General features: G+C 35.6%; 2 protein-coding genes across 2 annotated transcripts; both read right to left on the bottom strand.

Annotated features, from left to right (window-relative positions):
- Positions 1-5,508: 5,508 nt before the first annotated feature.
- Positions 5,509-9,138, bottom strand: LOC133784647 (uncharacterized). Its single transcript, XM_062223939.1, has one exon. The coding sequence runs from the start codon at positions 9,136-9,138 to the stop codon at positions 5,509-5,511; it is 3,630 nt and encodes a 1,209-aa protein (XP_062079923.1).
- Positions 9,139-9,632: 494 nt separating this feature from the next.
- LOC133784646 (glucan endo-1,3-beta-glucosidase 4-like) lies at positions 9,633-30,822 on the bottom strand. Its single transcript, XM_062223938.1, has 5 exons — positions 30,793-30,822; positions 30,458-30,584; positions 10,657-11,904; positions 10,219-10,246; positions 9,633-10,101 (listed from the first exon to the last, which is right to left on the bottom strand). Exons 1-5 carry the CDS (start codon positions 30,820-30,822, stop codon positions 9,957-9,959), a joined length of 1,578 nt encoding a protein of 525 aa, XP_062079922.1. The 3' UTR covers positions 9,633-9,956.
- Between the last annotated feature and the right edge of the window lie 30,126 nt (positions 30,823-60,948).

Raw genomic sequence — 60,948 nt, 5'->3', positions numbered from 1 at the left:
GATTTTATTTATTAAATTTAAAAAGAAAATATTATAAAAAAAATAATATGATATTTTGAAAAATATTTAATATGATATTAAATAATTAACTAATATATATCATATTATAATATTAATATTTATTTAAATAATGACAAGATAACACATTTTAATTACTTAATTTGATCTAAAAAATACTATTAAAAAATAAACCTCAATATCAAATAAGAGAAGAAAGGGAATAAAAATAATAATGAAAAAATAGAAATATTCGAGTAAATTTTACTGAGTAATTAATTTAAGAAAAAACAAAAGTATACAGTGATAGTATAAAAAAAGTACATGGTGGATGATGGTTCTCCAGAAGGAAAAAAAAAAGTTGACAAAACAAAAATAAGGTAACAAAAAATATAATAAGTAAATAACATTAATAATAAAAGATAAGTGTCAAATTTTTATTTATTAGTAAAAAGACAAAATAATATAACACATAGTGTGTAGACGTGTGATGATTTTTAGGATTAAAGAAATATAAAAAAAAATTGAAAAAAAAACAAAATAAAAATAAAACAAAAAAAAGATGACCATTTGTCATCCGTGCATATATATATACTAGGTATAAAATACGTGCAATGCACGTTATATTTCGGTGAAGCGAAATATAGAACATGATGCCTCCATTTGGTGCCTTGTTATGTGCACGTACAAGGCACGTGCTATAGCATTATAAAATCTTCATCATTATAAAATTATCATAATCAAATAAAAAATACTTAAATTATTAAAATATTATTCTAATTTAAATAATAATTTTTACACAAAAATATGGAGAACTAAATTCATAAAATTAAAAATTAAAAAAAAGTCATAAAATAAGTTATTTTGAAAAAAGCCATAATTTTGTAAACTTGTTAAAAAAACCCATAAAAGATGTAATTTGTCAAACAAAAATTACAAGCCCAAGCCCACATTCTATCTAAATCATATTTCAGATCCTAATAAAATAAAATTTCAGATCTCAATCGTCATCCCCAATTCTGAAGGATTAATGATGACTTATAATTTGAGGCATTTTTTGTGTGTTTGAATACGTTTGGGTCTTTTTTTTTTTTTATCTTTTGGTTATATTCTTCTCTGTATCAGTATTTCTCTGCAAACCAAATTGAGATATAAAAAATGGAATCTTTTGGATTGAAAATGGTGAAAAGTACTTTAGAATGAGTGACACAGGCTCTGGATGCTCCTTCTGCTGGAGCTGTTGTTTTTGGAGTTCATATTGACGGTACTCCACCTTCTCAAATTTAGATTCTGTAAAATTTTTCCTATGTTTTTTCTTCCCGGTATTTGATCTTATTATATTTATTGTTTGTTTGTTTTTAGGTCATTATTTTTTGGAAGGTCTTCTGTTCGTGGTGATCCTTTTCTTGTTATCCCAGAAAAGTTATAAACTTCCTAAACAACATTTGACAGATAAGGTACTTGTTCTAAAAGTCAGATTCCTATTATATGCATCTATGTGTACAGATACATACATATATATATATATATAATATTTATATAAGATAATATTTATGGATTTGTAATGTGTTACTCAAAAGGTTGTGTACTCTTGAAAGGATGTGTACTTCTGAAGTGTTGTATTGTTTAATTTTTTTAACATTAATTATTTGATTGTGTAAAGAACCAATTATTGTATTTTTTGGGAATAGAAGCAATTGTTTAGTTTGGATGACTTATCTAAATTTAACTTTTTTTTTTAGCATATTCTGTTAAATTCGTACCAAATTCTGTTAAACCATACCAAAATTCGTTAAATACCAAACACCGTTAGATAGCCTTTTATATAATAAGTAAGATATAGTAGAGATATGGGATGTATTAGCTAGACAGAAAGGCAACTCTTAATTATCAATATGATCAAAGTTGTAGTGCTTCTCACGACAACAATTTTCCTATTTAATTACATAAAATAATAACCGTAACTGACTTATATTAAATAAAGTAATTTTGTAATAACATTTATAAAAACAATTTCTAATTTCATTTCCCGATTTCTGTTTCTCTCTCCCATTTCTCGTCTCTGCTCTCTCTCCCATTTCTCCTCATCGCTCTACACCACTTCGCCATCACTCTCACAATCTGATGCTCTCCTTGGCACAAATTTGTTCTCAGAAGATCGACGAGGCTTCTCGACGAATTTGGTATATATTATGTTCTTTGACTTTAAAGTTTAAATTAATCACTATTCTCTGTTTATGTCATTTTACGTTTTGGATTTAGCGCATCAGAGTTTTGTTAATATAATATGGAAAGTAGCTAAATGCCTAACTATCTATAGTTCAATTTCACCATAGAGATTGAATTTTTAGTCATTGATATATTGCTCACAAGAGGCCTAGTTGCTCTGCTCTGCATTTCATTGTTTCATATGTGTTAGATTGATTATTAATGATGTTTGGATTCATTTGGCATGAGTTCTTATCATCCGAGATAATTCGAGAAGATTTGAGGTGAAGAAAAGGGCTAGAAAGTGAAAATTTGGGATAAGAGGAATTAGGGTCGCGACTTGGTCGAATAAGTCGCGGCTCAACAAAGTTAGAGGCTGCCTAATCTGCTGAGAGTTTAAGGGTAGCGACTTGGTCAAGAGGGTCGTGGTGCTAGAGGAAGCCGAGGCTATTCCAAGAGGTCGTAGAAGACACGGGTCGCAACCTGGGTGAAGAGGGTCGTGGCGCCTAAAGGCCCAAACGAAAGTTTAATGCCTTAGAACAGACACGGGTCGCAACTTAAGAAAGGCCAAGTCACGGCCTGCCTTGCCAACGAAGAGGAGTTAGTGTTTTTATAAGTTCAGACTTTAGGTTTTAAAAAAAAATATGTTAGATTTTTAATTACGAATTTGAGAGCAATTTTGACTCTTAAACATTGTTATTCTGCAGTTTCATATTTGATTTTCTTCAAGCTTTTAAATTTTATGAGTACGAACAATTATTCTTTTGTGTTGGTCATGTTTGATATGAACTAAACACTTAGTTCCAGGGTTTAATGTAATCACTTGGATGCTTGTTAATTTTCTATGAAAGTCAATTAATTTCTTCTTCTTTTATCCTATATTTGTATGGTTTCTTAATGCTTGTGAATAACTGATCAATATTTATATGTCTAATGATTTTGATTCGAGATCCAAAATGGGAGAATTGAATATTCCATAGCTATATAGACATAGATTGCATATAGGACGATAATTTCTATATGATTTGTGTAGCATTTAGGGTTCTTACATTTATTGTCTGCTGTATATTAAAACTTATCACAAATATGTAGAAAGTTTGCATATAGGTTAAGATCTTCTTACCTTGAAAAATAATTAAGATTGCTTTTGTTAACTTGCTATTATGATAGAAATTGAAAATTTGATTGTTCTGAATAGTAAAATTGACAAGTGGAAAAGTTGATGAAATTAATACCCTAGGTTTTTAATTATTGAATTACTCTTTATTATTGTTTATGTTTAATCTGAATTCTAAAATTTAGTTTAATAATCACTCTAGCTTCAACAGTCAAATAGAAATTAAGAATTAATTATTGGTAATTGATTACAGTCTCTATGGGAAGGATTTGAATTTCCAATCTATATTATTTGAGACAACTGCGTATACTTGCGCTTAGAAAATCGCTATCATATGTGTAGTTGATGTTTAGTAAATATTGGGTATATATGAGATATATTTTTGAGATACTGTATTTTTGTAGATAAAAATCATAATTTTGTAATAAAAAATGTAAAAAAAATAGCATTCAAGAACCATAACAAATTATAAAAACATAAATATACAAAATAGGCATTTTTGTAAAAATCTCTATAAACTTTCATATAGGGGGGTTCATGGTGTCTGGTGTGGGTTTAGCCGTTTGTGGTGTTGGTAATTTAAAAAAAAAAAAATAGATTACAAACCCAATAAAATTATAAAGTGTAGACTGGTTTAGGATAATATTAAAATGTAAAAAATTAAAACACAACAAGCTTAACTGCTTAAATAAGTTACACCATAAAAAATATCTTAAATAAGTCAAGACTTAAAAAGTTGTTAGATTTTAGACCTGTGACAAAATTAAAAACATAATAAGCTCTAGATGTTGATACTAAAATCAGTAAGAATTTATATTTCTTCTCTTTTTTTTCCCCTCTTCTTTTAAATTTTATGATTTTCTCTTACTTGTTCAATAGGCCTTCATTTTATTAGTAAAAATAATAAATATGATAGCAATACGCCTTCTTCGAGACAAGGCCAATCTCCCAGCAGTTTCTAGCAATTACATTCAACAACCAAAACAGATTGTTCTACGGGTCCTTATATACCCTCAGTCCATAAATTACAATTGAAATAAAACAATAACAAACTGGATACTCCCAGCCGCTCCTCTCATCTTTGCTCCAGCCTAACAAACTCTTTGAGCCATCGGGGTCGCACACGCACTCGTGCTTCACGCGCTCGGACTCTCTCTCCATCACTAGCTGGTTGCTTTTCTTCCTTCCCCACGCAGCTCTCTTCTTCTGGAACATGAGTCAATTCTCCTTCACTGCTAGCTTTCTCAATCCAGCTTCTCACCTTCTCTTGCATCTCCTTTGGGTCCAATGCTAATGGGCTTTCCATTTGGGATGGGCTAACACTACTCCCCTGCTCAAAAACAACCTTGTCCGCAAGGTTGGTGAGATCGTAAAGCTGACAGAATTGTGGAAAATCTTCCCACGTTGCATCCTCCGGAGTGGTCAGGGACCATTGAACTAATACTCGTGGCTTGCCTTGACTGTATCGCGTAGCTAATATGGCTTGGGGAATCATGACTGGTTTGTTATTAACGGAGTGCCCGGGCAGTGGAAAACAAGGTAAAGGGGAGCTGCCATAGAACGGTTTGAGTAAAGACACATGAAAGGTCGGGTGAATGCGACTTCCAGCTGGTAATTCCAAGGTGTATGCCACGGCCCTCACTCGAGCTATGACTGGAAAAGGGCCAAAATACCTTCTGCACAGCTTATAATTGAGTCGTTTAGCCACAGTCGCTTGTCTATAGGGCTGTAACTTAACTAATACCAACTCGCCAACTTTGAATTCGATGTCTCTGTGTTTTTTATTTGCTTGTTGTCTCATACGGTGTTGAGCTTGGAGCAGATTTTCCTTCAATTGCTGCAAAATGGTGTCCCGAGTGAGCAAATCGTTTTCAACAGCCTGAATGGTGGTGGTACCTCGCATGTATGCCGGAATAGTTGGAGGAGCTCTGCCATAAACTGCCTGAAAAGGAGTCATACCAATAGCGGAGTGCTGGCTGGTATTATAGTGATATTCTGCCCACGAGAGAAACTTACTCCATTGTTTGGGATTGTCCGCTGTAAAGGCCCTGAGATATTGTTCCAAATAACGGTTAGTAACTTCCGTTTGACCATCTGTTTGTGGGTGGTACGAGGAACTCATCTTCAGCTTAGTACCCATTAGTTCGAATAATTTTTTCCAAAAATCACTAGTAAAAACTGGGTCTCTATCCGAAACAATAGACCTTGGCATACCATGCAAACGGATCACCATATGAGAGAAAAGATCGGCGACCTTGGTGGCTGAATAATGATTCGGTAATGCCCCAAAATGAGCATATTTGGTGAAGCGATCTACTACTACCAAGATGTTTGTGACCCCAAACGAATTCGGTAATCCCACGATGAAATCCATGGCTAGATCCTCCCCACACGCGTTCCGGAAGCTCCAATGGTTGTAGCAAACCGTAAGGGGCAGCGGGTGAGTACTTGACTGTTTGACAAATGACACAGGATTGCACAAAATTTCGAACTTCGGATTTCATACCTGGCCAAAAGAAATTGGCGCTCAACCGTAGGAACGTGCGTTCCATCCCCGCATGTCCACCCTTAGGGGTCTCGTGGAACTCTTTAATAAGTTGCTGCTTAAAATGTGAATTGGTGCTCACTCTAATACGCTGCCTGTAATAAAGTAACCCATCCTTCACCGAATAGTCTGATTCTTTCAATGTTCCTTCGGCTAACTGGGTGTGGAGGTGCCTAAGTTCTGGGCAGGTTGTATTTTCACGTCGCAATTCGTCCAGAAAATCAAAACATGCAGAAGAAATAGCAGCGGTAAAGAAGGAGAACACTCCCTCATGTCGCCGAGATAGTGCATCTGTCGCTGAATTAGTTTTTCCCGCCTTATAATCTATTGAAAAACTGAACCCAATAAGCTTTCTTAGAAAATGCTGCTGTTTCGGTGTTTGTATTACTTGGGTGAGTAATTCTTTTAAGCTCCTATGGTCCGTGTGAATAACAAAGTGACGTCCCAACAAATACTGTCGCCATTTGGTTACGGCCTCCACAATAGCCCTTAACTCTCTTAAATATGCCGACGTACCAACAAATTTGGGTCCGAGTTTTTTGCTGAAAAAAGCAATAGGATGGCCTTCCTGCATGAGGATTGCCCCAATACCCACATTAGATGCATCATACTCAATTACAAAAAGCTTAGAAAAATCTGGTAGAATAAGAACTGGGATCGTTGTCATGGCTGTTTTGAGCTGATGGAAGGCTACGTTGGCTTGTTCTGTCCACACAAAGTTGTCTTTCTTCAATAGTTCTGTAAGAGGAGCTGCTATGGTAGCGTAGTGGGCCACGAATCGCCGATAGTATCCCGTCAATCCCAGAAATCCCCGTAACTGTTTAATAGTACGAGGCTGAGGCCATTCGACCATTGCGGCGATCTTGGAAGGGTCGGCCTGCACCCCTTGTGCCGAGACTAAATGCCCCAAATAATCAATTGCTGGCTGAAAAAATTTGCACTTGCTGCCTTTAGCATAAAATTGGTGATCCCGCAGCCTTTGTAACACAAGACACAAATGGCAGCGATGGTCCTCTCCGGTCTTGCTGTAAACTAAAATATCGTCAAAGAAAACAATAACACAGTTGAGGAGTAATGGCTTGAATACCTGGTTCATAGTGGCCTGAAATGTCGAAGGGGCATTAGTGAGACCAAATGGCATTACTCGAAATTTGTAGTGGCCTTCGTGAGTGCGAAATGCTGTCTTGTGAATGTCGTGCGAATCCATTCGAATTTGGTGATACCCGGCCCAAAGATCCAGCTTAGAAAATACTGTCGCCCCTCCCAACTCATCCAATAACTCATCTATGGTCGGTATCGAAAATCGGTCTTTAATGGTAATGTCGTTCAATGCTCGATAATCAATACAAAAACGCCACGACCCATCCTTTTTCTTCACTAATAAGACCGGTGATGAATAGGGATTATTACTTGGTTGAACGAACCCATAATGCTCCATCTCCCGCACCAATTGCTCAATAATATCCTTTTGAAAGTAAGGATAACGATATGGTCTTACGTTGACTGGTTTCGACCCCGGTTGTAGGAAAATGCGGTGATCGGTCAGCCGGTGTGGTGGTAATTGTGTAGGCTCGGCGAAGACATCTTGAAACTCAAAAAGAACGCCTTGTCCTTCCAATGGTAACTGTTTTTCTAAGTCCGCAACCTCTGCATAAGCTGCTGCCTCTGTCTGTGAAACTGTGGCCAACATAAAAACATCCTTTATGTCCCCCTCTCTACACATAGTTCGTAATTGTGCCGAAGATAATTGATGATTCTCTGTAGTTGACGAGCCCGCTAGTTTGACCACATTACCCTGCCATTTAAATTCCATTGTTAATGCTCGATGATCATGTATGCAAGGTCCCAAAGTTTGAAGCCATTGCATCCCCAAAACTACATCCAGACCCCATATCGGCAAGACATATAAGTCGACTGAAAACTTATGCCCTTGTAAGATTAACTCCACTTCTTTACACAGTTGGGAACACCAAAGAGAGTTGCCATTTCCCATATACACTTTGAACCTTTTGGTATCCTCACAAGCCAATCCCAAACGAGCTGCTAATGCCTCTTGAATAAAATTATTGTTGCTGCCCATGTCGATCAAAACCTCCAGAGGCTCGGTTCCATGTTGGGCAATAATGCGGAATATCCTCGGATTGGTGGAATTCGATAATGAATTCAAACTCACTTCCTCAGTCAGCCCCTCCTCTACATCATAAGTGTCTCCTTGTTCAGTTTGTGCCGTCGCTTCTTCTTCTTCCTCATCTCCCTGGGTACAAAGGATTAGAACACGATTTTTACATTTATGTCCAAAACTGTATTTCTCATCACAGGTGAAACACAGTCCCTTATCTCTTTTTTCCTTGATCTCAGTGGGAGACAAACGTTTCACTGGCAAAGCCAAGGGGCTGGGTTTGTGAAATTTGGCAGCTACTGTTACATTGGTGTTGGGTGCACTAACAATCGATCCAACCGTGCCATGGACGGGGCTTGACGAATTTGTGAACTGCGGAGACCACCCCGCGCGAGTCCCCTCACTTCTCACCCTCCCCAGTAAATCACCGTGCCTATCCTCGAACAGTTGAGCTTTGGCCATAGCATCGGCTAAGTCTACTGGTTTGGCCAGCAACAGCTCCCTTCTGATCTCATTCTTCAATCCCCATACAAAAAAATTCAAGAAGAATTGCTCCGATACACCTGAAATCCGAGTCATTAAATCTTCAAATTCGGCCCTGAATTCCGAAACACGCCCAGTCTGAGTTAACTTCGCGATCCTCCCCAGCGGATCTTCATAAATGGACACTCCGAAACGTAACCGTAAGGCTCGCAGAAACGAATCCCAGTCCGCAAACCCACCCCCTTTTTCCATCCATTGAAACCAGGTAGAGGGAGGTCCTTCAAGATGAAATGCAATCAACGATAACCGAGTGCCTGGCGGAACCCCGTGTAAGTCAAAAAACTTGTTGATCTTGTACACCCAATCTTCCACATTGTTCCCTTCGAACCGAGGAACTTTCACTCTCATACTCTTCAAGATGTGGTTCATTTCCCTGTTCTCCGAGACTCCTTCAGAATTCTGCCCAGTTGGAGAATGCAGATCATGCACTATACTTGCTTTACCTCCATGCGATGTCCCCAATGGTGTTTGTAGCTGGTTTACTCGGTCATCCAGTCGTGTGACTTGTTCATCCAACTTAGCATTAAATCGGGCAAATTGTTCCTCCGAATGCTTTTGGAAACTGAGCTCCAAAGCGTGAATCATGGCGGCGAGTTCTTCGTTCTTCATTCTGGAGATGAAGACTCAATGGAAAGCACCAGTGATAACAATACGCCTTCTTCGAGACAAGACCAATCTCCCAGCAATTTCTAGCAATTACATTCAACAACCAAAACAGATTGTTCTACAGGTCCTTATATACCCTCAGTCCATAAATTACAATTGAAATAAAACAATAACAAACTGGATACTCCCAGCCGCTCCTCTCATCTTTGCTCCAACCTAACAAACTCTTTGAGCCATCAGGGTCACACGCGCACTCGTGCTTCACGCGCTCCCACTCTCTCTCCATCACTAGCTGGTTGCTTTTCTTCCTTCCCCACGCAGCTCTCTTCTTCTGGAACATGAATCAATTCTCCTTCACTGCTAGCTTTCTCAATCCAGCTTCTCACCTTCTCTTGCATCTCCTTTGGGTCCAATGCTAATGGCTTTCCATTTGGGCTGGGCTAACAAAATACTTGTGTTTATACAGCAATTTTCTCTTGTTTTACATAATAGAGAGCTCAGCCAATATAAACATAAATATGATTTAACGGGAAAAAGAATAGGCGCATATATAATCTCAATTGATGTATATCATTAACAAAGGTACAAAAAAAAACCAAGTTTTTTCAAATCTGTTTACCAAAAGAAAAGAAAAAATGGTCTAACTGCTACTTCAAGAAAATGACTACACTAGAACTAAGAATACAAAACAACATTGACAAAAAAGAATTAAGTCTTGCTAATAATGCATTTCCTATTACTTCCATTGCTTTTACAATCTCAAAATCTGATGATTCAGCTGCACAATAGATAGCATTCGAGTGGCTGTAGCGTCTCTCGAGTCAAAGAAAAACCAAAGCGAGCAATGCTGCCGGCATTAGACTCTGAAAGTTGGATATTTGAAGGTACGAGCTCCACGATCCCGGTGCAACCTCAGGCGAAAAAGCCGAGGGAGTTACGAATCTGCCATGGATACTTGAATTAGAACTGTTCCAAAAAAACATTCATGTTTAGAGACATAGATATTTGGAACAATAAATAAAGGTTTCATACTATTTTTTTAAGGTACAATTATGTGAAGTGGTAAGGTTTTGGGTTTCTCACCTTCCTGAAAATATACAATTTCCATAACCTGCAAGAAGTTTCCCACAAAGTAATAGTTAAGAGATAAAGCTCAATAAAAATGTAAAATTTCTCAATAAGCTGAAAATAGTGTTTCAATGGCATTAGTAGTGACAGTAACAAAGTGAACAAAATACGGTTCTTCTCTTCTTTCTAGGTTAGATTCATCTCTATTTCAATCCATCAAAGTACATATTTAGAATTTTAATTGTTCAACATTCCAATGTTGGAAAAGATTTCTCTCAGACCCTGCAAGTTTATAATTGCTATCAGATTATAAGCCTCTCAACATAAGCTGGCTTCACATATGGAATAGCTAAGTGGGGTATCTCAATTCAAATTGTTCATCTTCCTTTCCTTGCTAACTTGTGCTAACAAAATATTGTGTAGTGAAGGGGAGAAAATTTGTCGAAAACTTACTTGGATCAACGCTAGTTGTTGCAGCTGTGCCATCAAAGTCGCATGTTCCGCCAGCACTCTGCATTCTTTGATAGTAATCGTTATATGCATACGAAGCATGATTTTCAAGAGTATTAGGGAAATAACACGGCCGACCAGATTGTATGGCGCTGCAGTTAGCTCGGCCTTGTCTGCATGCCCAGTTTAAACCGTCTTGCAACTTATCAGAATCTGCATCAGATTTCGCCACACAGAAAACAGCAGAACTGTTTCCAGTAACTTGACCAGAAGCGCCCAAAGTCAAAGGATAAACAGAAGTCCCATTTGTAAAAAGCACACCCCAATTTTTTTCAGAAATAGGTCCAGGTCTCTTGTCTTCATTACACAGTTCATAAATGTATGTATTTATGGGCAACGTTGGGTGGCTCGGAGGACCTGAATTGTTAAGAACACGCCGGATCAAATTGTTATTGAAGGTCTCAGCATTATCTAGATTAGCATCAGGTTCCTTGGCTCCACCGAGCCATGGCCAACCAGCTTCAGTGACAACAACAGGGATCCCAGAAAAATTGGCAGCCTCCATGGCGTAATAGGTAGCATCCACCATCGCATCAAACATGCTATTATAGTGAAAAAGAGTGTTTGGATCAACAATCTGCTTGACCGAGGGAAGTGGCCGAAAAATAGCATAATCAATTGGGAAAATGCCATCCCCTTTCGTGTATCCATAATACGGATACGCGTTTAACATGTAATAGGAATTTGTGTTTTTCAAAAACTGAAGGATTTGGTAAAGAGTAGAGTTCCATGTAGGGTCAAAGGTGGCAGTGGAAGGAGGAAAAGCCTTGGGAATGATGTCCATGGAATGTGGAGTCGAGACTTTGACCTGAAAATTTAGGTTAGAAGCAACTAGAGCTTTGTGAAGGTAATTCATAGCAGAAACCAAAACTGGAGCAACATTAGGAATCACAATAAGAACTTCGCTGCCAACGCCAATGGCAGTTATATTAGTTGAAGGCATGTAAGCTGCAACGTTTTTATTAACCCATGCTGCGGCTGTTGATGCTGATTCTCCAATCCCAAGAACTTCCTCGTTCGTGAAACCTACCATCACTTCTATTCCACTGCCTGCGAGAGCTTTCAGCAGTTGAGCATCGGCATTGTAAAGCCTTACATGTGTAAACTGATGTGCTTTTAGAATTGCAACAATATCTGTATCTGATGGAAGACTAGAAACATCGGTGCCAATGTTTACCCCCACAAATGCACCTACAAAATATATACATAAACAAAGCAATTCATAAATCTTTTCGTTCGCAATAGCCCTTTCGAGCACTAGATGTCAACTGATAATGTTTTGAAGGATTGTGCCAACTCTACTTCAGTACTTAATAAATTGATACTTTGATAATGTGTACACGTCCTGCGATATATTTCATATACTGCAGAAATATTTGTGTGCTATGAAAAGCTATAAAATATAAATAGTACAATATGCTGCCATGAAAATGAAAACATCAATATAAAATAATTAATTTTATAATAACATTTATAAAAACAATTTCTAAAAGAAAAAAAAAGAATTTTTCATTTCCCGATTTCTGTTTCTCTCTCCCATTTCTCGTCTCTGGTCTCTCTCCCATTTCTCCTCATCGCTCTACACCACTTCGCCATCACTCTCACAATCTGATGCTCTCCTTGGCATGGGTAAGTACTTCAACCAACAATTTTGATATTTTGGGAGATTTGATGAACCTTTTCACAACTTTGTTCTCAGAAGATCGACGAGGCTTCTCGACGAATTTGGTATATATTATGTTCTTTGACTTTAAAGTTTAAATTAATCAATATTCTCTGTTTATGTCATTTTACGTTTTGGATTTAGCGCATCAGAGTTTTGTTAATATAATATGGCAAGTAGCTAAATGCCTAACTATCTATAGTTCAATTTCACCATAGAGATTGAATTTTTAGGCATTGGTATATTGCTCACAAGAGGCCTAGTTGCTCTGCTCTGCATTTCATTGTTTCATATGTGTTAGATTGATTATTAATGATCGTCGGATTCTTGTTCGGGAGCACGAGGAAACAATTTCATTTTCCTTATTGGATTTTGATTGATATCCTTAAATGTAATTGAATTTAGTTTCGTTGTTTGAATAGTATAATTTATAAAATGTGAGCATGAGAAAGTTAGATTAAATAATAGGATTGGAAGTATGTGTATTTTTGGGGAGGTCTTTGTTTAAGTTATATTCTGAAAATTGTTGTATTTACAGTGCAAGAAAACTATTTGATAAAATATCTCAAGGACATATTGACTTGGAGATAAAGTAATAGTTGAGGAAGTAACAAGATGAAGCAAATAAATGGTTTTGAGCTTTGAATATGTAATTGGGATATGTTGCTGACACACCTTTGTGAATATATGGAGTAATTTGAATATGTAGTTGAATACAATATAGGATATGTAGCTGACACGACTTTGTTAATATACAGAGTGATTGCTGCTAATTTAAGAAGTAGTTTTCAGCTTTGAGGTAAAGTGTCTTCAGTCTGTATTTTTTGTTTTACTGATATTACTATACCTTTCTAAATCTAATTAATATTACAGAGAGAAGAGAGTTATGTATATAACGTATGCAAATATATATGACAGATTCTTAGTTTAGCTTTAGCATGGATTACAGAATCACCATATTTAATAAATAAATTCTTACTGCTTGTAATGAGTACACGACAATAATATATATTTTGGTGAGTAATTTTTCATCTTCTTTTTATTTATGGTGGAAGAAATGATTTTATTTCTCATGATCACATAATAGAAATTTCATTCTGAAGACTTGCTTTTTATCTGAACATCACTCACAACTTTTCTAAAGATTCCTGGCACAATATTTGCAAGCCGGACTACTTCATTGATAACCTGCCCAATATTATGTATGTATATATACGTGCAGATGAATATAGCCCAAAAATGAAGCTATGGATTACCCAGAATATGCTTTAAATAAAAGTAATAAAGTAATATATAATGTTACTCTATTTGTCTGAGATAATTGTTGGATTCTCTTAAATTTATTACTCTACTTTGTTTTATTTTGTTGAACCTTTGATCTCTTTCATTATCTAAATCAAGTCTCTAGTTATGATTATGTTTGATGGTTTTTATTCTTTGTTTCAATGCTCTATTTGACTAGACGTTTTGGATTCTTAAATGCAAACTGCAATTAAATTATTCTGAAAAGATGTATTTATCCAAATCAAGTCTCTAGTTATGTTACAATTGGTTTCCTCTTTCTAAGTCTCTAGTACCTACCAAGCTATGAATAAAGGCTCAAAATTAATGAGTTCGGACTAGTACTGTCAATCCAATATTTCTATAGAAGATTTTGTTAGTTGACAACTAATAGGGCTAAGATTTTATCAAGCAATTCAGACATATATAGCTAGTTCCAGATATTACATTGGCAGTATGAACACAATAGCTTATGTTTAATTAAGCTATCTATGGCATAGAAACTAGATAACATTATATGTGTCTTTCATGTTTTGATAAATATTAGTAAATCGTTTGTATAGTTTACCTTGTTAGACTTTTGTTATTTAAATTGTATTCCCAGCATTGCATACATTCAATAGAGTTTATTTCCAAACTTTAATGTTAATGCTAACTCTCTTCTTTTATGATGAAATTATGTAAAAGTGCATGTATGCTGAAGTTACATATGGATTCTAAAAAGGAGCCATATAGCTAGCAATATTCTAGTGTTCTGTGTGAGTGTGAATCTTTTTTACATTACTTCTCTTTGATGATAAAAAATCTGTTTGTTTTGGTTGTCTACACCAGAATCTAGCTAGGTGGTCAAAATATGAAATGCCATTATACCAAGAATAAAATAAAAAAGTTAAGTGGAATATTACTTTTCTCATTAAGTAACTTCTGAATTTTGTTTAATTATATATAATAGATAAGGAAGATTTTTGGATAATGCGCCAAACACGGCAGTGGTCATCTTGAATCACCATATATGCGAAAGTCATCTTGAAGGAAAAATAAACTCCTCTTGGATTATTATTCTTTTAAAGAGACGCATTTATGAAATCCATCTTATATTCATTTCCATTATGCTTATTGGTTAAGAAGATAACATGTGAATTTGTTTTCTTATTGTATTTTTTTAGAGATAATTAGTATCAAAGATAGTGTTGGAAGTGTTACTGCTTGGCTCGCCGACAAAGTTATAATGAGGTAAAGATCTTTACCTGTAATAATTATCTCACTTTAAATTCTCAATATGATCAAAGTTGTAGTGCTTCTGCTGGTGCTAGCCACGCGTCGTGTATGGAGTAAGAGCAGTAGTATGGATGGACCAAGCGAAAACTACTCTCAAGTTCATCATTGCATAGAGAAGGAAAAACAAGCTCTTTTCAGCTTGAAGCAAGGCTTTGTTGATCCACACAGCTTTCTATCTTCATGGACAAGCAGCCAAAAAGACTGTTGTACATGGAAAGGAATCAGGTGTGATAACTTAACTCATCATATTATTATGCTTAATCTTCGTCCAAACATACTATACGGAGAAGAGTACAATACTATTGCACCTGGGTTCCATCCAATGGGTGGTGAAATTGGTCCCTCCTTAGTTGATTTGCAACATTTGAGGTACTTGGATCTTAGTTACAATAACTTTAGTAAAATTCCCAAGTTTATTGGTTCTTTAACTAAACTCAAGTATCTCAACTTTGAACAAAATCCTATCGTCGATGCTATTCCTTTCCAGCTTGGGAATCTCACTAGGTTACAAGTTCTCAATCTTGATATTGACAATTATGGTCTCAGGATTGATAATAATCTTGAATGGCTTTCTCATCTCTCTTCCCTAAAAATCTTTAAATTGAGTAACACCAATTTCACCAAAGCCACAAATTGGTTTCAATCCATTAAAACTGCTCCCTCTTTGTCAAGTTTAAGATTATATAATTGTCTTTTTATGACAATAGATGTCATCAACAAAAGCTCTTCAAATTCTCTCACAAAACTTGACATTGTATACAATACCATACATCCTAAGACAATTCCATGGTTGCTCAATATAAGTAGCAATCTCTTTAGTTTGACCTTTTTGGAAAATGAAGTAAGAGGTCCACTTCCAAAAAAATTTCAAAACATAAGAACTCTTGCACACATTGACCTATCATACAATGAATTTTTCGGTGGAATACCAAAATCATTGGGAAGTCTTTGCAATCTTCAAGAGCTCTCTCTGTCAGAGAATAATTTCAATACAACACTTTCGGATGTTTTAGAAAGCCTTAGAGGTTGTGCTAACGATTCTTTAGAAATATTGGATTTAAGATCAAACCAATTAAAAGGATCCTTTCCAATTTCGAAAGCATTTCTGGTCTTTCTAAAAGAATTAAGCCTTTATGATAACCAATTAGAAGGACCATTGCTGCATCTTTCAAAATTTTAATCCCTAAGCTTATTGGATGTCTCTTACAATAAGCTTAATGGTACCTTACCAGAAGATATTGGCGAGCTTCATCATCTTAAGATTTTGCATCTCAAATGGAACTCTTTCACTGGTACTTTAACTGAAGCTATTGGTGAGCTCCAACATCTTGAGAATTTAGATGTCTCTTCAAACGCTTTCACGGGACTTGTCACTCAAGTTCACTTTAAAAGACTTTCCAACTTGAAAAGGCTTTCTTTTTTGGATAACCCCTTAACATTGACCTTCAACTCTACTTGGGTTCCACCATTTCAACTAGAGCTGTAAATACGGGCCGGGCTTTTGAGCACGGCACGAGCACGACACGGCACGAAAAAATATGGGCTTGGGACAGGCACGACACGAAAAAATATGGGCTTGGGCCAGGCATGGCACGACAAGCCCGAAGGCACGACACGAAAACACGAACAAACTAGCCCGAAAGCACGACACGATAAAAACCCCGATATTTTGACATTAATTGTAACGCCCCAAACTCCAGAGACCGTTACGGTGTGCCTTGTAAACAGTGCTAAACTCGCTAACCGAGTCATTTGGCCAAAATCGTGAACTAAGTATGATTAGCGGTTTAGGGATTAAAAACTTTGGTTAAGATGTAACGTTTCACTAGAACGTTTAATATATACATTGGGATCCCAAAAATATAATTTCAGAGTTTATTACATAAAATATTTACAACAGGCCGTTCTAAGCGGCAAAATAGGGTTCAACCCTAGTTCCACTTTAAACCTCGGCCGTGGCGGTCGAGCAGCTGCATATGTACACGTCATCACCTAAGCTCTCCAACTCAAGGATGGTCCAGCTTCCTCTTGCCTTTACCTGCACCACATAGCACCCGTGAGCCGATGCCCAGCAAGAAAACATAATATTTTTCATAAACATTATCAAATGATTATCATTATAATCACACTGAACATAAAGCTTTCAAACCAATGGGTGCACATCACATGATTCTAGCGGGAGAGTAGCTGCTAAGTAAGTCACTAGCCTCCAAGCTCTCTTTTCTAGCAGGAGAGTGGCTGCTAGGTAAGCCACTAGCCTCCAGGCTCTGTTTTGTAGCGGGAGAGTGGCTGCTAGGTAAGCCACTAGCCTCCAGGCTCTATTTGTTCATCGACCCTCAGGGTCGGTCAGGCATTAATGCTCCTTGAGTCATTCAATGCTAGTGGTCGATTAGATCTAATCTTTGTTGGCTTGCGTGATACACGCTAAGGCCGTCCTGACTAATAAGTCAGCTCAATGTGATCAGTGCCCAGTACCACTGCCGAACCTGACTAATAAGCCACAGCTTCACAGTTGATACTAGCACCCTTGCTAAACCTGACTAACAAGTCAGTACCATGCACAGGTAAGCAATGCTATCAATGTGTATCATATGCCAATTAACCAAGAATAGGGCATTCAGCATGCTCACTTAACAATTGCTGGCATAATTATAATCATGCACAAACTCAGAGACTCGAGCTCTGACCAATCTCATATACATCATTCACGGCATGCCCTAATCACATGTTTCTCATGCATCACATGCATCACACTTAACCAACCAGCATGCCTCAATAATATTCATATGCAAAGGGCAAAACTGCCAAGCATTCATTATGCTAACAATGTTCACATTCAACATCCAACATGCATCAATCACAGCCATGCATGTCACATATGGGGTGCAGTTTTCTTACCTTGGGTTCGAGCGAGAATTAATAAAAGAAACGACCTTTGAGAACGATCAACTTCTAGTCCATTAGCGGTCACCTAGTCATAACCAAATATAAAACCTCATCAAAATGAGTAATTAAATACTTCCAAACCCAACACAAGCCTCCGGGACGTCGAATCCCACTCAACTAGGTAGTAGGATCGATCCTAGGCCCTTAGAGTTAAGTTCCCATCACAAAAACCACCATTTAGTATTTTTTTTCCCTTAAGGGCCGCGGCCCTACATGGACCATGCCGCGGCGCGCCCCCCAGACAGAGCCTCCACCACCTTCTTCAAGCTAGGGCCGCTGCACCCAAGAACAGGGCCGCGGCCCAACTTCGCACCAGCCATTTTTCTTCGTTTTTCCACTTCTAAAACCTTCCAAAAACCCATCTAAACATCTCCAAATCATCAAATCAATATTACCAAACTTCTCAATGGTCCAAAACCACCAAAACCTGAAGCTCAAACCAACCAAAAACTCAACAATTGCCAAAGTCCAATTCTAAGTGTAAAAACTTAAGAAACTCAAAACTTAACTCAAAAACAGAGCACACCATTAAATTCATAACTGGAACTCACCTCAAACACGGTTTTGAATCCCCTTTAGTGAGTGAAACAAGTCCCCTAGCTGCCACCTTTAATTTCCTAGCTCAAAGCCTCATGATGGCCTCAAGAACACCAAAGAAGGTTGAAGGGGGGGTAGTGTACGGGAAGGGAAGAGGATAACCTCTGTTTTATCTCTGTTTTAATCTACAACTTTCCACAGCCAGCAGCCTTTAAATCATATATATCCAAAACCTTAAATGACCAAAATGCCCTTAAGCCACCAAAAGCCTCTAAAATCACTTCAAGGGTAAAATTGTCCTTTCCAACCTATACCGTTAATCATAATTAACGCTCTCCAATTCCCGCTAATCTCAATATTCTCAATCATCAATAAATCATATCTCATTACCCTTTAATTCCCGGTAATGCTCTAATCATTAAACTCACCCCGAGCCCCGAGCTTAAACCCGTTATGACTAGACCGAACACTTACACCCCATGATCGTCTCATGTCGATAAGCTCGAACCAATCCACCTTATAATGTGGCTATATTAATTAATCACAACCATGCACCCAAAATATACAATTACGCCCACAGTGGCCAAATTACCAAAATGCCCTTGCATTTAAAATATGAGCCCATATGCATGCATTCACCGTCATATAATAATATAATTCACATAAACATGCATATAATCATTAAATATCATAATAAATCAATTATGGCCCTCCCGGCCTCCTAATCAAGGTCCTAAACCTTATTAGGAAATTTGGGGCATTACATTAATAATCATAATAAATTTTTATTTGTCAATAATTAATAAATTAAAATGATAATATATGTCTTATTTTTTTCAATGTTTATATTTTTATAATTATATTAATTTATTTTAAGATTTGTTAGTTAAATTTTTAGCATTTATTAGTAGGTATTAAAATTCTAATAATTATCTTTGATATAATTTTGTGTAAAATATTGTTAAAAAATATATAAAAATATCTAAAATTATAATTTAAACAAAGAAATGTATTTGGTTTGGTGGTAAGTCCATTGATGGTTAAAGAGGAGGTGGAAGGTTCAATTCTCCATCCTCACATTTTTTAGCAAAAAAAAAGTGGGCCTAAAAGTGGGCCCGAATATAGAAAGTGGGCCGGCCCGACATGGCACGACATGGGCCGGGCCCATGGGCCGTGCTGGGCCTACTCTTTCAAAAATGGGCCGGGCCGGGCCCAGCACGAATTGAATATGGGCCGAGCCTGGCCCGGCCCGAATTTATCAGAGGCACGAAAAATGTGGGCCGGGCGGCCCACATTTACAGCTCTAATTTCAACTAGTTGATGTACTATTGGGGTCATGCAAGTTAGGTCCACAATTTCCTACTTGGCTCAAAACCCAAAAAAAACTCTCCTATCTTGACATTTCTAACGCTCAAATTTATGATAAGATTCCAAATTGGTTTTCTAATCAGACTTTTGAGTTGAAGTTTCTAAATCTGTCTTCAAATTATATGGTCCTATTCCAACTTATCTATCAAATGTGAAGACGTTGTTTCTCTCTAAGAATATGCTTCATAGTCTAAGGACTTTTCTTTGTGAACCAGTACATGGGTCAATAGAAATTCTTGACATTTCAAATAACATGTTGAATGGAAGCCTTCTCGATTGTCATTTGAATTTAAAGAATTTGACTCTTCTGAAATTAGATAACAACTATTTCTTTGGAGAAATTCCAAGATCAATCGGTTTGTTACATGAAATTCAATATTTTCTTTTGGGGCACAATAATTTCTTTGGAAATCTTCCTTCATCCTTACAAAATTGTACGCAACTTAAGGTTCTTGATGTCAAGGATAATAATCTTGAAGGAAATATACCAATTTGGATTGGGAAAAGACTAACAAATTTGATTTTCTTTCGACTAAAATCAAATAATCTTTTTGGAGCCATACCATCAAAACTATGCCATCTTCAATCTGTTCAAATATTTGACATTTCCATGAATAATATAGGTGGACATATTCCTTCATGCATAAAAAATTTCTCCTAGATGATAGATAAAAGAGACATTTTTCAAGTAAGTAACATGCAGATACATGTTAACTTAGATGATAATACTGGTCTAAACTATGACATGGATACATTTATTATGTGGAAAGGAGTCAACCGCCAATTCAAAGAGATTCTGAGATTAATAAATCTAGTTGATCTATCAAGTAATAAATTGAATGGAAAAATTCCCGAGGAGTTAACAAATCTTGTTGAATTGATTGACCTGAACATTTCGAAGAATAATTTGAGTGGAGCTATCCCAACGGATATTGGGAACTTGAAGAAGTTAAAGTCACTAGATTTATCACACAACAAATTTTCTAGTGTAATTCCAACAAGCTTGGCCAATTTATCTTTTTTGTCTTTCTTAGATTTGTCAAGTAACAAATTATCAGGAAAAATTCCTATTGGCACTCAACTACAAAGTTTTGATGCTTTGATGTACACCGATAATGATGGATTTGTTGGTTTTTATTGATCAAATCAGAGATTATGCGCAGCGGAACAACAATCAAATTGTCAGATTAATCCCATAAGATTTCTAGATCTACTTCTTCACACTCATATATATATTGAATCAAGGACAAGAATAGAAACATTACCTCAGGTCCTTCCTTGCTGCTATCTTTTCGTATGGCTGAATCCTTGAGATCTCACACCAAGATCTTCCAAAATGTTCTCAGTCACCCAAAGAACGAGTGTGGGCTCGCTATACAAATAATAGGCAATAACTATTTATCAGATATTCTCAACACATGAGATCTGATAAAGTTTGGACCTAGGTTTTGTGAAGAACAATAACCTTTGTTTTGTCACTGATCTTTTTCTCTGAGAGAATCCTAGATATTTTTTTATCCCTGAAAACTTACGTTCTGTGAAAAACTGATATCCAATATTTAATAATATCCAATATATTAAAATATTTGTTATTTTAAACAAATTCAAAATAACTGATCAGTTATCAGATTTTTGTTTAAATAATAATATTTAAATCAAATCAAAATATCTCATTATTTATTTAATATTTAAATAACTAAAATTGTGGAATCAAGAGACCAAGTCTATCTCTTATGCGTGTAGCACAGTGCATGTGCACTGTGCCACACGTGTACCACATGCATGTGCATGCATGTGATTTTTCCCAATTTTTATTATTATTTAAATACCAAAAATCCCAAAAATAAATTAATTCAAAATTAATTATATTTTTGTTAAATCAAATAATTAATTAATTCTTAATTAATTAATTACACATAATTAAACAATAATTATGTTTGATACATAGAAAAATATTTTACTTATCACATAAGTCCTTTTTTGCCCATTTTTGTATTTGCCTTTGACAGTGATTGTTTGAGCCATTCTGGGGACCATGGACCAATAACATTAAGCTCCAATAAATTGAAACTAAATAATTAAACTCTTTAATTATAATAGTTAATTTATTAATTCTGATATTACTCCACTATAAATTCAGAATTGCACTCTTTATGTTATAGATATACTTTTACAGAAATCTTTTTCTTAAGTCGTCCATTGATATAACCATCTTACAATAGTTCAGCCCTCTAATTAATTAGTTCATAAATTAGAATGGAAGAATTACCATTTAACCTTTCTAATTTACTTCTTATTCCTTAAGTACCATTAATTCACTAGTGAATAATTAATCCATAATCTAATTATAGATTTGAGCTCAAAATCATTCAGTTCCAGAATTAACCCTTAAGGGAACTAATATACGATCCGTTAGGAAAGATTAGATTCCGTGTTGTTGATACATGTTCCCAGCCATCCATGATATTAAATCTCCAAAACAAAAGTTATTAGCCTCATTCTTTGAAGAGACCTTAACGAGTGAATCAAAAGATTTAATAAACATGAACAGGAGTTCATGAACACTCAGGATTTAGGTTGATCTATAAATGATCATCAGTTATGATATGAATTACAAGTCTTTGTTGTTAAATGGTTTTTGGATAAAGACTTTAATTCATATCGGTCCATGTCATATATAATCATATTATATAAAGCACCTTTACTGAGATGTCTTTCCACATCAATAATCCGAATCTAGATTATTTGTATCATTATGATACTCAGTAAACCGTACTTACAACTCCAATTAAAGAATTCCATAACTTTAATTTGTCGTTGTTGACCATTTTTATTCATTCATGTGATCTTAATTCTCTCGTACTAATACAAGATCACATCCTCAATAATGAATATGGAATTTTTCTGATATTTACAAAATTATTCAAACAATAATTTAACAATCTAAATATGACAATAATAATAAACCATTGTATTTATTTATTGACAGAAAAAACACATGTCTTTACATGCTTTTAGGACACACTCCTAACAGGATTGTGTGGACGTCCACTGGCAAATTCATGTCTTGGAGATGAGTCACCAAATTATCATCAAGATCATTCAAGTTTTGTTGTAAATGAAGAATGGTTTGACATGTCAGGGCTTCATATGGGAATTGGAGTTGGATTTGTAGTTGGATTTGCTGGAGTTTGTGGTATTTTATTGCTTAATACTTCAGGGAGACTTGCCTTCTTCAATTTTGTTGATTCTTTTGGAGATTGTTTATATGTGATAATTTGTGTCAAAATGACTTTATTGAAGAGAAGGCTTTCTAAGTAGCAGGTAATTAATTTTTAATAATTTTTCACAAACATTTCAGTAGTTAAGATGAATTTAACTATTTTTAGTTATATATCAATTCTTTTTCTCCCCTACATAATTTTGTTTCCATGTTTTGTTTCTCAGAAATCTATTATGAAAAGCTTATTCATCAACTGGTGGTGTCTATCAAATGTCACAAGGTGGAGGTTTGCATTTCAAGTAGTACTAATGGATACTCCTCCATGAAGTTCATCAATTACAATGGCTCCGAAATTCTCTTCTTTTTGTAATTGTATTTTTATCTTGTTAAAAATTCTCTTTTTTTTTAACTTCGTTCGTGAATTTAGTGTTCAAATTGATGTTTATGCTCTACTTTATCAAAGGTAGATTTTATACAATTCCTAAACTGAAAATATGTTCTTCGCAAAGTTTTTATTTTACTTTGCTACAAAATAATTAGTTGGATTTAAAATGTGGCTTATTTCTTCTCTTTTGAACTTCCAAAAAATAATAATACTATATTTATGGATTTAAAGTTTGCATTCGAAGTAGTACTTATGGATAGAAATCTATATTCACGATATGTAGTTGGTTTTGTCTAATCGTCTAACCATCTCAGCAATTCTTGAATACGATATTAAAACTTATGTGTTTGGATAGAAATCTAACTTTACCGAAAATATGAATTACTGATATTTTTAAATGTTAATATTATAAATATTTAGTGGCATTTTACATTTGCTATTTTAGTGCTATTAAAAGTTAAAGTATTGTCACTAAATTAAATTATTTTTAGGGGCAGTTTAAAATATCAATTAATTATAATTAGTAATAATTTTTAAATTTCACTAAATCATTTGTTATTTATTTATTTTTATAATCATAAAATAATTTTAGTGATATTTAAAAAATGCTAATAAGTTACAGTACTTACATTTTTTTAAAAATGTCATCGAAAAATATTTTTATAATATATAATTTGTTTCAATTAAAATTTTTTTAGGCATGTCAGTGAAATTTTTTTCATATATTAAACGGAATATAATCATTTAATAACTTAAATTTTATTGAAATGTAACTTTGGTAACCTTTAATACCAAATTTTTTTATCAAGTACCTGTATAAATAACATCAGGAAAAAAAATAGTACCTTTTATTTGTTTTGATGCTTTAAAAAGATAAATAATAGTTTTAAAAAGATAATGAAAACATATTATATATTAAAATAATAGTGACTAAACTCAAAACAAGGCAGGCAGTGGCAGAGGCAGTGGGTATTCTCTTACGAAGAAGAAGAAGAAGAAGAAGAAGAAGAAGAACAGAGGCACCCACCTGGGTTTGCGAAAGAGGCCACCGGACACCAAATCCATCGCCACCGAGTAGACTTCTTCAGTAGGTTAGTGGGTGTTTTCCTTTTTTCCCCTTCTCTGTAGCATGCATGTGTTTTTGGTGCTTTCTTTATGGTGTCTGGGTATTGATTTTGTGGAATCATGACTTTGAATGTGAGAGTAATTATTTTTTGTATGAGTAAACAGAAAGTTCATGTTATTTATTTGATTTTTTTCTTCTGTGTTTGTGTTTACTTGTGCATTGGAGCAGGGGTGAAACTGCATAGGTACAATGCCCCTGTTGCTCCAGAATTTGATACACAGGAATATCAGTTGGCAGGTTAATTTCAACCAATATGACCTGGCATCTCGGTGGAAATTTCACCACAGGAGCATCATCAAATGTTGTCCCGAGAAGGCAAAAATATACAACTTGTGAGATGAGCATAATTGAAGCAAACGAGGAATCTCTGTCAATTCCAACAGATGAGCATAGTTGAAGCAAATGAGGAATCTTTGACAAACTATTGTGGCAATAGGTTACAACCTAAACAATACAAGACAGCATAAATTAAGATGAAATACACAAACTGAGAGGATCGATCGTCCTATGAAGTACGTACATACACATAGACAAATACATGTTATCTGTAGATATCTTTATTAGTTGGTCCACTTCATGATGCTCTTCTTCAGTCTCCCAATTTTGACTTCTACTCTCACATGAATCCAATCCATGGTGTTTTCCGTGAAACGAAAAAAAGCATGCCTCCAGTTTCTGTTGAAAACCAGACTCCCAATTACTCCCCATAATCCTGCTGCATATCCAAGTGTTACCACACAGTAAAACCATATTCTTTCGATCCTACTTTCTTTGTAGTCATCATCATCTTCGTGGGCATTTTTTCTCCGATCATCATCTCCAGAACAATTCTTTGGCAATGGGTCTCCACACAGTTCATCGTTGCCAGCATAGATATTTGGATCATTCAGTGTTTGAAGTTGAGGTCCTGTTGGAATTTTGCCTGACAGATTGTTGTAAGACAAGTCGAGCTTGTTTAGTGACATCAAATTGGCCATACTTTGGGGAATTGCACCAACAAGTTTGTTGTTTGAAAGGTCAAGAGACTCCAAGGACTTCAACTCTTCAATATTGTTAGGAATATTGCCTGACAAATGATTATGGGACAAATTCAAACCACGCAAGGCAGATAGTACACATAGCTCTTCTGGAATTATCCCAACTAGCTTATTGCTTGAGAGGTCCAAATTATCAAGAAGTAGCAGTGTTTTTGTATACTCTAAGTCTCTTCCTTTTATCACTTGTGAAACCTTCGCATCAGCCATACTTCCATTCACTTGTGGATAATCTTTTACCATCATTCCAGTGAGTTTGGCAAAGCAATGAGGAATTTCTCCTCTCAAATTGTTATTTGCAAGGTCTAAAATGCTCAGTGCCAAGAGCTTGCAAAAATTTAAAGGGATACTTCCACTAAACATATTCTTGCGTAACCTCAAAATTCTTATGTTCCGGAAGCTATGTCCTCCAATCCAAGTTGGTAGAGGTCCAGAAAAATTATTATCACCAAGATCAAGAATCTTCATTTGAGAGCAACTCCTCAAGGCCAAAGGAAGTTCCCCATTAAAGTTATTATTATTCATATGCAATCGCATCAGTTGTGATAAGTTCCCCATTGAGCTTGGAATAGTCCCTGACAAATTATTGTATGAAAGATTGATGACATCCACGGATTGGCTCCCTCTCCAACAATTAGGCAATATCCCAGAAAGCTTGTTTCTCGAAAGATCTAATTCGAGCAAATCATTTTGCTCGCATAATGACTCTGGAAGTGAACCATTTATCTGATTGTTGCCGAGATATAGTTGCCACAGAAAAGACAAAGAACCAATATTCATAGGAAGGTGCCCGCTGATTTGGTTCATAGAGAGATCCAGAGAGTGGATGCTTGACATGTTCTGAAGCCATTTTGGAAATGTTCCAATAATATTAGCATTTGAGAGATTCAAGTGAACGACATTCCTTTGTGTCTGAAGCCATTGGGGGACTCCATGAGACCCTACAACTTTGCAAGAAGCCATGTTGATTTCATAGAGACTAAAAGGAGGGATCCAATTTGAATTAACTTGGCACGAGAAATTGTTGGAATCAATGACCAACGCTACCAACCTTGTAAGGTTAGCAAAGTGATCCTCAGATACAATACCTTCCAATAAATTTGATGAGATATCCAAGGATTGTAGGGATTCTAATTTTCCAATTGATTTAGGCAAGCTTCCATTTAATTGATTTCTAGAAAGATCTATACCCCTCACCAATGACAACTTTCCCAATGTTTTTGGAATGACCCCATTCAAATTGTTATATGACAGGTGTAACCTTTTTAAGACTGACAATTTTCCCAATGTTTCTGGAATGACCCCATTCAAATTATTATGTGACAGATCTAACCATTTTAAGGCTGACAATCTCCCGATTGTTTTTGGAATAATCCCAGTCAATTCATTGTCTGAAAGATGAATTCTTCTCAAACTCGACAATCTTCCCAAAGATTCTGGAATTGACCCTATTAATTGATTGAAGGATAGATCTAATACTTTCAAAAATGAAAGTCTTCCAAGTGATGATGGTATTGGACCATGAAATAAATTCTGGGCAAGGTCAAGGTACCATGAAAATTTTAGTTGCTCTGACCAATCAGGCAAAGGACCACCCATTTCGTTACCTCCTAAACTTAATATCTCTAGATTATATTTGACACATTTTCTTGAATTTTGATGAGGCTCTAACACTTCTCTAATTTTGTTATATGACAAATCTAATAACTTCAAGGAACAAGCATTATTTATTATGTAAAGCAAGCCACCTTCTCCTTCAAAGCTATCATAATTATTCCCTCTAAGATTAAGGTAAACGAGGCTCTTAAGATCACCCAACCAGGTTGGAATTGAGGAACTAGTAGCATAGAAGGTGGACGAAAGATCAAGTACTTCAAGAGAAGTCATATTTTTTAGATCATTAAGAATTGATCTTTCAAGAGAATTCCAGGAAAGGTCTAGGTATCGAACACTGGCAGAGAACGTGGAATTGATCGAACGCCAAGGAAAATTGACCATATTTAGACTACAATAAGATAGGCTGATATGTGACAGAGAAGGAAGGTTGGTAAGTACATGCATTAAATCTGATGCATTCGAACAATTTACCGAATTCATATCAAGGTATTGGAGAGACAAAAGATTTGAAGCCCACTGGAAAGTACGAGTACTAACATCATAAAGACCTCGAAGATCAAGAACTTGCAAGCTAGTAAGATTTGCAAATTGAAGAGAAATCAATCCACCAAAATCTGCGTAAGACAGATTTAGATACTTTAGATTCTTCATTGAGCCAAAGAAGTTGGGAATCTTGCTATAACTGAAGTTGTTTCCGCTAAGATCCAAGTAGTTGAGATGTTGCAGCTCCAACAAACTAGAGCTCAACTCATTAGCTTGTAAGTTAGGCAGATCAAGCTCTGGATGAGTAGCATAATAAAAAAATGGATAAAGTGGATATGAATATGAATATGAATATGAATATTGGTATGGATAAGCATATGAGAAATCCATTGATGAGGATCTGAGATGAAGCTTGACAACATGACCGGTGGTTTCATTGCAGGCTACTCCTTTCCACTGGCAGCAATCTTGACCTTGCCAGGAGGACAACTTGTGTGAAGGATCTTGAAAGCTTTGTTTCAAGTTTAGGAGAGCTTGTCTCTCTTTTTCGATGCAGCCAAAGGTAATACCTCTCATGTTTGATATGCATACACAGAGAAGAACCAGGAAGATTAATATTTCTGTGCTACGATGCCTTCCCATGTTTTATCCAAAAGAGGCTTTCACTTGGTCTCTGTGCTACAAAACAGTGCATAATATAGACTTGTTTGCCAAAAACTATGCTTAATAAATAAATAATAGTGTAATAGTGCCAAATTATATTAGGACTTTTCGGTAAAACAAATAAGAACAAAAACTAAAAATGTCAAAAATACATGTACATCTGTTTTGTTTTTAATATCTCTTTCTCTAGAAAAAAAATGTATTTAACAGATTGAATATATATTTAAAACTAATTAATAATATAATAACTTAAATTTTTAGTAATTATATTAATATAATTCAGTTATTATAAATATTATCATTATTATAATATTTAATACAAAACAAGATATTTAATAATTATATTAATATAAATTCATATATTATAAATTATTATTATTATTATTATTTATAATACAAAATAAAAAAAATAAAATATTTAACACAAAACTAGATATTTAATAAATAAACCTTTATAATATTAATATAAATTCAAATGTATAAAATATTATTATTATAATAATATATAATACAAAATGTTAATTTTTATAAAATTTTGGTAAAATAAATATTTAGTAATTAGATTAATATAAATTTAATTGTTATAAAATATAATTATTATAATAATATATAATACATAATCTTAATTTTTATTAAAAAAAAAATTATTTGTATTTAAAAAGAAAACATGCTATTTTTTTATTACTTAATCTAACTTATATAAATATATATTCATATTAAATAACAATAAACATTATAAATACATTATATATTGGTGTCATGTGTGTAGAAATAAAATGACTGTATAACTATATAAAAAATTATAATAATATTTCTCTTCTATCAAGAATAAACAAGTTTTTCCCCAATTCACTGAAGTGTACGCTTTAAATAATATCATAAATATTTTGTACCTTGAATATGATAGTTTGTCATCTAAAAAGCTATCATATTATTAAAATTAACCAAACGTGCATTGCATGTTGCTTGCACCTAATAAAATTATAATACAAAAGAATTGAATAATTTTCATTTATTTAATATGATTATTTGAATATAATATGTGAAATTATGCATTAGGTATACTTTTGTTTTTATAGAGTATACATGTATTACCATTTATTATTAATAATATTCATTTTGTATCCTTAATTTTAAAAATTAGTTAAAATAGTACCTTTCGTTTGAATTTTGTCTCCAAATTTTTCAAAAAATTTATTTTGGATTTGGTTTACTTTAGTTTTAAGTATAAATCTAATTAATTATTTAGTTTAATTAAGTTTTAATTATTTTTATATTTTTGTTAAAATATGGTTTTTATTATATTATAATTTTTTTAAAAAAAGTATAAGATGGAACAATTAGAACATGCACATGTCAATATATTTTTTCAAATCAATTAATTACTTATAACAGAACTAATTTGGTCATATTGAAAAGTTGTTGACCAAATTTTAAATTTGTGAAAATTATTGATAATAGAGAGTACCAAAATTATACTTTTTAAAAAATAATGAATACCATGTGAATACATACTCATAAAATATTAATGTACATGTAATTTTCAATTGAAAAAAAAATGATATTCTCTCCCTCAACTAAAAGGCACCTATTTTATAATATAGGGTAGACTATTTTATATTTTGAGTAGTGTTGGAGTTGGAGACCACATATATAGTAATGCCTAATAACAATGCTTTTTATAATAATATAAAGACCCAAAATGTCAAAAATACACATGCTTTCTGTTTTCAATATATATAGCAAAAAATATTAACTTCATAAGGAGAAGGCATTAAAATGAGGACGTTTCCAAATAATCTCTACTTAGTTTACTTGATTGAGATATAAAATATTCTTAACTTCTTATTATTCTTTACCTAATTACAATATTATGTTTAAACCATCTGATCTTTTATATGTAAATATTAGACAAGACACTCTAAAAGTGTAAATAACACTTTATAATCTTCGGTCGTAAAACTTCAATATGAAACATATCAAAATCCAAATGTAAATTGCGTAAAAATGTAACATGTTGAATTGCTTTGAACTGTTCTAAGGAAAAAATTCAATTGCTATTTATAGATGTAAGAAGATATATATACACAATCCAAATGCTGAATAAAACTGTAATGATGATCGAAAATAGAGATCGTACCTTCAGCCAAATGACCTGAAAACTCAATGTTATAGACGCTCTTTTTCTTTCTTCTATGTTCTTCTAAGTTCTCTAACACTCTTATAATAGTTGTTATGTTATAACTTTCTGAATTGAGTGACTGAACCTAGCAAAGAAAACACACTATTTATAACCAAGCTTTCCATTGGAACTTTTGGAGTCGTTCCCACTTGAAATGAGATACATTATTAATTGAATACATGTTTTTCCAGGAAATTACATTGAGACATAATTCTTTAATAATATTTTAATGACAAAAAAATGTTTGGACCACCTATTTTTGGAAAACAAAAGGCTTTGGTTACTTCTCTCACTTGGTCCATACATTTGATATTATCCTTCATGGTAGACTAATTTATTTGTCAAAACGCGTTAATTAGATTATAACTTCTTTATGAATTGACACCATTTATGGGCTGGGCATGCATAGTGTATCACTCTAAAAAAAAAAAAAATATCTAGGAAGGTGAGTGATATGATCAACCTCCTATTTCAATTTTTTAGTCAACATCCGTCTCTAAAAACACATACTCGAGTATTTATTTCTAAAAAAATTTCATGGTAGTGTTTGTTGTAGTTACAACATCCTTTCTGCAAATTTTCGAAAAATTCTGAATAATTTACGGTGCCAAAAACAGAATTCTTAATATTTATTGATATTCTTGTATTTATCACGTGTGTTCAAAAAAATAAAAATAAACCTATTTTAATTCATTAAAAATTGGTATAGACATAATTGATAAATAAAAACTATTTTAATTAATGAAAAAAAACATGTGTTTTTAAATCTAAATATATATAAAATTAAATCATAAATCTTGATGCTCAAGTGGATTGGTTAAAGGTGATCCATTATGACAATTATTTTATGGGGGCTTCACTTTAAGCCCTATCGGTGGGACTCTTAGTGTTTCTCGACCCGTGAACAGTTTTTGGCACAATTTTTTTTTATGACCGTGTATATTATAGCTATTTAGAGCATCTTGCAAATTTTCAGAAAATTTCGAATAGTTTACAGTACTGAAAACTAGGTTCAAACATTTTGATTTCCACACGCATAAAAAAATATTTTGTTGGATATTAAACATTTTGGGTGTTTGGATACCTTATTTAGGCTTAAAGCTGCTAATGCAGTGGCTGCTAAATATGGTTTAAAAGTAAACCAATTAAAAAGAAAGAGTTTCCTCTTGTCCATCATCCTTTCTTTGTACTTTTGTGTTTTGTGCGTTGGTTTATTATAACTGTGTAGGTCTGCTATTTTCTTTTCTATTCTAATTATTTGTTTTTATTTTCATATATGTATAACTATAGCATTGTTGAAGATAGCGTGACAAATGGTTTGACATGAAATATTTTCATATGAGAATTGGAGTTGGATTTGTTATAGTTTGTGGCAACATTTTGCTCATAATATCTTGGAGAATTGCCTATTCAAGTTATTAAATAGTATGGGAGACTGGCTTTATGTGGCAAATTCGATCAAAAATGACCAAAATTGAAGAGAATATTTTCAAGTTAATTATAGAAGGTAATTAGCTTCATGTGCCCCTTATCTTTTTCGGTCTTATCTTTTTCTGTTACAACTCACACCATATGTTAGTCTAGATTGCCACACACGCTTTACGTGCATGTTACTATGTAAATTAACTAATTTTCAAAAAAGAGTTTGCTTTTAATTAAGTTTGTAATTAAATAGTTCATATATATATAAATTTAATTGGACTGAGTAATGAATTTTCAACATCATTCACAAATAAATGCTCAAATTATTATAGAGGAATATAATAGTTCACTGTCATTGTCACCGTTTTTTCTCTCTTCCCCGGCCCCATTCCCAAGTTGTTTGAATATTAGTAATAAAGAAATTTCTTAGAAAGATATACATCATGTTGTCACTTTGTTATAAAGTCTTTGCAGAAATATTATTGTGTATTAATTGGATGTTAGAGGTAATTAATTAATACGAGATTATATGAGAATTTTAAAAATTTAATCTCTAACTAGATAGAATTGTATGGATGAGAATTTTTAATATATATATATATATAGAGAGAGAATACTTTTACAGTGTATATCTTAACCGGTGCATATTTTATGTGATTCTAATTTTTTTTTTATAATCGTGTTTATTGTAGTTATTTAAAATATTTGTAAAATTTGAAAAAATTCTGAATAATTTATAGTGTTAAAAACTAGGTTCAAACAGGTTGTTGCACGCATGACTAATTTTTTTATGCGCGTGGAAAATAGTATGTTTTAACCTAGTTTTCAGTACTGTAAATTATTCGAAATTTACTAAAAATTTATAAAATGATATAAATAACTACAATATACACAATCATAAAAAAAATTGCACAAAAAATTATTCACGACCCAAAAAAAACACAAAAAGTCTGCACCATATAATTATCATATATATATATATATATATATTATTTTGAAATATAGATTGATGACCCTTTGATTCGACTCTCGGCTTTGAATTTTTGATGAAGTTATCTTTTAATTCGAAAAGACAAAAGAAGCTCCAAAGTAAAGATCAAAAATGCCAAAATAAATTTATAGAAAACTATATTTATATAATTTTCATTAATTTCAATCAAAGATCGATTAGTATCTATTTAGCATTTGCATTTTATTGTAATTACTCGAGATATAATGAGAACGAACGTGATATATTAATTAATGCGTGTTATTATTACATGAGAAAAGTCTTTCTTTTTAAGTCTCCCCAAGTTATTTATTTATTTTACTTAAATATTATGTCTAAAATTATACTTTTCTTTGCCTTGCAAATGGGTGAGACATTGTTGGCCCACATAGATATAAATTCGTCAAATAGCTCATATATAAATTTAATCGGAGAATAAAAGAATTATTGTTTTCAATATCATAAATTAATAATTGACTATCATCGTCACACTAATTTCCGTCTTCTTTTCTATGGACTAGTTCATATACATAAACTAGTTCATATACATAAAGTTAAAGACCTTTACTACTAAAAAAAAAAGGTAATTTGATTCATATTTAATTAATAAATAAAGTAATTAATACCAACTATGACTACTGTATGATCGTGTTCCCTGAATGATTTACGATGTTAAAAATCTCTCCCCCCGACTATGCGTGTTACTAAAATATTGGACTTCTGTTAGATTTTGTCCTATATGTGACTGATGGATTGATGACGTAGCATTTTGTCTAGTTATGTGGCAGTGACATGTGTAGAACAATTATCAATTTTTCCCCCAAACTTTGACTACTACCAAATTATACCCCTTTTATTAAAAAAAATATTTATTTTTTCTTAGAAATAATAACTAAATCTTTAATAAATAAAAATTTTAATTATCAACAAATAATTCTTTTTTAATTTTTCTTTTACAACATTAATTAAAACTATTTTAGAATCAACATTTAAAATAAATACTAAAACAAAGAAAAAACTTTTAATTGAAGAAGTGGACGAAAAACTTAAATAAATAAATAAAAATTTTAATTTAAGAGGAGAAGGACAAAGAGGAAAAACTTTGTTTTAGGATTTATTTTTTAATTTTTATATTAAAATAGATTAATTTTATATTGTAAAATAAAGAAAAAGTAATAAAAAAAATTATTTGCTATTAATTAGATTTTGAATTTTATTTAATTAATTTGAAACTTTTAGTATTGTTTATTTTCTTAATCTTTTAAAATTATTTTGTTTTTTAATTTGTAACGATTTAATTATCATTTTTAAAAAGAAAAAAAATTAAATTAGTCTTAATAAAAAGGGTACAATTCGGTAGTGGTCAAAGTTCGGGGGGCAAAATTTCTAATTATTCTACACATGACACCACCACATCAAGAGACAAAATGATACATCATCAATCTGTTATCCACCTAGGACGGAATCTAATAGAAGTCTCTTATTTCAGTAACGTGCATAGTTCGGGAAGAATTTTTAATATCGCAAATCATTCGGGGGGCACGATCATACAATGGTCATAGTTTGGGGAGCAAAAATGTTATTTATTCATTAATTTATTATTAATTATTTATTAATTAATTAATTTTATAATTTATCAATATTATTATATAATTATTTACATAAAATAATAATAAACACATTTTATTAATTAAGTTTAGAATTTTTTTTATTGTAGGGACTTTCACCTTCCACACTCCATAAATATAAAAGATTTCATGACCCTAAATGTGTGACATGAAAAGTCTTCTAAAACTTTTCAATAAGAAATTTCATAGTCTGTAGGTGATATAGCATGCATTGTTGATCACTTTATATAAAGTACTATAAACGAAACAACACGACTATTTCATTTCGTTTAAAATATCCCTAAAGTTTAGTGTACATGCATATCAATTTAGAAATTTGATACACTACTACAAAATTGAGCGTTCTCTGCGATTTTTTTCCTTAATACACTTTGTTTTTGGGAGTAATGGGAACCGCGGTGTAATCAATTGCAGAGAAAAATTTACGAAAAAACTGCAGTGAAAAGTATAAAAACCGCAGAGAAATAATACTTTTCACTCAGTTTTTTTAAAAAAACCGCAGTGATTTTTTTATATATAATTATTTTTGTTTTCTTTTCATATATATATATTTGTTGGTATTAAATAAGAGAAAATAAGAATACGCAATGGAATGGGTCATTTAAAAAATTTATTAATACCTGTCAGGATCATACATATATAGATATATTAAATTATACATAAAATAGATAAGAGATTACCTGCCTATCAAGTGTCCTTGAATTTTTTTCGTAAAAATCAATGATCTTTCTATCTTTATGAAAGCTCACACCTTAGTCTTCCAAGTCAATCCTCTAATACACAAGGACGTGTGTGGGCACGTAGGATTCAAATGTTGATTTAGACTTCTAGATGTACTGAACACATGAGAACTAGAGAGAATTGAGAAAATAAAGGTTATATAAATTTCTAGAATTTCAGGTTTAGAAATATATATTGCTTAGAAAATAAAGGTTATATAAAATAGAATCCTAACTTCTAACTTTCTATTATCTCGTAACTCTAAACTAACCTACAGTAAAATAAGCATGTCTGGAGCTGTAGGACTCCGATTTAGAATACAATTATACCGTTAGAAAGCTAATTAAATTATCTACAACTTTTTAGAAATACTATTTTTCGAAATTCATAACATAACTGGGTCAAAAATAGTTCGGAAGTTTTAGTACCCTAAAGTTACAGTAATTGGGTCAAAGATTTGCAATCAAGATTGCAGAGGCATGAGGAAGAGATCAGGTGTTTGAAGCAACAACGAAATCTATTGGGGAGCACCTCTTCCTTTATTTTACCAGGAGTGGCACCAGCTTTGGCTCAGCCTAGGGTTGAGAATAGATGGGAATTTCTTTGTGGGAGATTCCAGGAATATTATCCTCCAGTCTTCGAGGGAGGTCTAGATCCATTCAGAGCTGAGCAATGGATGGGTATGATCAGTTCCATTCTTGATAGTATGGGACTGGTAGGTCACGATAGGGTGATCTGTGCTACATGTGTACTGCGGGATGATGCCCGGACGTGGTGGGAAATAGTATCCTAGACACGAGACACAGCTGTGATGCACTGGAAAGAATTTAGGCAGCTATTTAATGAGAATTATTATTGTAACGTAGCCAAGACTGCTAAGATGAATGAGTTTCTGAATCTCGTTCAGGGGAATGCAACAGTGACCGAGTATGCTAACAGGTTTGATGGGTTGGCCAAGTTTGCTTTAGATATGGTACCCACAGATGTAGCTCAGAAGGAAAGGTTTATTCAGGGGTTGAATCCCAGAATAGTTCTGGGCATTAGAGTTGCCCCAGTGCATGAAATCTCTACCTATGCTCAAGTGGTAGGAAAGGCTCTTGCTGTTGAGAGCGCAGGACATCAGATTGGGCAGAAAAGTGTCAGGGAGCACGGAGCTCAGATAGTGGTACCTCCACTTATTGGAGAAAGTAAGAAGGAAAGCCAGAAGACATATCCGGTATATGTGCTCGGTGTAAAAGACATCATCTAGGAGAATGCCGAGCAAGGGCATGTTTCTCATGTAAAATGTTTAGACATCATAAGAAGGATTCCCCAATGCGATGGAAGGATGCACAAAAGGGGATGGGCTGCTCGACCCCAGCTCAAGTGTTAATTCCGATGCAGTCAGAATTTGAGACTGAGACTGAGACTAGTTCCTCAGGGGTGGCAGGTCAATTTTCTAGTTTTGATTTTTGAGTTATGTTGACTGGTTCTGGTGCCATGTTATTCCTTTGTTTGTTACATATATAGAGGGGAATAAAGATGATATGTCGATCACATGGTTATGTTGTGATGGGAACGCCATATTGTATTGGAAACTTAAGAGATGAGTTGGGTTATGGAAAGTACTCATCAATGATTTTGATAAAGCTGGTTATGACTAGATTTTATTTGATCCAGGGTATGGATTTGGTTAAGTAATCGTGGAGCAATTTTAAATGACAAGGAAAGGATAACTGTTGGGCTTGAGAGCGGAACGCCTTGTGGCAGTTGGCACTGTGCATGGATTTGATATGTTTATGACATCTGTATTGAGAGCTAGAATTCTAGTGCATAGAAATGCATAGAACTCTTAGCTAGTGTAATGGATGCCACTTAGATTGTACCAGTGGGATCAGGACAGGCTGGATTAGTTTGTGAGTTCCTGGATGTGTTTCCAGGGGTTTGTCAGGGTTTCTTTTATATGAAGAGATAGAATGGTGGTTTGATTAGTGCCAGGGATGGAGTCAGGTTGAGGGCACTGTATTGAATGGCCTAGAAGGGTTGTAAGAACTCGAGGCTTAGATATTGAGTGAGATTGAATTCTCAAAAGTGGATCTTGGATCTAGTTAGTACCAGCTCAGGGAGAATAATATGTAGAAGACTGTGTTTGTATTAGATAAGGGCACTGGGAGTGCTGAGTTATGATTCGAGAGTTTGATTAATGTTGAGTTGTCTTATTGAGACAGATGGACAGAGCATTCAAAGGTTTATTTGAATGGAATTTGTGATCGTCTTGGACGATGGTATTGTGGTGTATTCTCTGCGGAAATTTTCCAAGGTCAAGGAATGCCTTGGGAGAAAGAGTTTCCTTGGATGGTAAGGATATTCCAGGTGCCTTGGGAATTAATTATGAGTCTTCTTGCAAATCAGAATCAGGTTGGAGGTGGTTATGACACCTCAGCAGCAGAGAAAAGTGATTACCTATGCAACATGTTGAGTAAAGGATTTGACCAGAACTAGAGTAGAGTTTCTGGTGGGTCAAGTGGCCAGATTTATGTTTGAGATTACTAGCTCAAAGAACTTCAAAATGAAAGATAATTAAGTGACCCACAGATAGGAAAGGTTGAGTGAGAAAGTCTTAGCTGGAATAGCTAAGGATTATACAGTGTTAGATATGAGTTTATTGTGGTATAGAAATCGGATTTGGGATCCGATGGACACTGGGATTAATTGGGAGATTCTGGATGAATCTTATATTACTCTCATATTCTCTTCATTCAGGCATCATGTCAGTGTATCAGAATTTGAAAGCTTTATAGTGATGGCCTGAGATGGAGATGGGTATAATGGTATATGTGGCAAAGTTCTTAACCTATTAGCAAGTCAAGACAAAGTATTAGAAATCAGTAAGGTCATTATAACCTTTGAGTATTTTTCTTGGAAATAAGAAAGCATCGCGATGGGTTTCGCGGTGGGGTTACCCAGGTTAATGGGTTAGTGTGATTTGGATTGGGTCATTATGGACCAATATCTGAAGTGTGTTCACTTCTGTCAGTAAGGACAAGTAATACAGCTGATCAGTATTCAGATCTCTATGTGAGAAAGGAATAGAGCGCCTTCTTCAGAATTCAAGGTCTATCTTATCAGATGAAGACTCTATTACGACTTCTAGGTTTTGGAAGGGTTAAGAAGGCAATGTGTATATAGATGGAATTCAGTATAGTTTATTACTCTCAGACTGATGGTAAATCAGAGAGAGAGGGTTATCTAATTATTATTGGAAGAACATCTTATTAGATGAATGAGTTAATATATATCTAGATCCTGAGCTGGTTCAGGGGACTATTGAGATTATTAGAGGTTAAAGCTCAGATGCTCATTTATCAGAATAAATGGAAAAGTTTTACTGAATTAAAAAGTAGGAATGTGGAATTCCAAGTAGGAGAATGTATCTTCCTTAAAGTATCACCATGGAAAGGGGTGAGGAGCTAAGGGCTAGCTAAGCCCTAAATTATATTGGCAGTTGGGTTCTGGATAGGACTGGTGAGATTGACTTTGGATCAACCTTATCTTTGGCACTGCCAGTTGTATTCAGGGTATTATGTATTTCCATGCAATGGACATGGGTTAAAAGGAACTCATGAATTGAGTCATAAGAATCTGAAGGGTAAGGCTAGGTATTACAGTAAGGAATAGCCAGTTCTGATTGTAACAGAAGAAATAAGGTTCTGAGAAACAAGAAGTACCTTGGATTAAGGTATGATACATAAACAGTGAGGTCGAGGGAATGACCTGGAAACTGGAAGCAATTGTGCAGAATGTTTATTCTGGGCGGTTCAGATAAATTTCGAGGACGAAATTTCTGTAAGGAGGGGATAGTAGTAATGCCCCAAATTTCCTAATAAGGTTTAGGACCTTGATTAGGAGGCCAGGAGGGCCATAATTGATTTATTATGATATTAAATGCTTATATGCATGTTTATGTGAATTATATTATAATATGATGATAAATGCATGCATATGGGTTTATTTTTTTAATTATAAGGGCATTTTGGTAATTTGGCCCGTTGAGGGCATAATTGTGTATTTTGGTGCATGTTTGTGATTAATTGATAAGACCACATTGTATGTGGATCGGTTCGAGCTATTCAGCATGAGACGATCATAAAATGCAAGTGTTCGGTCTGGTCATAATGGGATTAAGTTCGAGTCTCGGGGTGAGTCTCGGGGTGATTTTAATGATTAGATAATTACTGGGAATTAATGGGTAATTGGATATGATTTATTGGTGTTTGAGAATATTGAGAATAGCGGGAATTGGAGGGTGTTAATTATGATTAACAAAATAGGTGCGAAAGGACGATTTTGCCCTTGGTGGCTATTAAGGTTTATTTTAGATTTGAGGGCATTTTAGTCTTTTCACCCTAAGGTTATATATCAGCCATTAATGTTGTAGAAGCTTACCAAAAATAGAGTCCCATTTCCTCTTCTCTCCTAATGGTTTTCTCCCTCATTTTTCTTTGAAATTTTAAGCACTTTTTGAGGAATCAAGCTACGGAACCAAACTGTGGTGATCTAGGGTTGTGTTCTACGATTGAAGAGGGTGTGTTTCTGAGATTGAGGTGAGTTTTTAGCCAATAGAACTCTTGTTTTTACTCTTTTTTCCTAGTTAAGTGTTAGCTGGTTTTTGAGTTGGAAAATTGGGAATTGATTGGAGTTTTGGTTAGGGTTCTTGGAGTTATGGTGCCTAGGACATGTGGAGGTGGTATTTGGTTTCATTTGGGACTTAATTTGATGTTTGGAAGCTTTTGGTTTGGGTTAGAAATGGTGGAATCGAAGGAAGGATTTTCTGGGCAGTTGATGGCTGAAGGTAGCGCAACAGCGCTACCTACAGGGGATGTTAAGGCGGTTTGGCTCTGTGAAGAGCGCTGGGGCACTAGGAGGGTAGCACTGTAGCGCTACCCTATTTCTTGAAAACCCCGTTTTGTGTGTTTTTAAGGGTTTTTGGGTTTCCTTAAGGCCCGAGATCGAATCTACCCACCATGTGGGTACGTTTCGAGGTCCCGAGAGTAGGTTTTAGATCAAGACCCTATTATTGTTGATTGTCATTAATCAGAGATTGTTTTTTATTATGACTAGGTGACCGCTAAAGGATTAAGGATCGATCGTTCTCAAGGGTCGTTATTGTTCTGATTCTCGCTCGAACCAGAGGTAAGAAAACTGCACCTTGTGTACATGTGACATGCATGGTTATTCTTGATGCATGTTGGATGTTTAAATGTAATGCACGAGAAACATGTGATTAGGGCATGCTATGTATATTGAATATGAGGTTGTTCAGAACTTGAGCCTCTGTGTTTATGCATGATCCTAATTGTGCTAGTAATTATTAAGTAAGCATGCTGAATGCCCAGTATTCGGATATTTGACATATGATATATTTTTGGTAGCATTGCTTACTTGTGTATGGCACTGACTAGTCAAGGATGGCACTGGCCACATAATACTGACCTGTGAGTCAGAAATGGCATAAGCGTCTTGAACGCAGGGCCGATAAAAGATTAAATCTATCGATATCAACATTGAATGACTCATATGGGGTATTAATGGTGGACCGACCCGAAGGTCGAAGAAAATTATAAGCGCTTGTCTAGTCTAAGACTAGTTACTCAGAGCCAGGGCCAAAGGTCTAGGTGACTGTTTTGTCACATGGCTGAGGGAGCGGAATCCCATGTTGGTGACTTGATAATTAGTCACTCGTTTAAAGGTATTGACCCCTATTAGTGACTTGATAATTAGTCACTCGTTTAAAGGTATTGACCCCTTGTTTGTGACTTGTTGATCAGTCACTCGTTCATTGTTTGAACTTATTTGTCTGCTCGGATAGGGTTGTATTTGCTAGGCATGTGCCTTATAATTTGATGACATGTTATTACTGTTCAAGAGCATATTGAGTTTTCTTGCTGGGCTTCGGCTCACGGGTGCTATGTGGTGCAGGTAAAGGCAAAAGAAAGCTGGACCATCATTGAGTTGGAAAGCTTAGGTGATGACGTGTACATATGCGACTGCTCGACCACCACACGGCCGAAGGTTGAAAGAGGAACTAGGATTAAACCTTGTTTTGCCTCTTAGATCGGCCTGTTGTAAATATTTTCTTGTAATAGACTTTTAAATTATATTTTTGGGATCCTAATGTATATAATAAACGTTCTAATAAAACGTTATATCTTAACTAAAAATTTTAATCCCTAAACCGCTAATCATACTTATTTACACGATTTTGGTCAAATGATTCGATTAGCAAGTTTAGCACTGTTTATAAGGCACACCGTAACGGTCCCTGGGGTATTGGGGCGTTATAGCATTGATTACAGAGAACTGAATAAGTTGACAATTAAGAACAAGTATCATCTGCCTAGGATAGATGATTTGTTTGATTAGTTGCAAGGCAAAAGAGTATTCTCAAGGACAAAACTTCTGGTTATCATTAGTTGAGGGTCAAGGAGGGAGACAAACCAAAGAGTACTTTTCACACTAGATATGGGCATTATGAGTTCTTAGGCATGTCCTTTGGATTAACTAATGCCCCAGCTGCTTTTATGGAGTTAATGAACAGAGTGTTCAAGGATTATCTGGACTAGTTTGTAATCTTCTTCATCAATGATATTCTGGTTTATTCTTAGTTAGAGTCAGAACATGAGAAACATTTGAGATTGGTTTTACAGAGATTAAGGGAGCGCAGATTGTTTGCCAAGTTCAAGAAATGTGAGTTCTGGTTATCACAAGTATCTTTCCTTGGGCACATTGTCAGTAAGGAGGGGATTAAGGTAGATCCGGCCAAGATCGAGGCAGTCGGAGATTGGCCAAGGCCAAAGAATGCTTCTGAGGTTAGAATTTTCCTTGGATTGGTAGGTTATTACAGACATTTCATGGAAGGGTTCTCTAAGATTGCTACTTCATTGACTGAGCTAACACGCAAGAATTAGAAGTTTGTGTGGTCAGACAGGTATGAGAACAACTTCCAGCAACTGAAGCAGAGATTGATTACAACTCCAATTTTGAGCCTTCCTACAAATCAGGAGAAGTTTATGATATACTGTGAGGCTTTCATTTTATTAATTGTTATTAATTGATTAGGCCCACTATAGTCATGCAAAGCAAATGGGCCTTCAGAAATGGAATCACCCACAAGAGAGGAATTTAAACTTTACATTTTCTAATGGGCCCAAATAAAACCTATCATTTTATGAATATTTTATTTGGCAAAATACCATAATCTAACAAACATATGGGCCACTATATGCATCTAAGCCCAATTGCGAAAATACCACATATAGTGCAAACAGACATGTTATAATTGGATGGGCCTAATCATGTTACTATATGAGCAATTCTATGAATTTATGCAAAAATACCACAATTAATTATCTAGAATTTATAAAAAAAATTCAAATTAATTAAATTTTTACAAAAAATAAGTCAATTTAAATGAAATTTATCAACAATTAACAATAGTTAATTTAAATTTCATTTATCAACAATCAACTTGGTTTTAGGTTAATTTGAAGAAAAAAATATTAATTTAATTTAAATAGGATTTATCAACAATTAACCAAAGTTAATTTAAATCCCATTAAAAAAAATATTTTATTAATTGGCTGAAAAAAAAAAATTGATATTTTTCAAAATTTAACCAATTTTAAATTTTAAAATCAATATCTAAACTATTTTCCAAAAATATCTTGTGTTGTTACAACTATTATCTAATATTTTAACCATTTAAAAATAATAAAATACAAATAGTTATAACAAGCCTAAAATATCTCAAATAGTTAAACAAATTCAAATATCTATAAAAATATCTAACTAACAATATTAAATTTCAAATATTTTAAATATTAAAAACTATAGAATAAAAAGATATTTATATTTTCAAATAAAGATTTAATAAAAATATCAAGAATTTAAATGAAAATATCTTAAATATCTAATATCATAATTCTAATATTTTAATATATTAAAAGATTTAAAATTAAGTTGTTAGTCTAATTTTAAATTTGAATTTGAATCTTTGTAGAAAATATCTAATTATTTAAATCTCAACTAACCAAAATATCTTATTTTAAAAAATTTAAATTATAAAACAAAAAAGATATTTTAGGTTTTGATTATACATAATAAATTTCTACAATTTTAATTTTATTTATTTTTCAAATTTTTTTTTTTTTTTTAAATCTTGATGAACAGTACCGTATCAGGTACTGTTCACCCGAGTGCTCTAGTTGCTGGTGACGCGCGCGCGGGGCTGGGGTGCGCGCGCGCGGAGGGGTGCGGTGCGCGCGTATGTGCGCACGCGTGTGCGCGCGCGCATGGGAGCCAGGCCGAATTTTTCCAAAAAAATTTTTGAACAATTTTTCAAACCAAAACCATTTTCTAATTAATTTTTAACATGTTTTACACAAAATAAAGCATATATAAAAATTAATAGCATAGAAAACAAAACAAAATAACCTAAAAATTGCTAAAATTCACATAAAATCAATATGTTCATAAAAACATGAAAAAACCATCCAATTATATAAACATATCAAATAATCCAATTTTAAAATGTTCATGCATGAAAATAAAGATTACCAAAGTCTCTGAGGCCAGTTGTTGGATAAATCTTTTACAGGATCTTTATTTATTTTCATGTATATCTAATATTAAACAAATTAATACGAGATAGCCTAAAACATGTTTCTAAAATTGAATTCAAAGAGAAACAAAGAATAGAATACTTAAAGTATACGCAGCGGAATTAAGAGTCATTCCTTCAGTTTCTCTAACTCTTGTATCCTTTCTGTCGCAGAGTATTATCAAGAAACTGAAGCGATCTTCTATTTTCTTCACGATCTTCCAATGTATCCTTAGAACCACCTAGACTAGTGTGGGCAATTCTCAACACATGAGATAGATATAGAGAGAAGAAGAGAAAATAACAAAGTGGCTTAGAAAAGGACTTGTGTTTAGAGAGAATATAAAACTATCAGAAAATCTGACTTGTGACTTATCTGTCGTCCCTTAAATCTTCTCTCTAAGCACTCCTTTTATAGACTCAATTAGGCCATTTAATTTAATTAAAAAATCAATAAAATAACAGCTATTTTGAAGCCCTAGGTCGAAATTATCATGGGCTATAGGCCCGTGAAATTTCCCATTTGATTATAAGTCCATTGGACTTAAAATGAAGGCTTGTATTATTTTCTATTGATTTAATTAATTAAATAATTATTTAAATCCTTTATCAAATTAATTATTTATAATTTGAACCTTGATTTAAATTTATTTATTAATTTAGATACCAATTTATCTTAATTAATAAATCTGTCATAATTTCTCTTTTCTTCTCAAAATTACACAACTCTGTGAAACTATCCAAAATTGACCTGGTCAACTTTGATAATTCTAATTGATAATTAAATCAATTAATTGAGACTATCTAGATGATTTTATCCAAGGTACAATGGGGACCATGGGCCTATGAAATCAAGCTCCAATAAGTTATCATAAATCTAACAAATAAATTTACTAACTAATTAATTATTCGTGACTCCACTATAGACTTGGAATTGCACTCTTGAATTCATAGAACGCTCTATAAAAAATATAGATACGCTATTAATTATCCATTGTTACAACCATAATTGTCACTCAATCCTCTATAGAAGGTCTATAATGAGATAGGACTAAAATACCGTTTTACCCTTCATTGTATTTTATCCTTAAAACACTTAGTTCCTTGTAAATGATATTTCAGTAAACTAATTTAATTACTGAAATGAGATCTCTATCATTTAACACCTTGAACCAAACTAAAAGGAAACCATCGTTTCATCACTTCTTCATCAGAAGCTATAGATGTTCATATCTATGATTAACACTCCCACTCAATTATACTACCGAGTTCCCAAGATGTAAGTATGGGCTAGTCCGTAGGGTAAGCTGGTAACGAACAAGTCAAAGAACTCAAATAATACAATCAGTTAGAATACTAACCACTCAGAATTGAGATTGAATTGACCTATGGTCAACTATATGATATGACTAGAATAGATAATAACAGTATGTTTACTTATCTTATCAACTGTCAATATCGGTCCTGTCCGATGTAACAAATACATCCGATCTTATCTACTTTGCTAATGTTCTGGAAATAACATAACATTGTAATGTGTAAGTAGATCATATCGTAGATTGGCAAGTCAGTGTAAATCCGGTGCACTGACTAATCTTAGGACTAACTTATTTTGAACATATAATCATATTTATATTCCACTGTGATTACGTCACTATAAATAAGATTAGCTATATGCTCGGGATTTAATAGAAGTTTATATTAAACAAATAATCATGAAAATAAAACATGTGAGCAAAGTGATTGACCAAGTCAAAAAATGATTTCTATTCTTTTATTGATAATAAAATGAGATTACAAAGAATTTGGGTTTTAATTAGGGCATAAAACCCCAACAATAGATTCATATAAACTTCAGAGGGCAATGGCTAAATATCTGAAAAGTGTAGAACTTACCCATACAAAGAAGAAGCTGATAGTATGTCTTTGAGCTTGTGCGTGGGGGTTAAGTAGGGACCAGATGGATCAATTTAAGGAAACAATTATACAAATTACATGAAGAGAAACACAAATTTCATGGAAGAAAATACATAGGCTATGAGATATTAAAGAGGAAAGGAAAAAAAGGGAAAGGCCCTAATTTTAGGGAGGAGATGAGCTAAGAGTTTAGTGTTGAAGAGAGAGAAAGAGGAAAAGAGGAAGGGTAGGGTTCTTTATTGTGTATAGGCGGGATACTTTCTATTTGCTGGAAAAAGAATAAAATACTTTGGCGCTCAATCTAAAAAATGAGAGATAAACGAGCCTATACATATGAAAGTCAGGATTTTAGAAATAATTCTAACACAAGCACACACACACACACATACATATATAATGATAATATTCAAAATGTTTACTTGATATTGAAATCTGAGAAAAAAAAAACACAAACTATACCTCTCATAGAGATAAACAGAGGTCTTCTGTTCTTGCTCATAGCCAGCAGGAGAGATAAATAGAGGGGGAGGGACGAGAGACCCAACGACTTCAACACGGGTGTGGTCGTGGTGTGCTTCAGCTGCGTGAGGGAGTCTTCAGCAGGGGTGTGGTCATGGTTTGCTTCAATGGCTTGCTTTTGGTCTGTAAATGGCAACATGAACACAATCAATATTAAAATAAACTGCTAAAAAAAAAACATCAAAGAGCATGATCGAGTGTTACATATATAATGGCAAGAAAAAACTGTAAAAATTTGAGAAAATTCGAACCATTAAATGTTTGAGGTTTAGGATTTCAAACTTTCAAATCCATAAATCAACACCAAAAAAAAAAAATCAAAATTGACAGGCTCAGTTACCTTAGTTTACATATAAATCATACTTCATATATCATAAATTTAAAAAATGGGTTAAAGTTACCTTACTTCACATAATGGACAGACTCGGTTGCCCATCGCCCATGGAGGAAAGACCTCTTGTTTGCGCTAGGGAGAAGAAAGGGTCAAAGCACTTTGGGGAGCATCTGCTTCGCCCCTTATTGCGTCTTTTCATCATCGTCCCAAAGCCCTTTCCTGGGACCCTTCATCATTGATCCTTAGCACCCACATCTGAAAGAGAATGAGAGAGAGAGAGAGAGGTGAATGATGGTTCCAAACCAGAGAGAGTCACTATTTTTAGAGGGGGAGATGAACGAGAGATTTAGAGAAGGCAAGAGATTGGAGTGTGTGTGGCTATTTTTAGAGGGAGAGAAAAAGAGACAGAGACGGGAACGCGGTTAGGGTTGATCTGTGAAGAAGAAGATACAAGAGAGAGAGAGAGAGAGAGAGATACGTTAGGGCTAATAGAATATTAGAGGGGGAGATGGAAAAGCTAGTGGCGGGCTTTAAAATTTATTGTACCAAGAGCGCGCCTAATTTTTCATATTTAACCATAGCGTTTTTTTTAAATTGTGATTTTTAGGTGTTATATTGTGCTAAAATTCTTGTAGTGAATATAGATATCATCCATGTTGAGAAGAATGTGTGTGATAGTCTCATTGGCACCATCTTAGACAATGATAAATTAAGGACACCACTAATGCAAGACATGATTTGAAAAAGATGGATGCGAGGGAATCATTGTGGATTTATGAAGATGAGAACAGGAAGTTAATGAAGCCACACACTCCTTATGTGTTAACTCATGTGCAAAGGCAACAGTTTTGTCAGTTTATAAAAAGAGTTAGATTTCCAAATGGATTTTGTTCAAATTTGAAGAAGAAAGTGTCCGAGAGTAATACAAATATTATTGGATTAAAGTCACATGATTGTCATGTGATAATGCAACGATTACTTTTCGTGGGTGTTTGCAGGTTTCTCCCAATATCTATATTGACCACCATTACAGAATTGTGCAATTTCTTCAGGCAAATATGTTATAGGACTTTAAATGTTAAAGATATGGGGGAAGCACAAAATGACCTTATTCAGATATTGTGCAAGATGGTGTTGATTTTTCCTCCAGCTTTTCATTGCCATAATGATTAATTTGGTCTTACATTTTTCAGAAGAAGCTATATTGGGTGGCCCGATATTTATGAGGTGGATGTACCCTTTTGAAAGGTACATGAAAAAATTGAAGAGTTACTTGGGAAATAAAGCTCGCCCAGAAGGGTCGATCGCCGAAGGCTATGTTGCAGATGAGGCTTTGACCTTTTGTTCAATGTATTTCCAAGACATTGAAACAAGATTTAATCATCTTGATCGAAATGAAGATGCAACTTATATCCCACGAAATCTTGCAGTCTTCCAATCTCAATGTCGTCCACTGACAAAGGGAACTTTGTTGAAGCCTCTCAATCATAACACTTGTGAAATAACTAAGTGGTTCATACTTGAGAATTCTCCTGAAATTGAGGCTTATTTAGAGTAAGTTTATTCCCTTTTAAATTTGAAGATGTGTTTATTTTAAGTTTTTTTTATCAAGTATCGTAACAATATTCTAATTAACAGCGAACACCTACAAGAGATTATACAAAATTACTCGAATGGTGATCATGACCGTTTGCATAGGAAAAAAATTCGTTCGTGGTTTCATAAGAAGGTAAAATGAGAGTACCTTGAACTTTCTTTTTATCAATGATATTTTTTATGAATCTAATACAGTTTTATATATTTAGATATATGACTTGCACAAGCTTGGGTCTTTGGAAAATGGTGATGAATTACTAGCTTTAACATCTGAGTCCGATCATTTGCAACCTACTACAAAGGTTGTATAGTCAATGGTGTTCGATTTATTGCATACGACCGAGACAAAAAAGGGCACCACATAGAATAATGGAGTGTCTGTTGTCGGAATAGAAGGTTTTAATTATTACGGCATGCTTGAAGATGTAGTAACATTATTTTTCACTAGTGCATATTCAGTGGCATTGTTTCAGTGCAAATGGTTTAATACAAATCCAAGAAGGAAGAAAACAATCATTGAAAATAATATCACCAGCATAAAAGTCAATGGTGAATGGTACAAAGATGAGCCGTATATACTTGCTAGCGAAGCTAAGCAAGTTTTCTATCTCGGTGATCTACTTAGAGGTCATGATTGGAAAGTTGTGGAAGATGTGAATCATCGACACATTTGGGACATTAAGGACAATTATAATGAGGTTAATGATGTTATTGATGTTGTACATGACACAAGCTCATCAAATTTTGTTTTGATTGTGGACCTCGTAGAGTTGATTATGCAATCTAATCAACCTGCTGCATATGTTGGCACTAATGGAGAGGATGATGATGAAGGTGACATGTTAGAACATGAGGAAGTGGCAGATGCAGAGGATGAATTGCTAGTTGAGCTTTGTCAAGATGAAAATGTTCGATTACTGATGGGCACTCAAGTTACAATGTTGTGTCCGGGACATTATTTGGATTTTGTTGATTTACCTGACAGTTTTAGGATCAAGTAGTTGATCGAATGAAGGTAAAAAATTACAAATCTTATGCTGTATATTATTTATTGGCATTGTTTACAAACTCATCTAAAGTGTTTTAATTCTTAATGTAGCATTATTATAATATAGACGGTCATACATAACCTGAGTCAGTTCTGGCAACTCTCTATAAGGAGATGGGCGAAAGATGTCGCGAGAGAAAGACCATCAGACATAAGCACTTCAAAAAGCATTACGCGAGAACAAAAGATTGGGAGAATGTACTCTCCAAGGCCACATGATCATTGCACTAAGGAGAGATGGAAGGATATTTGTGAGTTGTATTTTAGCGAAAGTTTTTGGCTTGCTCCTCCAAAAACCATGCAAATAGAAAACAAATGAAGTATGTAACAACGCAAGGCACAAAAACGTTAGTATAAAAGTGTCACGAATATGTAAGTGAAGAAGTTGATTTAATTTTACAAAATAACACGTTCTAAAACACTTTTTTTAGATTTGTATAGGATCACCCAGATGCGCCTGTTGTTGATACTTGGACGGATGTGCATATGAAAAAATCGACAAAAACTTTTGTCAACGAGGCAGCCCAACAAGATTATCTAAGTGAATATTATTGTGTTCTCATATTCATAAAGTTATCTTAGTGTTGTATTTCTAATGTTTTCTTTATACAGGAAAAAATAGCAGCGGAGCTTGAGAGGTCACAACTTGAAAGGCAGTCTCAACATCAGAGTAAGGGGTCTGGTGCTGAATCTGGCGTTGATTCGTCCCCGGTCGATCAATACGAGATACTAAGTAAAGTACTCAGGGAGAGATCTGACTACCAAAGAGGAGTGGGTTATTGGGTTAAAGGGAAAGGGAGAACGTCAACCTCCAGCTCTACAAATAAAAGTTAGTCCCAAGCACATACTGCTCCTACGCCCCAAGAAGATATGATTACTATGGCTCTGATGTTGAAGGCAATGCGTGAGACGATTCAGATGGTGACACCTCAACAATCCAGTAATCTGTATGACCCACGGTTTGACAGCTTTCTACAGAGGTATTTGCCATCACAATCTGAAGGTGGTACGTCTTCTCGGGGTAACACCGCCCATCCTGACCTTCATACACCGCCACATCAACAGGCTCAACCTCCGCCGCAGTATCCGCCATATATGTCATCGCAACAACCTCCTCCACAGTATCCGCCATATATGTCACCGCAACAACCTCCGCAGTATCAAAGTCAGTACATGTTTGTATGCTTTTCCCAGTCTCCTCCCCTCTATTTTAACTTTATTGACTTTCCAGGAGGATCGATGCAGCATCCGCAGCAGCAACCATATTTTAGATATGGTGAGTTTGGGGGCGAGTCGCAGCAACAGGAGCAACCTATTTTATCCACCCCGATACGCAATTTACATATGATTAAATCTTTATATTTAATTTAGAAGATAGATGACATATGTAGTTTTTCGTTTTGTTTAGCTCAATAACGGGACAGACGTTTAGTGATTAGTCAGGAAAATGATTATGTTTGCCCAACAAAAACGACAACAATTATATTTTAAGATTTAGCTTGGAACTACAAAAGTCAGTATTGTTAAAAAAAAATTGTTATGTGGATGGTAATTGTGTGTGTGGATGGTAATTGTTAAGGGGGGATTTATTCATCATGAGTGCAAACACGCAAGTGTGGGTAACGCCATCGTTGGCTTGGTGCACGCTATCTACTAAATGCACCAAGCCAACGATGGCGTGGGACCTTATGGGAAAATCATGACCTTCTCCCTCTCTATCGTGGGTAGGAATAATTATGCTAGAAATTAAGGGCCATTTTGGTACAATTGTGATGTGGGGGACAAACAAACATAGTTGTGTTGTGGGGGAAAACAATTGAAACTGTGTTGTGAAGAAAAATTGTTGAGTATTTGGTGAATTATAGATTTTAAAGTGTCACGAGTTGTAATAGTTATATTGAAGTGTTTGATAAACTATATATATATGATTAAAGTGCATTATTTTTGCCCCTACCGATAGTAAAAACATATGTTTTCGATACGTGTTGAAATTATAACCTAATTTTTTTATATGACAATGTACATTGTAGTTATAGCAGGTATCCCTTAAGTTTTTGTGAAATTTTAAATAATTTACGGTGTTGAAAACAATGTTCTACTGAGTAAGTTGCATGGTATATAAAAAACAAGCATGCTAGTGCTACCAATTGTTTGAATCTTATTTGCAGTATCGTAAATTATTTAAAATTTCATGAAAACTAGTAGGATGTCTACTATAACTACAACATATAAAAAAATTTGAGTTATAGTTTATCCATGTGCTTATAAGGGCAAACGTGATGTCTCTACTTAAGAATTTCTCTATAATTATGTATAATATTATAATTAGTAGATGTAATTAAATGACCTTGGTACAATAATCTAGTTTAGGGTATAATCACAAATATGTAATACTTAAGTTATGACTTTCTATTTCCTTTTTTTTATTTTTTATTCTTAATGCATGAAATTAATATATGTTTCAAAAATTATAATTTGAAAAAAAAAATATTAATGTATATTAAACTCTATATTAATGTGGTTTCTTAATATAAAATTCCTGAAATAAAAATATATTTAAAAATATCTAATAAATAGTATTCTACAAATATAAAAGATGTACAGCAGCAAAATGTTAAAAAGTATTGTATTATTTTATAAAATCTATGGAGTTCCTTATTTTTTAATTGTCTATATTAATTATTTTTATTTTCAAGGAAAATATAATTTGGACCATCCACTTGGTGTTTGCTCATACTTTCGGCATTATTTGGGAAATATAAATATCAGTATAAGATTTAATAATTTTCTATTAAAACAAAAGCTGAAGGATTGATTAATTCTATAATGGTTGTTTTAAACTATTAAAGTACGTAGATTCTATATGAGCTATAGTAACTCTAAACAAATAAAAATATTACCATTATACTACTAGTGTACATTAAAATCTACACTCTTTAATCAGTAGTTTTTAGAAAAATTTAGTAAATTTTTTTTAATGAACCTTCACAAAAAGATAAGTTATTAAAATAAAATTGTTAACTTTTGAAGAGGGCAAAATTAAAGAAAAGTGTAGGTCCTCTAACAGTGTATTATTGTATTGATGACACTCTATAACCGTGTGGATCCTCTTCTTTATTTTAAGTAATTTGTTTTCGTTTCCTATATCTATACTATATATATATAAATATATATATGCATGGATAATATTTTTAGTCATCTTTTTTTTTTTTTGTTAGTGAGACCCATTCTTAGTTGCTGCTTATCTTTTTTTTTGTCAAGTATCTAAAATTGTCATTCTTTTATTTATTATATTGCTTTTGTCTTTTTTTTTTTCACTATTACACGTTTCGCCTTTTTGTTTTGTCCATTATATATTATATACAAAATTGATTATATATAAAAGTGTTATTTTTTTATTTATTATTTTGTTTTTTCCTTTTATGTTCACTATTCCACCGCCTATATATCTGTGACATAATGACAAATACAGCTCATGCTAAGTATTTTATTGAATAAATCAAATATAAGAAGTTACAAAGCACTTTGTAACTTATATATGGAAGAGTTGCGACTATAGAAACTTATGGCTACACGTTTGTAACTTGCACTCTTCAATGCATACATATTTGGTTTGACTTTGAAATAAATGTAACCCATATGTGATCTTTAGTTGAAGGAAATAAAACTATAGAGGAATAAGAGCGATTATTAGGAAAAAATTAGGAATGAAATAAATAAAAATTGTTCAAAAATTAGTAATTAAGTTTTTTTCAATCTTGTATTGGATAGTTTTTTTTTTTTTAATATAATAGTTATTCCACTAAAATTGTGGAAAAACTATTTTATTGAGAGAAAAAAATTATTAATTATGTACTATTTGTTTATATTATTATTTACTTTCTTCACTTACAAAAATTCAAAACAAAAATATATTTATTTACTTATTTATTTTTAAATCATTTTTAGTCTTCTGACCAAAAACAAAATGCTAGAGAAAGAATAACAATGTTAACGGGTTGCTCGTGCCTAGTATATATATATATATATATATGCGTGAATAAACTGCTGCTCATTCTTCTTTTTTGTTCTATATATATATTAGTGTATGGCTCGTGCCTAAGGCACGAGCAACCCGTTAATATTGTTACTTTTTCTCTAACGTTTTGCTTCTTACCAAAAAACTCAAAGTGATTTAAAAATGAATAAGTAAAGAAATATATTTATGGTTTGAATTCTTGTAGGTGAAGAAAGTAAATGATAATATAAACAAATAGTTCATAATTAATATTTTTTTTCTCTTGGCTTGGAAATTGAATTGACTGTGTTATTATTATTATTATTGTTACACCCAGATTTCGAGCCATGAAAATTGTGACCTCGAAAGCTGGATTCATAAATGGACTCGTAATATCTGGAACACGTCCGAAGCCTAGGCATCAGGCCTGCGAAGCAGAAGCGACTTCGAAGATAGTAACCTCGAGATCCTCACAAGCTCGAAAGGCTGGCACCGAAGTACGTCTGCTTTCAGGAGGGCCTCGGATCAGGGGCTCCGAGCCTGACACAAGTATGAGCTCGAAGTCATGTGATCTCGGGAAGATGATATAGCTCGAAAGCCGATAAGAGGCCTGGGTGAATGGGGCATTGGCGATATAAGATAATGATTTTGAATATCTTTACGAATCATCAATAAGAGACACGGTCTACATTGATTGCTATAAATCCCCTATAATTAGGGGATATTAATTGTTCAGTTATACGCCCCCTGATCTTCAGGGGACGTTTCTTTGTATATCGGATTGCAGGCTTTTAATGCCATTTAATTTATTTGCATATACAGAATAACTTCCCGTAATATGTGGGATAGTATTCTGAAATCTTCTCTATAAATAGAGAGGTCATGCACCATTGTAAAGGACCGAATTTTTGTGATCTTGAGAGAAAACTCTGGAGAATTCATCCTTGAAGAATTTTCAGAGATCATCTTAAGTTTAATAACAAAGACTCGTGGACTAGGTAGATTTAACTGCTGAACCACGTAAAAAATCTCGTTTGTGTTATCATATTTTTATTGGCCATTACTGATTATTGTTTTCGTGCTCTTCTTTCACTGTTGACGAAAAACGGCGTCAACAATTATGTATTTTGCCACTCCTCTAATTCTATGACAATTTTTCTTTGTTTAATAAATTGATATTTTGTGAGAAGATAACTTAGTTGTAAACTAATATTTTTCTAAATATTTAATTCAATTACTTACAACATCACAAACAGTTTATCAATTTGGAAGAAATAACGACGGCATTCGCCCATTAAAAAAAAATAATGACTACCTTGCAAATCAATAAATTATAGATATAATTATTCTTAAAAACTCCAATAATGTGTAAAGGAAAAATTAAATGAGGATATTCAATAGAAAAGAAAACTAACACACTTATAACATTAGGTAGTTTTTTTTTTTTAAAAAAAACTAACTATATACATTGGAAAAACTTCATAATAATATATTGGAAAGGAAACACCAAGTAAAATATCAAAAGAAAACTAACACTTATCACACCGATCTAGTATGTAAAGCATATATTTCAAATTAATTTAGATATATGTCACATAACAGCGTATAAATATACAATAACTCTTTAGCTAAAATCTTAATTAGTGAAAATATATATTTTTAATGTTTTTTTAGAAAATATGTTTTATTTGATAATTTTACAAAGTTAATAATACACATACAATAACAGACATATCCAGCAAAAGTTAATACGCATACATAGTTTTAATAATGTAAAAATAATTAAATTAAAAGAAAAAGAAAACAATAACATATAAATAAAATGAATAATCACTGTACGCCCTGGATTTCCCACGGGCTGTTTAGCAGGACGAGCCTCGGACTAATCAGGTTTAGTCCAAGGCTCCCGCAGGTCGGAGGCCCTATTTCCAGGACGGACCCTTATCAGCTCGGGGGGGTCCTGTTTCCATCTCGCATTTGTTGCCCAGGAGCTGAGAGTGACATCCGAAGGCCACGGGCGGAGCAGCTCGGGTTGCGAACTGCTCCCGTCACGAGCTTCTCAGGAAACTCTGACCCTATGGGAAGTCAACACGCAAGATAAACGTGTATATTCCTGCCATCACGTGCCTGATATCCCCCTGACTTCTCGGACACGCAGCAGGAACGTGCATATTCAGACACCCACGGACGGGTTGGGCCGTGCGGCCCATTATCTCCTTCCATGCTGATTAGACCACACTTGTGTGTCAGGTTTAGGAATTAATCATGAATGTCACAGATTTGATATGACAAATGGTAAGGTCACGGGATGACCTCCCTACCAACTTCCAGGTGCCTTCTCCTATAAATAAGGAGACCCTGGGAGTTGATAGGGGTTGGAAGAAATAGTCTTTGAAGAACTATATACTTTGTAAACCAAATACCCAGAGAATATCAATAATATTGACTAGTGGAATAGAAGGATTTTAACCTTCGAACCACTTAAAAACGTGTCTTGAGTCACCTAGTTCTTGCACAAAGATTTCATATCTGTGACGATTCTACTTTTAGTACTAATCTCTTTCTCTTCTTCTCTTAATTACCTGTTGCCGAAGAACCGCGTCAACAGTTTGGTGCTTTCATTGAGAGCAAGTCCGATTAGTATTACCACAAACATACAACTATGGTGACCACTCGATCCAGGCATGGCAACGAAACAGAGCAGCATGATGGGCAGGAGGCCCACCGTGTTGCCCTCCCTGATGAGCAAGTTCCTGAAGTCCAGCAGAGGCCAGGGAAGCAGCCGGCGGGCCAAGACGACACTGGTAGTTCAGCGCCCCGGCCGCCTAATCCGAATCCATGTTATTACACTGCGGTGGAGATGGAGAATGCTCAGCTGAGGAGCCAGTTAGCAGCAGCTGGTCAGCAACTCCAGGACATTCTTAGCCGACTACCCCCTCTCACAACCAACGGTAATGTTGGAGAGAGGCAAGGCGAGGCTCCTAAGTCTCGCCGGAGTAATCGGTCCAGGCGTAGCCGTTCGGGTAGACTTCCTGCAGCTAGCTCCGCCCCTTCATCACACCATCAAGAGGCGAACTTCAGGGAAATGCCTCGGACCGAACAGCAGCAGTACAGCCGTTCGGTTAGGACGTCAACCCCTAGCTCTCAGCCTTCCTCGAGGACGCCCAGAAGAGATCGAGGAAATTCCCAAAGAAGGGCCGAGGAGAGCCGGAGACGTCAGCCCGTCCCCGAAGAAGGTCCAGTTCCTCGTCCAGCTCGCCCAGCGCAGAACCAGCAAGCTGGCAGGGCCGAGAGGCCCCCGCCAAATTTAGTCCGACCAGACGGTACCAGGATCGCCTCCCCGGTCAGGCATCCTCCTTCTCCCATCAGATATCCGTCTCCTCAGCCCATCAGAGACATCCCGACCTACGGAAATAGTAGAAGAAACCCGCCATCAGTCGGGCCCTCCCGGCGCAGCAGGGTGCCGGGGGAGGGATCAGGTCGGAGTCGCCAAAGACGCACCCCGAGCTTGTCCAGCAGGAGTCACTGGACCGGGAGTGCACGGAGTGATCTCTCGGGAGGAGACCTGCGCCAGCGACTGAGTTCAGCACAAAGTCACCGTACTACCCAGGGAGGCGACCTTCGAGATCGCCTCAACTCTCACAGAGAGGATCGAGTTAGGGATGGTAGCCAGGCCCGCTCAGTTGGGGTCCGATCCGAAGTACGTAACGGCGGGAATGCCCCAAATGACCTATCTCAAGATAGGAGGGGCAACAACCCGCCTAATATGTACAACGGGTCCGGAGCTGTTGAACAGCCCCGGAATAACCCAGGATCTCAGGACAAAACCCTAGAGCGCTTAACTCAGATGGAGGAGCTGATGAAGAAGCTCCTATCGGAAAAAGAAAAAGACGAATATGATTCAGGGGATGAGATGGAACTCTTCGCCCCCAATATAGCAGCAACGGCATACCCTTCTGGCTTTCGTATGCCCCACTTATCAAAGTTCAACGGGGATGGAGACCCGTCTGACCACTTAGGGATGTTCAACACCCTAATGATGGCCCATAACATCGGACCGGAGCTTCGTTGCTTGATCTTTCCTTCCACCCTAACTGGGCCCGCCAGGCAGTGGTTCAAGCAGAGTAAAAGGCAGTCAATCAGCTCCTGGAAGACATTTTCGGCTGACTTCAAAAGGACATTCCGAGCCTCCCAGGCCGCCCGAGTCCAAGCCGACTCCCTAGCTAATGTGAGACAGCAACCTGGTGAGACACTGAAAGCCTACTTGAGCAGATTTGCAAATGTCGCTGCTCGAGCCAGGGATGCTGACGATAGCTCCAAGCTCATGGCCATGAGGACTGGGATCCTAGTCGGCGGAGACCTGTGGAAGGATATTCAAAGGAGGGGGGTCAGCTCGGTTAGTGAATTCCTTAACAGAGCCCAAGAATGGATAAACTTGGAAGAAGATGAAGCTTCAGCCGCGAGGACCAGCCAGGTCCTCGAGAAGCCCGCTGGGACGGGAACAGAGATCATAGTGGCGATTCCCGACGTTGCACAGAATAACCAGCCCGGTGGTGGCAAAAGAAAAGGAAATGGTGAAAACAGCCAGCACGATCAAAAGAAGAATAAGTCTGTGGATAAATTCAAGCCCGTGTTCACAACGTATACCGAGCTCACCCAGACCAGAGAAAATATTTTCCTGGCCAACGCTACGCGAGTCCCCTGGAAAAGGCCGGAGCCATTGAAACACCCTAAGGGAAAGAGAGACGCTTCCAAATTCTGCCGTTTTCATAACGACGTCGGGCACAATACCGACGACTGCAGGCACCTCAAAGATGAAATCGAGACTCTCATCCGAGCAGGTCCATTGGCGCAATACTCACGAAACAGGGTCCCGGCAAGTCGACCCGCTCCGGAGGTCCCAGCCAATCAGCCCGGACCTCGGGTAAATCAGGACGTCCTTCCCCCCGTGGTCGAGGGAGAGATCTCCACCATCTCTGGAGGACCACACATGGCTGGCACGAGTAGGGGCGCCCAGAAGAGGTATGTGAATGAGTTAAAGGCCCACAACGGAGCGGAGTTCGTCCCCGAACAACGTCAATCAAAACAGCAAAGATTAGAGAAACAACCGATTACTTTCACCGAGGAAGACGCAAGCCATGTCCAATTCCCTCATAACGATCCCTTGGTCGTAGCAGTCCAGCTCGCCAACCGGAGAGTAAGGAGAGTGTTGGTGGACAATGGGAGCTCGGTGAACCTCCTATTCCGGTCCACCTTAGAAAAAATGGGTCTGACCGTCTCCGAGCTGAAGGCAACCTCGATGATGCTATATGGTTTTTCAAGAGAAGGATCAACAGCGATAGGGACGATTGAGCTGGTGATCACCCTAGGAGACGAGTCCCGAACAGTGTCCAAACTACTCGAATTCGTGGTCATTGACTGCTCCGCTGCTTACAATGCCATTTTGGGCCGACCTACACTCATTGCTTTCGAGGCTATCACTTCCGTCCGGCACCTCTCCATGAAATTTCCTACTTCAACAGGGGTCTGTACTATCAAGGGCGATCAGCTCGCTACCAGGGAATGCTACAGCATTTCCATGAAGGGAAAATCTAAACCCGGGCAGATGACGATGGCCATACAGGACGAAGAGGAATCTCGGGGACCCAAGGCAGCTTCTGAGGTCGAAAAGCCTCAGATTTCCGAAGGCGAAAAGCTCGCCCTAAGCGAGGACATTGACCCCCGAGTAGGCGAGGACAGGTCCGAGCTCCAAGCTATTGAAGAGCTCGAGGAGGTAAGCATCGATGAACAAAACCCGTCACGGACGGTTAAGCTCGGAAAGAACCTCTGCGATAGAAGAAAGGCGGAGCTAACTACGTTTCTGCAGAAGAACCTGGACGTATTCGCACGAGGACATGATAGGGATCAGTCCGAGCGTCATCATGCACACGCTCCACCTAGATAAAAGCGTCCCTGCCAAGTCCCAAAAGCAGAGACGTTTAGGGACAACCCGAGCCGAAGCCCTTGAAGAAGAAGTGGCCCGGCTCAAAAAGTGTGGCTTTATCCGCGAAGCCAAATTTCCCATTTGGGTTGCCAATCCCGTGTTAGTTCCAAAGCCCAATGGGAAGTGGCGGACCTGTATCGACTTCTCCGACCTGAATAAAGCCTGCCCCAAGGATTGCTTTCCATTGCTAAGGATCGATCAACTGGTGGATGCCACGGCGGGGCACAAGCTCATGTCCTTCATGGACGCGTACTCGGGCTACAATCAGATCGCGATGAATCCAGCAGACCAGGAACATACCAGCTTCATGACCCCAACTAATGTCTATTGCTATAAGGTCATGTCATTCGGTCTTAAGAATGCCGGGGCTACCTACCAAAGGCTAGTAAATAGAATGTTCGAGGACCAGATCGGGAAAAACATGGAAGTGTACGTCGATGATATGCTTGTCAAGTCAAAGACTGCCAGCAACCACGTCGCCGACCTGGAAGAATGCTTTAACATACTGCGAGAATATGGCATGAGGCTTAATCCTCAGAAATGCACCTTTGGCGTCGCATCGGGGAAATTCTTGGGTTTCATAGTCAATACCCGAGGAATCGAGGCAAACCCCGACAAGATCAGGTCACTGCTCGAGCTTCCTTCCCCCAAGTCGCGGAAAGATGTCCAAGGCCTCACAGGAAGAGTGGCAGCACTGAACCGGTTCATTTCTAAATCGACCGATAAGTGTTTGCCCTTCTACAACCTGCTTCGGGGAAACAAGAAGTTCGAATGGACAGTAAAGTGCGAAAGCGCATTCCTCGACCTAAAAGCGCACCTGGCTGAACCGCCTGTGCTATCAAAGCCCAAGGTAGGAGAACCTCTTTTCCTCTACATGGCCGTCACTGAGGACGCAGCTAGTGCCGTTCTGGTGCGAGAAGAGGACCAGGCTCAGAAACCGGTCTATTACATCAGCAAGAGACTCCTCGGAGCTGAGTCAAGGTACCCATTGATGGAAAAACTGGCGTTCTGCCTAATCACGGCCTCGCGAAAACTCAGGCCATACTTCCAGTCCCACTCTGTACACGTCATGACCGATCAACCGTTAAGGCAGGTTTTGCAAAATCCTGAAGCATCGGGACGCTTGCTAAAGTGGGCGGTCGAACTCAGTCAGTTCGAGATTTTCTATACTCCCCGAACTACCATAAAAAGTCAAGCCTTGGCCGACTTCGTGGCGGAATGCCCGGGATTCCATGAGATTCCATCAGAAGACTCACCTCAGGTCGCCTCCTCGAGCTCATCGTGGAAGATCTTCGTTGATGGCTCATCTAACGAGAACGGCTCCGGGGCCGGAATCATTCTGATATCCCCAGAGGGGCATAGATTCCACTCGGCGCTGAGGTTCAGGTTCAAGGCGTCTAACAACGAGGCAGAGTACGAGGCCTTGTTAGCTGGACTTAGGATAGCTAGTGAGCTAAAGGCGAGCTCTGTCCAATGCTTCAGCGACTCCCAGCTCGTGGTGAATCAGGTCCTAGGCGAGTATCAAGCGCGGGGTCCCAAGATGGCCGCCTATTTGGCAAAGGTAAAGTCCGAACTGTCTGCGTTTGAGCAAGGGTCGATCGAACAGATACCTCGGGAGCAGAACGCCAACGCAGATGCTCTCGCCAAGCTCGCCACCTC

This window comes from Humulus lupulus, chromosome 6, assembly GCF_963169125.1.
Source record: "Humulus lupulus chromosome 6, drHumLupu1.1, whole genome shotgun sequence".
In the NCBI taxonomy this organism is placed as follows: domain Eukaryota; kingdom Viridiplantae; phylum Streptophyta; class Magnoliopsida; order Rosales; family Cannabaceae; genus Humulus; species Humulus lupulus.
This window is presented reverse-complemented; position numbering and strand designations above follow the sequence as displayed.

What these genes read in the sequence shown, in the direction of transcription:
- LOC133784647 (XM_062223939.1), bottom strand. Translation starts at nt 9,138, where the DNA reads ATGAAGAACGAAGAACTCGCCGCCATGATTCACGCTTTGGAGCTCAGT.
- LOC133784646 (XM_062223938.1), bottom strand. Translation starts at nt 30,822, where the DNA reads ATGAAGGATAATATCAAATGTATGGACCAA. An exon ending in ATATCAAATGTATGGACCAA is followed by an intron (nt 30,585 to 30,792) that starts GTGAGAGAAGTA and finishes TTTCTTTGCTAG; the next exon opens with GTTCAGTCACTCAATTCAGA. An exon ending in TTCAGGTCATTTGGCTGAAG is followed by an intron (nt 11,905 to 30,457) that starts GTACGATCTCTA and finishes TATATTTTGTAG; the next exon opens with GTGCATTTGTGGGGGTAAAC.